Below are 71,306 nucleotides of genomic sequence, written 5' to 3' on the forward strand. Positions count from 1 at the left end.
CGGACACTATACCTGTTGCGCACTGTAACTGCCCGCCCCGCATGGTTACACAAGTGGTGAACAAAGACGAGGAGGGATGCTAAAGTGGATCAAAATGGGAGGGAATCGTAAAAGAGCTGTAGTAGAGGAGCACAAGGAGGTGAAGACAGCAGTCAACCCAGCACAAGTGCAGCTGCTGCAGGTTGCACAACAGCAGACACAACGCCTCCCAGAGCTAACGTAATTAGCGTTAGCAGCGCTAACGTATGGTATATGGTGGTACTTGGAGAGCCAACTACTTTCTCAGGTGGTACTTGGTGTAAAAAGGTTGGGAACCACTGGTGTAGACTAATGAGTTTACTTGATATTCTTCATCCTTAGTGTGCAATCCGGCTCCGATCCGGAATCTTTCAAACCGGCGAATCCAGTTGGTCCAGTTAGCAAACTCTGAAAAGTCGAAGTTTTCAGGTGGGCTTATTGAGAACAGGGAATCCATCTTCTCTCTTTTTATTTATTTATTTATTATTTTTCTTCTTGAAAGCAAACTCCACTGCGTTGTCTCGTAACGTCACGTTAAGACACTCATCTGGCCGTCTGGCTAACTAGCTTGTTGCTCTGCTGGCTAACGTTAGCGTAGCTTAGCTCCGACCGGGACTCACGTTACTCTGCACGTTGCGGTTATTTATTTATTTATTTTCGCCCGACATCTTCCGGACCTCCGACGTTGTCTGAGACGAGATTCGTAGGTTCTGACACCATGTAACATGTCATATTCAGGCGTTATGTAGTTATCCAGACGGGAGACGTGTATAGTCTTATTGCAAGCTTTATTGACACTCGACTAGTTCCAATACTTCCGGTCCGTTCTCTATATGTTCCCCACATACACCCGTACATACCATACGTTCCTACACATATACCATCACTACAGATATCAAAACCTCAGGGGCACCACCACGTTGATAAGTAATTTGTTGAATTACCACTGCCGTAGGTCAGAGTGAAATCAGAATCAGTTCTAAGGAAGGGAGATCTTTAATCGACTGATATCATTATAACAAGCAATGAACACGTGTTTTAACTTCAAAACATAATGCGTTTATTGAATCCACCAAATAGTAAAATCACAGTATTATGCATAACACCTTGTTCGATTGAGAGAGGTAAGAAAGGAGGAGAAATGTGAAAGAAAGGAAATAAGGTATTCGCTGATAAAAGCAACAGCAGGTCAAGTGATTCAAAGAAAGCCTAGTTTGAGCCTAAGCCTAACCTAACTAAATGAATATTCTAATTCAATAGATGAGTATCCTAAGTCAATCTATATCTTTACAGCACTCTCAAAATAAGCAGAAAGACTTGTGGTGACTTTGCCTGACGTGGGGAGGCTGAACAAGTCGGCTGACTTCTCTCTCTGGCCTGGGACAGACTGTTTCTCCACCAAACCCAGGGTTGTCATGGCGACGACAGGCAGCGTGTCTGCTCTTGGACGGGCAGGCGAGAGTTCGCAAAGGCCGGCTGGTTGTTGGTTCAATTGTCTTTAATGATCCTCTCGGTTAGAGGATATCATCCCGTTGAAAAAGGGGATCGCCTCTGGTAATGGCGATATTTGGTTCGATGAGAGAGAGAGACTTCTCTTTATCTTCCCTCTTAGAAAACTATGGTCTTGAACTGAAAAACCATCCTTAAGAGTCAGCGTGCATATTTGTGGGAAGACGGCCGGCTCAGTACAGCGGTCTGAAGCAGCGGTCCATTCCTCGATAGGGCCACGTGCTAATTGTAGGTTGACCACCTGCCCCTCTGTTGGGCAAATTAAATGAGACAATCACCTTTTGGTTTGGTGAAAGCTGCAATGGCCTTCAAGAGCATGCTGTCTCTTGAGGCCCAGAAATCAATGGACTACATATTGAGTCCAAAGGGGCTCTGCCTGTTCTAAAAAGTCCTTGTTGTTGCCCCCAAAGTTCTTTGTCGCCTGCCCAAATCTGTTAGAGAGCCGCCAGCCTCAGTTTTTACTTCCTCCTGTCAGGAGCAAGGGGCAGGGAACGCCCCTTGCAACATGGCCCTGCCTTTTATTGCAGTGATGTAAGGGTTTAGTTTCTAGAACTCAACTAAACTATGTAATTCTGGTACAAGTTTATTTTACTTCTTGACATCACTCTTGGTGTGAGAAAGACAAAATATAGATGGAAAAGAGAGAGGTAAATAGACAGATAACTAGATAGATAGATAGCTATAGACATTGGTCTTTGGTAGCCTACACCAGAGCCATAGCTGAGAGATTTATGATCGGCTTGTCACAGGGAAAGAGGGAAAGAGGTCTGTCTATTTCCTTTAAAACTTATCACATGCTTAAAACATCTCATCAAATGACTTCATGGCCATGACACTTTCATAATTACACATTATTCTGAATATTTTGAAATCAAACATGTGTGGTGTATCTTTATATTTAAAGGAGAATTTCGGTTTTTTTTAACCTGGACCCCTCTCCTGGCAATAATTATGATTTGGCCACTCACCCAGCGATCTCCGCTGCATTTCTGGCCGTCCTAACATTGTTTTGAGATCAATAGCGTCCAAGTAAATCGCCACATATCGTCATAATCTGATCCCTCAACATCCACCAGAGTGATATTTTCCCGCAGGCTGTTTCCTGGTCTCTCCCAGGGATCAAATTACCTCAAACGTGATCTCGGTCACCAAGTCTCGTCAAGTCTCGTCAAGTCCTGCGATACTTTCCTGCCAGCTGGCCACCTGGAATCACTGCTCCAGAGCTCAGAATTGCTCGCGCGTTTGGCCAGGATACAAACAGAAGACTAGCTCCCTGAAAGATTTTGTGAAATATGGCTGAATATACCCTGAGGCCAGATGTTGGAGGTCTGGATGTCCCTGGGGATGATGATCCATCGGGCCAAACACCACAGTGCCTGACTACTGATGAAGATTTTCCGTCGCTGATAAACAGGGCTGTCCTCGAGGCTTTTTTCCATGTCCCGAAAAAAAACTGGAAGACCCAGCCAAGACCCGCAGGACCAAACGGACAACTTTCCATTGTGTAAGTTCAAATTATCTATTTACAACCATGAGATTTATTTATCCTCTAATTTCTGATTGATCAATACATCGCCATTCTAAACTGTTTATTCTTGTATAGTCTTCTAATCAAGTTTGTCCTTTGTTCTCCTCTATCGATTCGCAGTAGCCTACAAATGATGTATTTACATGCATGATATTTATTTCTCCTCTAATTTCAGATTGATCTCTAAATCAACATTATAAACTGTTTATTCTGTTTGTCTCTTCTAATCAAGGTTTTACTTTATTCTTTTATCTTTTGTTTCTCCTAAAGGCAGTGCAGACTTGTTGCCTACCGCGTTGTGCTCGAGTTAGCACTGAAAGCACATCAGCTCGGTGTTCAGCTTGATGTTCCCTCAAACGTATCCTACAAGTGACTCAATAACTGCAATTTGGAATGGACTATGATTACAACCCACTATACACATCAGGATAACTGGATGCATCCCATTCAATCTGGATATTCCCAACTGATTGAGTTGTTTCTATTCTATTATACATCTAGCCTGACAGAGGAGTTCAAGTGTACTAAGGTTAGACTGGAAATGACTCTGACTCAGTCAAAGGATCCAGTGGTTAGGAGTGTAGCGCCCACAGTTAAAACAGGGAGGAAGTGGAACCCAAAGGAGGCAGTACAGCAAGCACAGTCAGCTCTTAGACACAGGGATATCATAGGTCAGGTGCAGAATGGGCGTGGAGGCTTAGGGTTGTGCATAGGGAAACCTGTGTGGAACAAGGCATCAGTAATAGAAAAGAGGAAGATGGTAGTTGAAGAAGTACATAGGCAAGAGGAGGCAGTAAGATGTACTAAGGCAGTGTCGCAGGCAAAGCAAGGACAGTGGGTGAACTGGGAGAGTGTAGAGAAGAGAAAGTTGAAGTGGAGAGAGTTGTGGAGCATGGAGGCCAGCAGAATTAGATTTATTCTAGGGGCTACTTATGATGTGCTGCCATCTCCCCAGAACTTAAATCAGTGGTTGGGCGAGGATGGTGCCTGCCCATTGTGTTCTAGTGTATGTACATTGAGGCATATACTGTCAGGGTGTAAGGTCAGTCTCTCCCAGGGGCGATACACCTGGCGTCACAACCAGGTGTTGAAATGTTTGGCAGCTGCAGTTGAGGAAAAGCGGCTAGAAGTAAATTCTCTAGTTGCTAGCAAAGAGACTAGACAGATCAAATTTGTACGTGAGGGAGAAAAGATTAGACCAATTAAGGTCAGGCACAAGTTAGGGCAGCTAAGTGTAGGTGGAGCCTGGGAAATGAGGGTTGACTTGAATGAACAGCTAGTCATCCCAGCATATATAGTTAGCACCCGGCTACGTCCGGACTTGTTACTGTGGTCTGAGGTAGAGAAGAAAGTTTATTTTATCGAACTCACAGTCCCGTGGGAAGATCGAGTTGAGGAGGCTTATGAGCGCAAGAAAGGACCATTAAAACGATTTCCTCTGGTGTGATATTTGTTCCCCACTCACTGTGTCATCAATACTGCATCACATACATGCAAATAAATCCAGGCAGAGTCCAGGTGTAACATCAATGATTGTATTGTATAATGTTTTTCTGGCAGGGGGTTACAGAGCAGGCCGACAGGACAAATAGGCTACATATTGATGTTGCTTTGACTGATGGTTAACATGTTTGTTTACAAGAACGCATGACAATCAGATCAAACAAAGGGATTTGAGGGGCCGCGCAAACACAGCAGCCGCCTCCTCCTCTCCATTCAGGGTGTGTTACGCGCGCCCCCGCGTATCCAAGCACCTTATGACACCTGGATTGCGCGGGTGCACATTGGAGAGCCGCGGGAGAAGGGCAATCAGCGCTGACGCGCATTGGATTGCCGCGGAGAAAGCAGACTGAATGGATGAATTCTTCACAATTCCATTACTCCATTGAACTGACCTTTCACCAGAGGTTCGCCGCTGGGCCCGCACAGTGGTTTTGTTGCTCTGGTGAGAGGGCCATGCTGTTCTTCTGAGTAGGCGGCCACCGGGATTACAGTTGCGTCCGCCCCTGTATCCAACTTGAAGGTTATTTTGTGGCCATTCACTCTCTGTGTCTTTTTCCTCCAAGAGTTAGACTCATCTCCTGTGGACACCGCTCCCAGGAAAAGAGCTTTGTCGTCATCCTCTTCCTGTTCGAGTACAGCTCCTACTCTGCCTGATCGACAAACAGCAGCAAAATGTCCTTTCTTTCAACATTTTCTGCACTCTGCTTCCCATGCAGCACAGTTGTTCAGGGAGTGTCCCGCTGTTTTTCCACATCATCCACATCTTTTCTGTTCTTTTTGGGAATCCTTTTGACCTTTGCCGTAGGCTGTTTTTCCTGTCTGGTTTTCCTTTCTGACCTTTTTCTTGAATTTGAGTGAATCCACATTTGCCTCTTTCTAGTCTGTAGTATTTGTCTCGCGCACCATGGGTTGCTGTTTCTTAATTTCCTCATGTTGGCTTATCATTAACATTGCTTTTTCTAGTGTGGTATCTGGCCTGCCACCACCCCTACTACACTGTCTTATAATTGTCCTTTATTCTTAAATATTAAGTTATGGTGTACAGAGAAGAGACAAAGGGAGACTAGTTATTAGCTTAACTAACTAGGAGCAGCTGGGGACAGAGATAGACATTCCGGCTCTTTGAAGCATGAGAAAGAGGTAATAAAGTTGATAGCCTCAGGAGGGACACACAGAGAGACACAGGATTTAACAGAGGGGGTTGATTAGTATCTAGGGTGTGACTAGGAGATTTACACACAAAAGTACAGTTTAGGGGGCAGAGAGGATGAACGCACATACTCGCACTCAAACAGTGACAGGCCAGCATTCTGTTGTGATACTGAGGGGAGATGACCCTTCAGGCCGTCGTAAAAAGAGATAACACCATTTGGTTGGGTTAAGAAAAGCAGGAAAGCAGGAAGCCCTTTCAAAGATGAGAGAAACAGCTGCCAGGTAAGGGTTTGATTGACAGGTGACACACTGCAGCTGTTCTTCAGATAGCACATACACATATAGGAAAGGGAGCTGATTGGATGAGAGAGTGGGGTATGACAGGATGACAGTAGGAGGTGGCTCAACCTAGGAAGTTTTTAAATACAGTGGACACAGGGTTAGAGGTCAGAGAACAGACTTAAGACCATCTCTCTATGGATTCAGCCATGCCAAAATACCACAACTTGTTCTGCAAATAAAAATACTCTTCAAATAGACTTCATCATGTTATCCATTGTTTTCTGTGGTTCATCTCTCCTCCTCCCACTGTACTTAAAATATGACAAAGTGGCGAGCCAAGCCGGAGATGGTTAATCGGCGGTCTGGATGGAGCAACTACATGGCAGGTGAGTAGGCCTGTCTCTAAAATATTGGGATGCGCTGTGCGTTTGCTCCGTTTCGCCGACCAGCATGAACGCTAGTAGGGAGAGAGGAGTGGAGATTAAATTTAATTTAAATTTAAATAGCCTAAATAATAATGCAATGATTTTAGAATAGTAGAAATGTTTGTTAGTGTTTAGGGAGAATAAGAGATACTTTGCAGGGGTTAACTGGCACACAGAGTCTGATCTGATAAGAAGGCAGATAGATACTGTGAATGAAGACAGATAGACTTGGAATCACACAATGAAAACAACACTCTGAACATCGTTTTTAGAACGAAGTCAGTGTGGGAGTGATTCAGATTGTGCAATAACTGCTTTGATTAAGTTTTGCTCTAATATAATGGGGATTAGATAAAAAGAAACGTATGCAGTTTTGGATAAGTTAATGAATAATAAGGTGTAGAGTTGCTCCGATCGATCGGCACTTGATCGGAATCGGCCGGTTTGGCCTTTTTCGGCTTTGATCAGATTTATCAAAAGTGCCGATCAAACAAGGCCGATCAGAATGACACAAAATCTGCAAGAACTACTACCAGAGACGTTTCAATATAGAGATAGTGCACTCCCAGGCTGCCAAGTAGTATTCTTCCGGCATCCTAAAGGGCAGCTTGTGATTGGCTGTCTCTCCGTGTCATGAAGCTTCATTGGCTCCCAAGTTTCCTTAGGGGGCGTGGTGGTAGTGGCGAAAAAGTGTTTGGAAGTTGCACTCTCTCTATAGCGAAAGCAGCTTGGGCGAGAACAAACAGCACAGCAGCTAACATGGCGTCGCCTGTCTGGCAATTTTACAACTTGTTGGAGAAGGACAACAAATTTGCCGTTTGCATTGTGTGCTCAAAGGAGATACCGCGTGGAGGAACGCAGCAGAAGAGTTTCAACACTACGAACCTCATAAGACATTTGAAGGTTTCCCACATCAAGGAATTTGAGGAGTTTACAAAGTTAGCGAGCGCTAAGGCAGCGAAAGAGTGTGCAGCAACCCAAACGCGACTCACTCAGCTAACTGTAACAGAGACATTGAAACGACAGCAACCCTACAGCAACGACAGCAAGAAACGAAAAGAAATAAATGCAAAGCTAATGGAATTCATATGTCTTGATCAGCAGCCGCTGTCTGTTGTAGAAGACCTCAGGTTCAAACACCTCATGTCCTGCTTGGATCCACGTTACACGCTGCCAGGACGTAAATATTTAACTGATGTTTGCCTGACGGAATTATACCAAATTGTGTACAAGCACATCGAGAGCCTTATGAAAGACAACACCACGTCAATCAGCTTCACGACTGACATTTGGAGTTTGAGTGTCTGTCCTATGTCCATGCTGAGCCTAACTGCACAGTTTATTGATGAAAAGTTCGACCTGAACAAAGTTGTACTTCACTCACAAGAGTTTTCTGGGTCACACACCGCGGAGGCTATCGCTGCAGCTTTCACAGACATGTTCCAAGCTGTGTTGGTGCACATGTGTACATAGTATTATATTTTTTGTTTTATAAGACTGTATTTATTTTTCCACAGGAAAGCTACAGTATACAGTATACTCTGTAAGTTGTCTCTAAGAGAGTGTCTCTAGAGAGAGTTGCATGTTGCCTTAGCCTGCAATAAAACGGTTGTCAATTCATGATACTTTCTCATCTCCTAATTTTAATACTTAATATACAATGTTGATGTTGTTAAGAATAATTAAATATATGAATAATGCGACACAATAAATAGAAGGCTTGAATTGATGGATTTGACGCGGTGATCGGTGATCGGCCATATCGGGATCGGCAGATACTGCTTCCAGTGATCGGTGATCGGCCTCAAAAAAGCTGATCGGAGCATCTCTAATAAGGTGGTGAGGAGTTAAGATATAGCCTAAATTAAGAGTGTGTTCATGAAGAACAGGAGGGAGCTAAGACATACGGTTTAAATGTGTCTAATGTGAAGAACAATTCATATGTTTGACACCGCTCTCCAGGCCTGTAGTCGAATATATGGATTGGTACTGCTTATAAGCATGGTCTGATCAATTATGACTATATAAGTGGTACGTTGTCAGTTGCCTAGGAGATAATTAAATGTGTTGTGTGTAGTGTTTTGGCAAGGTAGCTGAGAAATAGATTTAATAGATTGATTGAGTGGGATCACACAAACTGTTTGGCAAAATATGTGTGCAGTTTTGGAAGATTAAAATGGAAAAAGGAGTGTCTTCACTCAAAAAAAAAAGTAGAAAAAGAAGTCGCACGGGAAATAGATCTTGGGCCCAAAGCAAATAGTCAGAGTTTAAGAGATATGGAAATAAGAGATGAGATTTTAGAGATATTCAAACGCGTGTTTATTAATGGGAATTGCTATTGTTTAGGCTGTGCTATGTGCTATGTGTTATGTGCTATGTGTTATGAATGATTGATTGAGTAGGTGTGTCTTGATCTGGCCAGATTGTTCGTGTGACTGTGTGTGTGTGTGTGTGGAACGAATGAAAGCAATGTTTAAAGTGGGTTTAATATTATAATGTCAGCGCGATCAGATCAGATTAGGGGCTCTATTCTCCCACAGGCCATCGGCGCTATTACGGGCCTTAACCGCAAAAAAACGTGCCTTGCGCCTGTTTCGGCAAGATAGCAATAGGCTTTAGGCTGCCAAATGCGCTTTAGGCCGAATGGGCGTGGCGCAGTCCCAAAGTGGGCGTGTCGGCGCTAAATACCAGCCTAGTGATATCTTGGGACCTGGCGTACATTTAGCGCTTTGCGCTTTTGAAAAGCAGGCCTATTCTGTGCCTTCACTGCCTCTTCTCTGTCACCCTTCTCTCTCTCTCTCTCTGAGTTCCCAGCATGCATTGTGTTTCTCCATTTCGCTACTAAATAGCAACCAAATGAGCCAAAATAGATATAAAAGGTAGTTCTAAATTAATGTGTAATGGTAACACAGCCTGCCATTGTCAACATTTCAATATTGGACCAAATAAAACATCGAAATGAAAACACCACCCTATGTGAAACATATATGTCCTCCTGGGCCTATATATACCCCTTGTCGAGTTAACGTGATTTAGAGAAGTAACAGCGGAACGCGCTTCGGAACGCGCTTCTAATGGCATCTGCTATACTGTGATGTCCCTCCAATAACTTGGCCCTATTTCACATTTAGTTTTACAATAAAAACACATTTATGCAATGACTTGACATAATGTAGGCTATATTTATGTGCATCATCCTTCCTGCAGCAGGCAAGAGAAAATGATATCTTTCTGGACAAACTTTCACCAATCTAATAGGCTATATTTTTCTAGCTGATGCATAGAACATTATTTTCACTTTGATATTGCTATAGTGTAGCGTATTTACATGCTTGCAGTATTTAAACTGCAGTTAGATTGGTTTGAGAAGCATCATAATATGGAATAATAGCCGATATATGGAGACAGACGGGATGAAGGGAGGTGGGGGGGGGGGGGGGATCAGAGGCTTGGGTTTCGTCTGGTTTTGCGGGACCAGTGGAATTGGAGCTAAAAAGGCAAGCGTGCCATTCGTTTATTGCACTTATCCAATGAGCATGACAGTGCATAATTTTACGCCTAAAAGGCGTGGTTGTAATGCTTTGGGCTGCATCTAGCGCCAGCACGACGATATCAAGTGCGCCTGTCCACGCCCACTGCTTTGATCTGCGCCTGCCGCTCGGCCTAGAAACTGCGCCGATGCAACGATAGGGCCCTAGATACTTTGATTGCCACGCAACCAGATTGAGGGCGATGGCGGAGAGTGGTTGAATAAGATGATAGATAAATAGGAAAATGGTCTCAACAGTGGCTAAATAAACTAGATTGTTAGTCTAATGCGTACAATAAAAGGTTGCCCCATGACTATATTATGGGGTATTCATGTAATGTAAGTATATTTTAATAGGACTGATTTGAGAAACTGAAGGGGATCCAGTTTGCGAGATGCTAAGCCGGCTAGCTAATTTTAGCATGTAGCGACAACTTCGTTACATAGTGGTCAAAATAATAACTAATTAAATTATATTTTTAGTCTAATGGGTAGAGTAGTAGTTTGCGATATCATCACATCAAAGAGGACCGTTAAGATAGAGATAATAGTACATTTGAATATGAATTAAATTTTAGTTTAGCGAGCGGATGGAGTGCATCATTCTCAGAGGCTCCATGTGGAAATGATAGCTGGTGATTTCTGTTCCACCTGAGGAAAACTGAGTTACGGGTGTGTTCAATAGGTAAAGAAAATATAGTATGTTATCAGTAAATAGAGGTTATAATGTTGCTATTTGATTAGCGTGTATTTCCTTTGAGATTTTCAAAATAAGTGGAGTATAAGTTTAGCGGGGGATCTTGCTAGAATATATGAATAAATGGGTTTTATAATTTGTGGTGACCGGATTGATAGGAAAATAATATAGGCCGGCCCCCTTAGGAGAAGCTATGCTGGGTTATGTGAGATAAGGAATGATGAACTATTATAGGCCTATGGGAGAATAGAGGCTATGGCCCCTATCGTTGCATCGGCGCAGTTTCTAGGCCGAGCGGCAGGCGCAGATCAAAGCAGTGGGCGTGGAAAGGCGCACTTGATATCGTTGTGCTGGCGCTAGATGCAGCCCAAAGCATTACAACCACGCCTTTTAGGCGTAAAATTATGCACCGTCATGCTCATTGGATAAGTGCAATAAACGAATCGCACGCTTGCCTTTTTAGCTCCAATTCCAGTGATCCCGCAAAACCAGACGAAAGCCAAACGCTCTGCCCCCCCCCCCCCCCCTCCCTTCATCCAGCCTGTCTGTCTGCATTATAGGCTATTATTCCATATTATTATGCTTCTCAAACCAATCTAACTGCAGTTTCAATACTGCAAGCATGTAAATACGCTACACTATAGCAAGATCAAAGTGAAAATAATGTTCTATGCATCAGCTAGAAAAATATAGCCTATTAGATTGGTGAAAGTTTGTCCAGAAAGATATCATTTTCTCTCGCCTGCTGCAGGAAGGATGATGCACATAAATATACCCTACATTATGTCAAGTCATTGCATAAATGTGTTTTTATTGTAAAACTAAATGTGAAATAGGGCCAAGTTATTGGACGGACATCACAGTATAGCAGATGCCATTAGAAGCGCGTTCCGAAGCGCGTTCCGCTGTTACTTCTCTAAATCACGTTAACTCGACAAGGGGTATATATATGCCCAGGAGGACATATATGTTTCACATAGGGTGGTGTTTTCATTTCGAGGTTTTATTTGGTCCAATATTGAAATGTTGACAATGGCAGGCTGTGTTACCATTACACATTAATTTAGAACTACCTTTTATATCTATTTTGGCTCATTTGGTGGCTATTTAGTAGCGAAATGAAGAAACACAATGCATGCTGGGAACTCAGAGAGAGAGAGAGAGAAGGGTGACAGAGAAGAAGCAGTGAAGGCAAAGAATAGGCCTGCTTTTGAAAAGCGCAAAGCGCTAAATGTAGGCCAGCTCCCAAGATATGACTAGGCTGGTATTTAGCGCCGACACGCCCACTTTGGGACTGCGCCACGCCCATTCGGCCTAAAGCGCATTTGGCAGCCTAAAGCCTATTGCTATCTTGCCGAAACAGGCGCAAGGCACGTTTTTTTGCGGTTAAGGCCCGTAATAGCGCCGATGGCCTGTGGGAGAATAGAGCCCATCTATATATATATATATATTTACGCATGGCTACTTAGACGTGGACTGACTGGTGTGTGGAGCGTGGAGTGTGGTGACGTGGCGTTGGAATGTCTATTGTGATTTTGGATGGGACAGCTGTGATGGTGTGCGTGGCTGTGTGATCGAAGGAGCGCCTGTGTGTATTATTTCAACAAAGCGTGAATAAGCAGACCTGAAATAGCCTACTCGGCTACATAATTATTAGGAGGTTAGAATTGGTGTGTGGGGAAATTAAGTAAGAATAAGAGTGGATTGGAATAAAATAGGCATAGGCTATGGGAGTAATCTATTAAATGATGAGTTACGCGGGGGACTTATAGGACTTTGTGTGTTTGTTTGTTTGATTCATTGTCAGGAAAGGTTGGGCAGGATATGGGACGGCTGTGCGGAGAGTTGAGCGGGTGTGAGATGCATTAGGCTACTTCCGATTAGTTTCATTCATATTTTGTTGTGGTCAGTTCAGTTGGAACAGTAAAAATCCATAGATTAGGAAAGTGGATTCATTGATCGTCTTAGTGAAAAATAATGACTGTAGTCTGTAGATGATGATTTCTGGGAATATTCTACTGTAGGGATTTATCAAGCTGAATAAATATTGGTCAAAGATGATTTTTACAGATAGGCTCTAGCTTGTGTGTGAGAGATGAGATGGCTGGTTTGTGTCTGTAAGACATAGGCTGTGGAGTGTGGCAGCGTATAGTTGCACATTGGCTATTAGATTGTTTGGAGTAGCCTATAGTGGGAACGTTAGGCTGAAGTGGTAGCCTATATGATGATTTGTATGTGTGCAATGATCCGTGAATATTCATTTATAAAGTCGATTGGGTGCTTGATTGGTGTTGAATTAGTTGTCTAATCAAGAAGTGTGTGTGTAAGTTGTAGTCCACTCGATAGGCTAACTGGAGCTTTATACAAATTTGTGACATCGCTAACTTAGCCAGGAGAGGGAAAGAGAGAGGCTTCCGCCACAAGCTCTGTGTGCTGCGGTTATTTTTTGAGGCTGAAAGTGGAAATGGTTGTCTAAGAGATATGAGTGAAATAATTTAATTCATAAAATGTGATGTTTACACTAGTTCATGTGTTACATGTTGGCAGAGACGCTATGCCACCTAGTGGAGGTTAAAGGCTATGAATAGTCAGTTATTTTGGTAATCAGGCAGTCAGCGAGACAGCTAGATAAGATACAGCTGCATGCGTGTTCAGTAGGCTATGTCATTGTCCGTTTGGTCAATTGCAGAAAACAGAGACAATAAATGCATCGTATGTCAATTAATGCATAAGACGATAGGCTAATTACAAATTCACTTAGTAAAAGGAATAGGTTATGTTTAGTTTTATTTACTTATTTACATGTTTATAATACACCGCTGAATTTAACTTTCTGGGGTTACTGCTGAGGTCATTCTTCATTTTTATTGGTCCCATTCAGTCACATGTTTAGTCAAAACACGGAAGTGGTAGAGTAGGATATTACATATTGGGGATGCAACAGTGAGAACGGTTACTGTAGGCTACTCTGCAGTCGGTGTTAAGTAATAGGAAATAAAATAGGGGAAAGTAGGCTGCAAGAAAAAGTTATGGGGATTTCTGCGAGTGGGAAATATTTTTCTAAGGGCTGCGTTCAATGATACTATCGAATAGGAATGTATAGGGATATTGTATTAGAATAATAATAATGATTAATGACTGTAGTCACTGTTTGCTTTGGTCAATGGGGAACCTTCAGGGATGCCGTAGGGGACCAGATGGTGAGGGCTGTTAGGGTGTTTGCTCAGTACGGTAGTAGTGATAATAAATAAGTTAATTACAGCAAGTTGTTTTTATTTAAATCAACTTCCAACATTGACCATTAAACATATTCAATGTGGTTATCTATGACATAAAAGGAGAGGGATGTCTTATTGTTTTACTTCAATAGTCTATGCAGCGGAGAGCAGTATACTGCAATATATAGCTTAAATAAGGGGTTTTTCTACAGCTGTAGTGGGTTTGAAAATTTGTGGGCAAATATGTGTGTATTTTAGTGAGATGCACATAGGCTGGTATTAATAATTAAAATGATTAGTGGAGCTTCTGTTTCTAGATGGGGAGAAAGTACATTTGCAAACTAGGGCAGAGTTGTAAACAAGCGTGGCATACGTCTTAACGGTGGGAACACAGCATTTGACTACAGTTCATACCAGGATATGACATTGAAACTACAATACCCAGAGTGCTTTGCAGCGCGGAGCAGGAAGTAGACTGGCCAATCAGCAATCAGGAGCCTAGGATTAGCGGTTGTTAGTTATTGTAAGCTACTATTTGGGGAGATTATTGGTAGAGATTAATAGTATTACATTGAAGAAGCTTATTTAGTGTTAGGGAAGCAGGATAATAATGTGCGGAGCCATTTAAGAGAATGGGAGGTGTAGATGATTTGATAATCGCATGTCATGTTTGTCTACTGTGAGCCGCCGTAGTGTTTACATGCTAAGCCTATCAACGTGCCTCTAGCCTTTGTGTTGCAAGTGAAGAAGAGTCTACAGGAGGTGTTAGTGATTTTACGCAGCGAGCGAGTGGGGGAGCGAGAGAGAGCGAGTGGGTGTGTGTGCGTTAGTGTGAAGGAGTGAACGGAGAAGTTTATAGATTGATAAATGAATTACTCTGCTCTGTGTTAGCTGCAAAGTTGGTTGGTTGCTTGCTATTATGGGGTTATAGATGTTGGTATGAATGAACGTTCAGTATTGAGTAAATGGTTGGATGAGTTGATTTATTGCTGGAACTGAATGAGCGGAGAATGCTGTTTATTGAGGTGAATGAGCTGGGGGCAATTGCAGAGGATAAGCATTGGTGACGGATTAGGTTGTAAATTATTTGTGTGTGTGTGTGGTTGTGTTGAAGTGAGTTTGTCTTTCTGGGAGTCTTGGGGCCTGATGGTATTTTGGGTTAGCTAACAAAGTATGAAACACAGATAGATGGTATATGAAATTATTTAGGCTAGCGGTAACATTAACTGAGGTTTGATAATCAGTAGCCTATATAAGAGATCCAGTTTAGATTGATTAAGATTGCATCAAAATATTTGGATGGAGTTAAACCAGAAACCTTAGTGATTACTTAGGCATTCAAGGATGTTTTGGGGGAAATAATAGCACAGTGTCATAGGAGGAGAGATAGTCTAATAGTTAAGGGAAAAAAAAAGGAACAACGATGCCACCAGAAGAGTTAATCAGTCAGATACACTGAGATGGGGTTTTTGGCATATATGACTGATTATATTTAATGTTTAAGTCAATCCAATTGAGCAATTTTAATTACTTAATTGCTTCTGTAGAATAAGGTAAAGTAGAGTAAAGTCCCAACGATTGTCACACCTGAGTGTGTGAAATTAATACCTGCATATAGTATATAATAATACCTAATGAACCCTACAGGTGTTTGCTATTTGACGACTTCATGAAAGGGAGGCTCTATTGATTAAAAAGATAAATTATTTTGTGGCTTTTTGATAGAAGCATTAGTGTGGAAATTCTGGAAAACCAGAGAGGTGGAGTGTAAATGATAGATGTGATCATATTAAAGCAGGGGTTGTTATATGACAACAAATAGGGGGAAGCACATTTTCTTGGGAATGATAAAGTTAACCTCATCATTATATTAACTTTTTGATCACAGGTGATACAATATTATGTTTCTACATCACATTGATTACACAGGAAGTTACAGTGGATGATTAATTTGGGGCTTATATGCATTGTGAGAAAGTCAATGAGACCGAATGGAACATATGTATCTAGAGCTGCATTTTAAAGTATGCCAAAAGACAGAAATATTGTAAAGCTGAAAAGAAAAATGCTCCCCTCAGCTGTTTGAAGGTTTTGGGGTCTCCTCCCTCCCCGAATGATTATCTAATAGGGGAACTGGTCCCTCCCCTAAAGAAAAAGGCACAATGAAATCTTGATGTTAGTGATGCTGTTATTGGCAATGAATTGTAAACTTGAAAATATGGCTCTACTATCCGTATGGTTTGAAAGTTTTATTGCAATCAAAAATGACAAAAATAGATTATGGGGAAATTTGAGAAGTCTGCTGTGTATCTTACTATAGACGATATAGACTGACTGAAGATGACTTGTATTGTATTATAAGAAGATACTTTTAGATACACACACAGGTTACATATAGTACACTAGAACTAGTTTCTGAGTTATATTATAAAGATGGGCAGTTGTGGGGATTTTTTGAAGATCATAAATTCTGATCTTTGATTAGATTTTTGGGGCCTCCCATTAGTGTTGTGGTTTTAGCAAATTGTTTCAGTATATATGATTTAAGGACTCAAGTGGGGGTTTATAGTTGATAGTGGTAATTTTGATACTGTTATTAAGGGGGGAGATAAATGTATTTTAGGAGGTAGGTTATCGAGAGGTGTGATCTCTTAAAAGTTGACATCTCAAGTAAATTGGGGTAGTATAGGGAAAAGTACAGAAGATAAAGTTGCTGCTGACTTATGTATCAAATGTTGACATGACAACAATAGGTAATGAGGTTTAGTGTTTGAACAACAAGAAATAAGCGAAGATGGCCTTTAGAAGGCTTTGCTAGTTATAGATTTAATGAGGGGATTATAAGGAGATTTGTGTATTCAGAAGCAGCTCCTCGGATATTGCTTATGTATGTTGCTTGGGGGATGGGTCTAGTGTAAAGTGGGCTGAATGAACGTTGTGGTGTGAACTTTTGTAGTTTGAAAATAAAAGGATCAGGTGGCTAGAGTCAGATATTAAAGTGTTATGGGGATTTCATTGTAAACTAATGATGTGGTTTAGTTAAGGAATATTACATAAGCTGATCTTTGATGTTGGATGAGAGGGATGAGTTTGGGGGGATTGCAGTATGATAAAACATAATGAGGAGGATTATTACATAGAGGTGTGAATGGCTGATTTGGTATGCTATAAGTTCCAGTATATTTGAGTTGATTTGAGTGTGATGTTTGAGATAGATAGGATTCTTACTGCATGAGTGATGGTTGAATGACTGATAGAGGATGATGTCATTGTTGATAACTGTGAATGCATTTAGTTGTGGGAGGATATAGATGAGTATGGTGTTCCTTAAGGATCTGAGTGGGTTGTTGGTGTATTATTTTGAGAGGTCTCAGATGGCTTCAGAGAGAATATGTTTGCCGGAGTTTAAGGTGAGACAATGGTAGTGATTACAGTATGATGATAATATCTTGGAGGATTATATAATATGATGGAGAAAGTTGAAAGAGCTTGTGGATTGGGGGTTTGATAAGTGTGATGGGGGAGTTAGTAGTGAGAAGCATTTTGATGAAGGCAATGGTATGTTGAAGAGATGGGAATGATGATTTTAAGATGTGTGATGTCATGGTTTATAGGGTGGTAATTAAAGAGGGTCAGATGAGATTGACTGTGTAGGATGGTTGGCGATAGATGGTTGATAGTATTCATATTGAGTATATGGAACATTAGGGTCCCTATCGTTGCATCAGCGCTGTTTCTAGGCCGAGCGCCTGGCGCAGCGCAAATCAGTGGGCGTGGACCAGCGCACTTGATATCGTCGTGCTGGCGCTACACGCAGCCTAAAGCATTACAACCACGCCTTTTAAGCGTAAAATTATGCACCGTCATGCTCATTGGATAACTGCAATAAACGAATCGCACGCTTGCCTTTTTAGCTCCAATTCCAGTGATCCCGCAAAACCAGACGAAAGCCAAACGCTCTGCCCCCCCCCCTCCCTTCATCCAGTCTGTCTGTCTGCATTATAGGCTATTATTCCATATTATTATGCTTCTCAAACCAATCTAACTGCAGTTTCAATACTGCAAGCATGTAAATACGCTACACTATAGCAAGATCAAAGTGAAAATAATGTTCTAAATGCATCAGCTAGACAAATATAGCCTATTAGATTGGTGAAAGTTTGTCCAGAAAGATATCATTTTCTCTCGCCTGCTGCAGGAAGGATGATGCACATAAATATAGCCTACATTATGTAAAGTCATTGCATAAATGTGTTTTATTGTAAAACTAAATGTGGAGTAGGGCCAAGTTATTGGAGCGGACATCACAGTATAGCAGATGACAGTAGAAGCTTCCGAAGCGTGTTCCGCTGTCACTTATCTAAATCACGTTAAATCGACAAGGGATATTTATAGCCCCAGGAGGACATATATGTTTCACATAGGGTGGTGTATTCATTTCGATGTTTCATTTGGTCCAATATTGAAATGTGTACAATTGCAGGTTGTGTTACCATTACACATTAATTTAGATCAACCTTTTATATCTACTTCGCCTCATTTGGTTGCTATTTAGTAGCGAAATGGAGAAGCACAATGCATGCTGGGACAGGCCAGACAATTTACAACTTATTTTTCCTATATGGGAAGTGTGTTGTGCCTGTCTAAGCGAGGGAGTCAGAGAGAGAGAGAGAAGGGTGACAGAGAAGAGGCAGAAGAGCACTGGCGCACTGAATAGGCCTGGTTTCAGAGAGAGACAGAGAAGGGTGACAGGGGAGAGGCAGAAGTGCACTGGCGCACTGAATAGGCCTGGTTTTCAAAGGCGCAAAGCGCTAAATTTACGGCAGGTGCGAAGATATCAGTACGCCGAGATTTAAGGCCGACACGCCCACTTTGGCCCATTCTGGGACTGCGCCACGCCCATTCGGCCTAAAGCGCATTTGGCAGCGTAAAGCCATATTGATATCATCCCAAAACAGGCGCAAGGCACGTTTTTTTGCGTTTAAGGCCCGTTTTAGCGCCGAAGGCTTGTGGGAGAATAGGGCCCATGGTGTGCAAATGCAGAGAGTTATTTTGAGGCGTAGTACAAAAGAGTGTGTGTCTTATTATATAATAAGTGGAGTAAATGAGTGGGATTTTATTTGTGTGGTATCTTTTTCAGTGTGAATGAGTGGTGGTTTAAAGTTTGGGGAAAAATAATAAGAAAATAAATGAAAAATAGTGAAGAAAGCAGGTAATATGCAACAATGCAAACTGAGAGTTCTGAGTACATAATTAATGGTTCAATTTGTTTAAATAGGGGTTTTTGGGGCATTTTTATGACATTAGAGAAGGAACAAGGGGGGTATGAAAATGATAATACTAGAGTTGTTGTGATTGGTAAGTATGTACAAGCATCTAATGATGGTTATTTTTGAGGGCCCTGCGAAGGGGGAAAAATGGAATGAGGGAGCCGCATGGTGAACATGAATAACTATGAAGCATGTAGGGAAATTGAAGGTGTAACATGAGTGTTATATGTTTGAGTTGATGCATAGATTTAAGGGGTTTGACAACTTTTAAATTATAGATTAGCAGTACATTCTGTTAAAGGCTGTCATTGAGTGCACGCAATGGCTGCGTTTAATGTGAAGAGTATGCTATGATGAGAGATATGACACATCAATCGATTATTTGATGTAGTTATATTAAATTTGGGATACTCAATTATGATTTGGTTCATTGGTTGTCATTTATGTTATGAAGATTTGGTTCTTTTGAGCTGTGGGGTTTTGTGGTTGTGGGAGATGTTCTGTTTCAGTTTACAGGAGAACAATAGCCTGATAAGGATGAAAAACCAATGTTGATATCGGCAAACCATGAGGAGAGAGAAATAGACGGGAAGTCTACTGGAGGTGATGTGTTTTGATAACATTCTGATCACAAAAACATTAGGTTGCTTTGAGTGTTGGGTAAGTACAAGTATTAATCATTTTAGTGAGAGAGGGTAAGTTAATTATATATATAAATATCAAGTGGTGTTTGTATTGGATTTTGGTGGTGTTGTTTTGTGTGTGTGTGCTTCTTCTTTTTGTCCAATAGGAAATAGGTTATGGGATGTGATGATATGACGGCATAATGGAATGGAGATTTCCAAGGGAACCCTATGATCAGATGAGGAAGTAAATGGGTATTGTACGGTAAGATGTTATTCTAAAGGGAAGTTATGATAATGATTATAGATTAAATGGTTGAGGAATTACACCAGTGATAATGTGAAATATGAGGGGTTAAATATATGGTTGGAGTCCGAGTATGATTAAAATCTTTACAAAGAGAATATAGATATGTCAAATAGTCTGATGGTTAGCAGGACATTGAGAGCTTAGGTGTTGTTCTCCATTGATAGAGTGACTGCTTGTAGGAGAATACATTATGTCTGAGTCTAGTTTAGCAGGTGGTTAGGATGGTAGGATGTTGTTCCTGTAAAGTGTATTTCAGGGGTTTAATGGGATCAGAGAGAGTGAGTGTCTGGGGACGAGAGAGGTGGAAAAGGAGATGCATTCGGAGCCAGACTGGAAGCTGAGGAGATGGTTGGGTGCCATCCCAGAGAGGGCCATGCATGCATGCAGAGGGGAGCACTGCAGTCTATACGCTCCTGGGAAAGAGAAAGCAGAGCCAAGAGAGAGAGATGGAGTTCCCCCTGAAAGGCCAATGCACCAAAACACTACATACATAACAAAGAGACACGTGGACTGTAAACTATGCGGGCAGATGCCAGAAGAAGAATACATGCGTATACATTCGTGATCCTTAAGACCGTAAGTATTCAAGAATCTATGGAAGACTACTTGCGCGGCATTCAGTTGTGAAGATGGAGCGAGTCCAGGTGGTTTGATATCCAAGAAGAAAATGGGAGAGCAATAAATATTTAAGATGCTTAGAATGATAGAGTGTCTGTTGACAGTTGTGTGGATTATGTGTTAACATATTTCTTCCTCAGCAGCGTGGATAATGGGGTATTATTAGATATGAGATGAGTTAAAACGGGGGTGTCTAATAAAAATGAGAAAATGTATTATTCTTGATTGTTGATATGGTTTTATCTGTATTCTTGATTATATTGATGTTTGTGTGTTTGTTCTGGATAGACTGAGTTAATGGAAGCTTAGAGTTTTGATTGATGTATGTATCTGTCTTTTGATTTTCATGATGATAAAGAAATGTTAGAGAATGATTGGTAATAGGAAATGATAAAGATGTTAGTAGCTATTAGATAGTAATTAGGTTATATGTGTAACTAGGATCATGTTTTAATGTCTTAGAGAAGTGGAGATTTTCTCTGACAGAGATTAACTTATGGTGCATGCTTGAAAGAGAATATATATATAAATTAGTAACAGAATGGATAAGCGATACTATAAATTGATTGGAAAATGATAGGTGTTAGATTACTCGATGATTTCATATGTTTGATGTTGTTATAAATGTCTATTCTCATGATAATGATTTAGTATATATGTAAATTGGTTATCTTATGAGATAGAGAGTGTTTAGGACAATAATGGAATGTTTTCTGATGTTGTATTTCTGTGTTTTGAATAACTTCAATTTGCCTTAGTTGCTACACAAGAAGGGAGATTTTCTCTAATAGATATAGGCTTGTAAAAGTAATGATATAGGTTAATTTGAATTGAATTGGCAATAATCTGGATGGTAAGTAAATAAGAAAATGTTGATTATAATTGGACTTATTTTTGAAGGTCTCAGAACTAGTCAAATGGTAAAATTCTGGCGTAATATAGAGAGTTTAATGCATGTGAAATGGCAACTAATTGGCTGTGAAGTTGCTTTAATAAGCGTGAATCTTATCTGGTGTTTTTGCACTTTTTCTAGAAGGAGTGATATTTGTCCAGATTGAAGATCATGACCCACTACCATTGGAGGAGATTTTATGTATCCATAATATCCTGCAGCAGTGCATTCTTGGCAAAGAGAAAATAACTGATGAAGTCATGGTTGGAGGTGGAGTGTGAGATGACCAAAAAGTGTTTCTCTTTGCGGAGCATGTGAAGTGCAGAGAGGAAATGTCTAACCTTCCTAGTGTGTTATTTGAACAAAAATGAGCTAAGAGTTAAAAGAAAAACAAACTAGTTTTATCTTACCTTAAGTAATCCCTCTGAGTGGGAATTAAAGTAAGATCCGCACCAAGGATCATTAATAAATAGGAAACTGGGAATTGTTTGAGTGGAAACAGCAGGTATAAGGATGAGAGGAGAGGGATCCAAATAGAATTAGAATTGGAAGTTAATTGGCTATCAGATAGACTAGTATTAGACATAACTTAATGAGTTAAGAATTTGGCTTTTTGTGGTAATGTAGTTGATGTACATTACCAAGGGGGGCTGTGTGGTATCTGGCCTGCCACCACCCCTACTACACTGTCTTATAATTGTCCTTTATTCTTAAATATTAAGTTATGGTGTACAGAGAAGAGACAAAGGGAGACTAGTTATTAGCTTAACTAACTAGGAGCAGCTGGGGACAGAGATAGACATTCCGGCTCTTTGAAGCATGAGAAAGAGGTAATAAAGTTGATAGCCTCAGGAGGGACACACAGAGAGACACAGGATTTAACAGAGGGGGTTGATTAGTATCTAGGGTGTGACTAGGAGATTTACACACAAAAGTACAGTTTAGGGGGCAGATAGGATGAACGCACATACTCGAATGCACTCAAACAGTGACAGGCCAGCATTCTGTTGTGATACTGAGGGGAGATGACCCTTCAGGCCGTCGTAAAAAGAGATAACACCATTTGGTTGGGTTAAGAAAAGCAGGAAAGCAGGAAGCCCTTTCAAAGATGAGAGAAACAGCTGTCAGGTGGGGGTTTGATTGACAGGTGACACACTGCAGCTGTTCTTCAGATAGCACATACACATATAGGAAAGAGAGCTGATTGGATGAGATAGTGGGGTATGACAGGATGACAGTAGGAGGTGGCTCAACCTAGGAAGTTTTTAAATACAGTGGACACAGGGTTAGAGGTCAGAGAACAGACTCAAGACCATCTCTCCATGGATTCAGCCATGCCAAAATACCACAACTTGTTCTGCAAATAAAAAGACTCTTCAAATAGACTTCATCATGTTATCCATTGTTTTCTGTGGTTCATCTCTCCTCCTCCCACTGTACTTAAAATATGACACTAGTGTTAATTCACTGTTCATCTGCAGCTTCTCAGGATGCAGTGTCTTGTGCCCACCACTAACCTGTCTCTGATCATTTCATTCTGCAGTGGGCCATAACTACAGTTTTCTGCTAGTTTATAAACTGCAGAGATGAACGATTCAGCGGATTCCCCTGTCTCTTGGCATCTTTTATTGAAGCGAGCCCTTTCATAGATGACATTATATTTGCAGATGAAATATTTATCAAAGGCTTCCTTTACTGCCTTGTATTTCTTCTGATCTGCCTCACTTAAGCCCAGCGTGCCTAACATATCATCAGCTTTATCACCCATAGTGTAGACCAGTGGTTCCCAACCTACGGTACGCGTACCGTAGGTGGTACTTGCGCCCCCTGCTGGTGGTACTTGGAAGGCTCTGTGAAAAAAATAATAATAATAATAATAATAATAATAATTTTTGTGCAAAATCCATGGTGGTCATTAGTAGTAGTTTTCAAACATGTGAAAGTGAAATAATAATAATAATGAATATTATTGGCAGTGTTTCTCAAGGTAGGTGGTACTTGCGCCCCCCCCCTGCTGGTGGTACTTGATCCCTGGAATCCCAATGTTTAAATTATTAAATAAACCCAACTTTAAAATCAATTGTAAAACATGTTTATCTATCAAAATAATACTACGAATGAAAATAAACTTGTGATCATTGAAATCGAGGTTTATTTTGTTGTCTTGGGATTTAGAAACAAATATTTGTTTCTGACGGACACTATACCTGTTGCGCACTGTAACTGCCCGCCCCGCATGGTTACACAAGTGGTGAACAAAGACGAGGAGGGATGCTAAAGTGGATCAAAACGGGAGGGAATCGTAAAAGAGCTGTAGTAGAGGAGCACAAGGAGGTGAAGACAGCAGTCAACCCAGCACAAGTGCAGCTGCTGCAGGTTGCACAACAGCAGACACAACGCCTCCCAGAGCTAACGTAATTAGCGTTAGCAGCGCTAACGTATGGTATATGGTGGTACTTGGAGAGCCAACTACTTTCTCAGGTGGTACTTGGTGTAAAAAGGTTGGGAACCACTGGTGTAGACTAATGAGTTTACTTGATATTCTTCATCCTTAGTGTGCAATCCGGCTCCGATCCGGAATCTTTCAAACCGGCGAATCCAGTTGGTCCAGTTAGCAAACTCTGAAAAGTCGAAGTTTTCAGGTGGGCTTATTGAGAACAGGGAATCCATCTTCTCTCTTTTTATTTATTTATTTATTATTTTTCTTCTTGAAAGCAAACTCCACTGCGTTGTCTCGTAACGTCACGTTAAGACACTCATCTGGCCGTCTGGCTAACTAGCTTGTTGCTCTGCTGGCTAACGTTAGCGTAGCTTAGCTCCGACCGGGACTCACGTTACTCTGCACGTTGCGGTTATTTATTTATTTATTTTCGCCCGACATCTTCCGGACCTCCGACGTTGTCTGAGACGAGATTCGTAGGTTCTGACACCATGTAACATGTCATATTCAGGCGTTATGTAGTTATCCAGACGGGAGACGTGTATAGTCTTATTGCAAGCTTTATTGACACTCGACTAGTTCCAATACTTCCGGTCCGTTCTCTATATGTTCCCCACATACACCCGTACATACCATACGTTCCTACACATATACCATCACTACAGATATCAAAACCTCAGGGGCACCACCACGTTGATAAGTAATTTGTTGAATTACCACTGCCGTAGGTCAGAGTGAAATCAGAATCAGTTCTAAGGAAGGGAGATCTTTAATCGACTGATATCATTATAACAAGCAATGAACACGTGTTTTAACTTCAAAACATAATGCGTTTATTGAATCCACCAAATAGTAAAATCACAGTATTATGCATAACACCTTGTTCGATTGAGAGAGGTAAGAAAGGAGGAGAAATGTGAAAGAAAGGAAATAAGGTATTCGCTGATAAAAGCAACAGCAGGTCAAGTGATTCAAAGAAAGCCTAGTTTGAGCCTAAGCCTAACCTAACTAAATGAATATTCTAATTCAATAGATGAGTATCCTAAGTCAATCTATATCTTTACAGCACTCTCAAAATAAGCAGAAAGACTTGTGGTGACTTTGCCTGACGTGGGGAGGCTGAACAAGTCGGCTGACTTCTCTCTCTGGCCTGGGACAGACTGTTTCTCCACCAAACCCAGGGTTGTCATGGCGACGACAGGCAGCGTGTCTGCTCTTGGACGGGCAGGCGAGAGTTCGCAAAGGCCGGCTGGTTGTTGGTTCAATTGTCTTTAATGATCCTCTCGGTTAGAGGATATCATCCCGTTGAAAAAGGGGATCGCCTCTGGTAATGGCGATATTTGGTTCGATGAGAGAGAGAGACTTCTCTTTATCTTCCCTCTTAGAAAACTATGGTCTTGAACTGAAAAACCATCCTTAAGAGTCAGCGTGCATATTTGTGGGAAGACGGCCGGCTCAGTACAGCGGTCTGAAGCAGCGGTCCATTCCTCGATAGGGCCACGTGCTAATTGTAGGTTGACCACCTGCCCCTCTGTTGGGCAAATTAAATGAGACAATCACCTTTTGGTTTGGTGAAAGCTGCAATGGCCTTCAAGAGCATGCTGTCTCTTGAGGCCCAGAAATCAATGGACTACATATTGAGTCCAAAGGGGCTCTGCCTGTTCTAAAAAGTCCTTGTTGTTGCCCCCAAAGTTCTTTGTCGCCTGCCCAAATCTGTTAGAGAGCCGCCAGCCTCAGTTTTTACTTCCTCCTGTCAGGAGCAAGGGGCAGGGAACGCCCCTTGCAACATGGCCCTGCCTTTTATTGCAGTGATGTAAGGGTTTAGTTTCTAGAACTCAACTAAACTATGTAATTCTGGTACAAGTTTATTTTACTTCTTGACATCACTCTTGGTGTGAGAAAGACAAAATATAGATGGAAAAGAGAGAGGTAAATAGACAGATAACTAGATAGATAGATAGCTATAGACATTGGTCTTTGGTAGCCTACACCAGAGCCATAGCTGAGAGATTTATGATCGGCTTGTCACAGGGAAAGAGGGAAAGAGGTCTGTCTATTTCCTTTAAAACTTATCACATGCTTAAAACATCTCATCAAATGACTTCATGGCCATGACACTTTCATAATTACACATTATTCTGAATATTTTGAAATCAAACATGTGTGGTGTATCTTTATATTTAAAGGAGAATTTCGTTTTTTTTTAACCTGGACCCCTCTCCTGGCAATAATTATGATTTGGCCACTCACCCAGCGATCTCCGCTGCATTTCTGGCCGTCCTAACATTGTTTTGAGATCAATAGCGTCCAAGTAAATCGCCACATATCGTCATAATCTGATCCCTCAACATCCACCAGAGTGATATTTTCCCGCAGGCTGTTTCCTGGTCTCTCCCAGGGATCAAATTACCTCAAACGTGATCTCGGTCACCAAGTCTCGTCAAGTCTCGTCAAGTCCTGCGATACTTTCCTGCCAGCTGGCCACCTGGAATCACTGCTCCAGAGCTCAGAATTGCTCGCGCGTTTGGCCAGGATACAAACAGAAGACTAGCTCCCTGAAAGATTTTGTGAAATATGGCTGAATATACCCTGAGGCCAGATGTTGGAGGTCTGGATGTCCCTGGGGATGATGATCCATCGGGCCAAACACCACAGTGCCTGACTACTGATGAAGATTTTCCGTCGCTGATAAACAGGGCTGTCCTCGAGGCTTTTTTCCATGTCCCGAAAAAAAACTGGAAGACCCAGCCAAGACCCGCAGGACCAAACGGACAACTTTCCATTGTGTAAGTTCAAATTATCTATTTACAACCATGAGATTTATTTATCCTCTAATTTCTGATTGATCAATACATCGCCATTCTAAACTGTTTATTCTTGTATAGTCTTCTAATCAAGTTTGTCCTTTGTTCTCCTCTATCGATTCGCAGTAGCCTACAAATGATGTATTTACATGCATGATATTTATTTCTCCTCTAATTTCAGATTGATCTCTAAATCAACATTATAAACTGTTTATTCTGTTTGTCTCTTCTAATCAAGGTTTTACTTTATTCTTTTATCTTTTGTTTCTCCTAAAGGCAGTGCAGACTTGTTGCCTACCGCGTTGTGCTCGAGTTAGCACTGAAAGCACATCAGCTCGGTGTTCAGCTTGATGTTCCCTCAAACGTATCCTACAAGTGACTCAATAACTGCAATTTGGAATGGACTATGATTACAACCCACTATACACATCAGGATAACTGGATGCATCCCATTCAATCTGGATATTCCCAACTGATTGAGTTGTTTCTATTCTATTATACATCTAGCCTGACAGAGGAGTTCAAGTGTACTAAGGTTAGACTGGAAATGACTCTGACTCAGTCAAAGGATCCAGTGGTTAGGAGTGTAGCGCCCACAGTTAAAACAGGGAGGAAGTGGAACCCAAAGGAGGCAGTACAGCAAGCACAGTCAGCTCTTAGACACAGGGATATCATAGGTCAGGTGCAGAATGGGCGTGGAGGCTTAGGGTTGTGCATAGGGAAACCTGTGTGGAACAAGGCATCAGTAATAGAAAAGAGGAAGATGGTAGTTGAAGAAGTACATAGGCAAGAGGAGGCAGTAAGATGTACTAAGGCAGTGTCGCAGGCAAAGCAAGGACAGTGGGTGAACTGGGAGAGTGTAGAGAAGAGAAAGTTGAAGTGGAGAGAGTTGTGGAGCATGGAGGCCAGCAGAATTAGATTTATTCTAGGGGCTACTTATGATGTGCTGCCATCTCCCCAGAACTTAAATCAGTGGTTGGGCGAGGATGGTGCCTGCCCATTGTGTTCTAGTGTATGTACATTGAGGCATATACTGTCAGGGTGTAAGGTCAGTCTCTCCCAGGGGCGATACACCTGGCGTCACAACCAGGTGTTGAAATGTTTGGCAGCTGCAGTTGAGGAAAAGCGGCTAGAAGTAAATTCTCTAGTTGCTAGCAAAGAGACTAGACAGATCAAATTTGTACGTGAGGGAGAAAAGATTAGACCAATTAAGGTCAGGCACAAGTTAGGGCAGCTAAGTGTAGGTGGAGCCTGGGAAATGAGGGTTGACTTGAATGAACAGCTAGTCATCCCAGCATATATAGTTAGCACCCGGCTACGTCCGGACTTGTTACTGTGGTCTGAGGTAGAGAAGAAAGTTTATTTTATCGAACTCACAGTCCCGTGGGAAGATCGAGTTGAGGAGGCTTATGAGCGCAAGAAAGCTAGGTATGCTGAAATGGCAGCAGAGGCAGAGCAGCGAGGTTGGAGGGCTCGAGTGCGGCCTGTAGAGGTGGGCTGCCGTGGTTTTGTGGCAAAGTCCGTTATTGCCTTACTAACTGAGTTGGGCATTCGGGGACGGAGCCTGAAGCTTGCGGTTAGCAACATGTCTCAGGCAGCAGAACGAGCAAGTGAATGGCTGTGGATAAGGAGGAAACATGCTAGCTGGGGAGCTCGCTAAGGTCAGATTGATTGTTGTTGGTCATGATTAACGGTCCGCATCAACAGGGCTGAATCATTGACGGTGGTGGTGTAGTTAGGGATTGTTTGTTGTTGGTCATGATTAAGGGTCCGCATCAACAGGGCTGAATCATTGACAGTGGTGGTGTAGTTAGGGATTGTTTGTTGTTGGTCATGATTAACGGTCCGCATCAACAGGGCTGAATCATTGACAGTGGTGGTGTAGTTAGGGATTGTTTGTTTGTTGTTGGTCATGGTTAACGGTCCGCATCAACAGGGCTGAATCATTGACAGTGGTGGTGTAGTCAGGAATGTCATACCGAACCGACCTGAATAGCTAGGCTTAGATAGTGAGGTAATATGCAGTTGTGCGGTGGTAGCATGGAGGGGGGTGTTTCCAGGATGCTGGATTACACCGTTAAGCCTTCTTGAGGTGTCGTGGGCCTAACTTAACGAAACGTCGGTGAAGGAAGGTGCCCACTTGAAAACCCCAATGACATGCTTCATACTGCTGTTGGCTAGGGTAGGTAACTGGTGATTTGTGTCTTGTTTATTAGTTTGTTAGCCTGTTAGCTTGTTTTATTCTGGATTGGGCTTCTAAATGTGTTTTTCCTCGGATTTTGGCACAAGGGATAGTAACATCTTGTCCTGTGTATTAATTAATGGCTAGAATTCTAAAATCAGATAAGGCAAACTGTGACAAAGTGGGCATGGCTGCACTGCATTTGTCACTAGTAAACATATTTCTTTAAACATACCTTATTTCTGTAATCACATTTTAGCCCATTAGTATATCTACATATTTTCTTAAGTTTATCTTCTGTTTGTGTTTAGTATTACATTTGGTGATATTTCCAACCTTCATATCTTGAGTTAACATTTCAATCATATACCCTCCGTTTCATACAATAACCACAACAGTCGGACAGTGTTGCAAAGTCATTTCCCTTTATTGTTGGTTTGTTTACAGTAGTAGAATTGTATGTTAACATTTCTTTGTTCTCTTAGATGCTCACTTACCTGTCGCGGGAAACTACTGCATGGGAGGGGGCCGCCCGGCAGTCGGCGCCTAGATATAGGCCCTGTGATGTCATCAATGTGCCAGGGCATAATTCATTACGGAGGGGGGTTGTTCTCTCTTGATATTGTAATGTTGTTGTCTTTTCGGGGATGGCTGCTAGCTACTGTAGCCTGTGTATTAAGATGCCTTCAGGTGCTGTGGGAAAGTTGGCTTTCTGTCCTGTGTGGTGTTATGGTTAAATCTAAACATATTAGTATCATGTCTCACCCCTGTAGTGAGGTTGGTGTGTGCCAGGAGATGTGTCCATGTAATTGATGGCTGTATATAACCAGTTGAGCTGAGGCAGCTCGGGAGGAAGGTCCAACAGAGGGCAGATGCCCGTGCACTTATTATTTTCATTTGCTATGAGTTGAGTTATCCTTTGTTCTGTAAATGTAAAGTATTTTCTTTATTTTTTTGTTATTTTCTTTGTACATTTTTGGGAAGCACTGTAAATAAATGTTCACCTGTGGGACCTGCAACGTGCACCCTGACTCCGCCTCCTACTTCAAAGGCCCTCTGGCTACAACTATCCCACACAGTTACATGTGTTAACATTTCAAGGCAGAAAATAGGAAAGATATTCCCATGACAATCCTTCAGTCATCCTGTGTAACTGTACAACTGTACTATATTCGTCAGGGCTACAGATATCTTGCAAACTACATAGGCTATCCTGTATATCAATGTTATGATGTATTTACTAGCCATACATTTCAAGGATTGTAACAGAACTGTAAAATGTCAATATTCACCCATATAAACAAATGTTTCATGCACAAAGTTCGTTTATGTGTCTTTCTTTAGAGGGGAAAAATTTAACATACAATAGTCAAAAAAGAACCAGGTATCCATCCATTGTATTCTTTTGGACATATATCTAAATCGATCCACAAACAATTAGATATCTAACAAGGCAGAAAATAGGAAAGATATTCCCATGACAATCCTTCAGTCATCCTGTGTAACTGTACATTTGGTTTGAGCGAATGGAAACTTGTTTGCAAACTACATGTATCCTGTATATCAATGTTATGATGTTGTTACTAAACATACATTTCCAGGATTGTAACATAACTGTAAAATAGCAATATTCATCCATAGAAATAAATGTTACTTGCTCAAAGTTAACTTGCTCAAAGTTATTTGATGTGTATTTATTTTGAGAAAAAAAAATTAACATTCAAGAGTCATAAAAAAGCAGGTATCCATCCATAGTATTATTTTGGACAAATATATCTATATCTATCCCCAAACAATTAGATATCTAACAAGGCAGAAAATAGGGAAGATATTCCCATGATAATCCTTCAGTCATCCTGTGTAACTGTACATTTGTTTTGAGCTAATGCAAACTTGCTTGCAAACGACATGTATCCTGTATATCAATGTTATGTTGTCACTAACCATACATTTCCAGGATTGTAACATAACTGTAAAATAGCAATATTCATCCAATGAAAGAAATGTTACTTGCTCAAAGTTCGTTGATGTGTATTTATTTTGAGAAAAAAAAATACTGTTCTCCTCCCATCGATGGACACCACAGATGTGATGCTGCAGCGAGGTCCAGCGACGAAGACATTCCTACAGAAATAAGAAGGGACACATTTATAGTTGAATAAGTTATTGGGGGGGAAAAAACCTATGTTCAGTTGTTGTATGTGACATTAGGAAAATAGGTTGACGCGTCCATGTTTTCCTTCTCCAGTTCAAACTTATTCCTTGAGACTAGTGCAGATAAGTTACACAATAGTATAGCATCTGCAATGCTTGAGAGTATTATTATATTAGTCTTTCCTGCTTGTGTTGATTAATCCAAAATGCAACACTCCGTGTGTACACACAAACACACACACACACACACACACACACACACACACACACTCTCTTGATAGGCTATATGTGTCTTTGTGCGACTCCCCTCCTCCTGCTGAACATAAGGGGGTTCACCTACTTTGTCCTGTTGAATAACAAATACATACTCTGCAATTGTAGGCCTCTTACTATTATTCTATATATATATAGATCTAGAAATATATAGATTATGTACATCGATATATAGAGATAAATTGAGATATATAGATAGGCTATAGGCTATATATACACATATATACACAGGCAAACACACGCACGCACAAACGAACAAGCACACACACAAAGTAGGCTACTGTTTGGAACATGTACTAGGATCGATACATACCTCCATTGTGTCCGGGACATACTCCACTCTTGGTACAGCATTCCTCTTCAAAGTAGTATGCGTTCTTTCCTTGGTGGGGTCTCGAGCCCAGAATTGCCCACGGTAATCCTCAAGAGTAAAATGTGCACTGCAGACGCGGAGGTCGGCTTTTTTCAGCTCTGCGTGCGTTGTGTTTGGGTCCCTCTGGATGACGACTAACCATAATTTCACGATGTCCATAATTTGTAATGGAACTCTGTGGAAGCTGAGCTTTGTCCACCTGGTCATCTTGTTGGTGCAATTGGGATATGCACAAAATCGAACCATGTTGTAAGATTTCTACAACTATTTGCAAAAAAACGTGCTGAGCTAGTCTTCTGTGTGGGCCAGCTGGCAGGAAAGTATCGCGGGACTTGGTGAGACTTGAGGAGACTTGGTGACCGAGATCACGTTTGAGGTAATTTGATCCCTGGGAGACTCCAGAAAACAGCCTGCGGCGAAATATCACTCTGGTGGATGTTGAGGGATCAGATTATGACGATATGTGGCGAAAACGGGAATAAAAATAGCTATTTAGATGCAGGAAAGACAGGCTCCCACTTGGCCCCAACTCAGCTCCATTTTACGACTGACTTGGACGCTATTGATCTCAAAACAACGCTAGGACGGCCAGAAACGCCGCAGAGATCGCTGGGTGAGTGGCCAAATCATAATTATTGCCAGGAGAGGGGTCCAGGTTAAAACTAGAACGACCACAACGCGGACTTATGCCTCCGCATTAGTTCATTCTGGAGTCCAAATCGCCATTTGAGGCAAATTGGAAGAGATTCCGTCAAGGCGCTCCTGTGATGTTGCGTTACAGAGCTTGGAAATTGGGTGTGTGAGAGGTCACAGTGAGCTTGAACTTTGACCACCAAAATGTAATCAGTTCATCCTTGAGTCCAAGTCGATGTTTGAGACAAGTTTGATTAAATTCCGTCAAGGCATTCCTGAGATATCGCGTTAACAAGCTTGAAAATGGCGTTTGAGAGCTCACCTTGACCTTTGACCACCAAAATCTAATAAGTTCATCCTTGAGTCCAAGTCGATGTTTGAGACAAGTTTGATTAAATTCCGTCAAGGCATTCCTGAGATATCACGTTAACAAGCTTGAAATGTGGCAACATTTACAAAGGAAACTGGAGGAACTGCGCATGCGTCGATGTTGTGTTTGCCCGCCAGAAGCTCCGTTGCACTTTAACATTTTATCCAGTTTTAAGCTATAATTGTGCGTGTACCTTTTAGCTATTTTTTTTGTGTATTATCAGAGTTTCACACCCGGCCTAACGTTTTGTGATCGAACACCTGGATTGCATTATTCTGGACCTAAACAATCCTCTGCCTGGAGCTGCATCAGTGACTCAGCCCAGCTAGCTTCGGAAGCTAAGCTAACCCGTAGCTGGATGAGAGAGCTCAGCCCTTCACGGGCATTTTCACATTAGTTGGAACTTGCTTTTGTTTGCAGTGTGTGTGGGGAACTCTCTGTTACAGAGCCCCGACCGGCCAGACTTTTCTAATCATCAAACAATAACCTGAGCTAAAGCTAGACTAAGCTAAGCTAGGCGAGTAGCCGAGAGGGCTAGCAGCACCTGGATACTCCCACTGGCCTGGTGGTTTGCCTGTAACCTAAATAGGCTAGTGGTGAGATTTATTCTATCTCTCTGTGTACAATCATGCCATATCATCATCATGTATGAACTGTAGTCTTACCATGATTTAACTGGTCAAAGATGTCTCCCGGTTGCAAGTGGAAATCACAGTGAATAATCGATCCATCAGGAAACTCACATCCACTCACTGTCCAACGATGTTGACAGTTTGGGCATCGGAGATGACACCACTGTTCCGTGGCTTAGAGAATCCCTCCACACCAGCAATGTTTCTCATGGGGAGGATCTGTGGCGTAGGCTTGGTACCAAACCCAAGCAGCCAGTCTGCTCAACCCCCTCCACTGCAGCTGCTGCTGCTACCTGGGTCCCAGCTAGCCGTTGCCGTGATCGATCCCGAGGATATCCTAGCCTCCAGCCCCCCTCATGGTCTCTTGAGCTTGATAATAGATTCAAACTCCTGGAGGATGAGATTGAAAACCCGCCTGATCCCCTGTACTCCTCAGTACTTCCTCCGCTGAACGTGCCTCCCAGCCCGGGGGCGCCATTCAACATACGGAGCAGCGCCCAGTTTCCACCGCTGTCCGGGCCTTCGTCTCCGTCGTCTCCTCCGATGTCGTCTGCAGTACCTGCTCGCCCTGCTTGGTCCCTGTCCGGCAGCGTCCAGCTTCCACCGCTGTCCGGGTCTTCGCCTCCCTCGTCTCCTCCGATGTACGCCGACTCGCCTGCAGTACCTGCTCGTCCTGCTTGGTCCCTGTCCGGCAGCGCCCAGCTTCCACCGCTGTCCGGGTCTTCGCTTCCTTCGTCTCCTCCGATGTACGCCCGTTCGTCTGCAGTACCTGCTCGTCCTGCTCGGTCCCGATGCGGCACCCGACTCCGGCTGCTGAAGGAGGCCGCCTCCAATCGCCCTGAGCAGACCAATGGGAATATCCCAGCTCGCCCCCTCTCTTCTCCCGCTGTGGGTTCTGGTGCTGGTCCTCTCTCTCCGCCTGGCCCTGGTCCCCCTGGTCTTACGGGGATGTCACCGAACCCGCCTTGCTCGAGTGAAGTGGCCGCTATCGTTGGTTTGATCACTAATGTCGCACATTTTACACCGGCCCTGGGGGGAGCTCGTGCCCCCCCCCCCTCTCACAGCCACTTCCTCCGCTATTACAAGTAATATCTCCTTCAATGTCCGCACCCCCTCCATCCACTCTTATTATTGACGATTCAATTGTAAGGGGTTTTAAAAAGAAGTCTGTGGCCACGTTCTGTTTTCCAGGGGCCAAGGTAACAGATTTCATGTCAGAAATCCCCAGCATCCTGGCTGACCACGCACTAGTCCAAGACGTTGTCATTCATGTTGGCTGCAACAACATCCCAAAAAGGGCATCCGAAAAGCTTAGAAGGGATCACACAGCTCTCCTGGACTTTCTCTCGGTCCACAATAAACGTGTGTTTGTTTCTGGCCCGCTCCCCCCTCGTAATCGCGGGGTGGAACGATTTAGCCGCACATTGGGTTTTCACACCTGGCTCGAATCAACTTGTGCAACTCGCAACATAGTTTTTATCGATAATTTTAACCTTTTCTGGAATCTGCTTTCTTCCGGCCTGATGGCATTCACCCCAATGCCTTGGGCTCACGCATTTTAACTGATAATTTGTTTTATAAGATCCACACCAGCCGAACATGACTAGCCACCTCCATGCGTCCACTTCCAGTCATTCCTGTCCCACACCTTAAAAACTCCCTCTCCACCAAGGATCACGTTAGTTCCCCCCCCCCCCCCCCCCCCCCCCCCCCCCCCGCTATCGTCAACTCCAGCCGCCTCCCCCACTGCATTGCAGACAACAACTTTGTCAGTCAGACTCACTGGAGACATTGAACTGGATCCTGGACGTTTGGTATCCAACACACAGACTCTATCATCTCTTCAGTCTTGTTATAGGATTCAACTATATGGCAATATTCTACCAAATGTTTTTAGCAATCCAAACTATCTCTTGGCCCACCCCCCACTGATAAGGCTTCCTCCTGCAGCAAATATTAATTATGACCCGTCTTATTTTCTTTATCCAAATCATTATAATACATATAAAATAGATCAATCTGATATCTTACCTATTAGCGATCAGCCCATTAATCTGTCGGGGGTCACGGACCCCACTCACTCCCACAGGAATCCAACTTCTGGACAGACAATAAGGCAGACAAAAATCTGTGGCAATAAACCAAAGCATCCCAAAATAAACACTCCAACGAGCCCGCTTCAAATGTCCAAAACAAAGGGCATTAAGTTATGCCACCTAAATGTTTGCAGTCTTTTGTCCAAGCTTGACCAAATAAAACTAATATTAACACAGGCTAATATCGATTTACTTGCTCTATCTGAGACATGGTTATCATCCCTTGTCCCTGATAATTTTCTAAGCATTGACAATTTCAACCTTTTTCGACTCGACAGAGCTGATGGGAAAAAAAGGAGGGGGTGTTGCGATGTATATTAATAATAAATACCCCTCTACTAATTTAAATTTCCAAACCCAGGCAGACTCTGAGACTTTGGCTGTTAAATTACATCTCTCAGCCGAACATGTACTTGGCATTATCGCCACGTACAAACCGCCAAATCAAAATCCCTCACAATATATTACATCATTAAAAACAGGCCTGAAGGACATCTCGATTAAGGAATTGGTAATTCTTGGTGACCTGAATATGAGCTGGTCAGACGCAACTGTAAGCAAACCTTTAAAAGATATGGCTCTACATTATGGATTCGAACAATTATTTTACAACCAACTAGAATCTGTGACACCTGCAGCTCAATTCTAGATCTAATCTTTACAAACAAACCAGAAAAATATAAGTTACACGGTGTCTTAAAACTAGCAATCTCCGATCATTATTTAACATTTGCGATCAGGAAAATAAAGAAAGAAAAAAATTGTCACAAACTAGTATACTCAGAGAGAATTCCTAAATCAAAAATCCAGAGTTATGAAAATGAACTTAAAAATACAACATGGACAATTGAGCTAGCGAGTAAGGTAACACTTTATAATAACGTTCAGTAGTAAATAATTTATAAGCTATTAATTAATGATGAACTAATGATGAACTAATCATTTACAAAACATTTGTAAATTATTAATAAGTGCTATGTAAACATATTAAAAACGTGTTGTAAGTCATCTATAAACTTTTAGTAAATCATGAAATTATCATAAATAAAACGTTAGTAAATTGTTAATAATTAATCAATATTCTATCCAAAGTTTTTATATTCCAACCATTATCTCTATAAACATTTATTAATCATGAACACATGATGAGGAAATCATTAGTAAATTATTTAAAAGTAATTAGTTGATACATTATAAATCACTTCTAAGTCAGTTTTTATATTGCAACTTCTGTTTGCAGGGGGCAGCTTTAGCTCAGGAGGTAGAGCGGGTCGGCCAATGACGCAAGGGTTGGCGGTTCGATCCCCGCTCCCTCCCAGCTGCTGTCGTTGTGTCCTTGGGCAAGACACTTAACCCTCCTTGCTCCCGATGGTGTGTAGGCACCCTGCGTGGCAGCCTGCCGCCATCGGTGTATGAATGGGTGAATGTAGACTATCTACTGATTGTAAAGCGCTTTGGATAAAAGCGCTATATAAATGCAGGCCATTTACCATTTACCATTTCTGTTTATCAGTATCTCGCCACTTACACATTTGTTAATCATGAACAAATGATGAACAAATCATTAGTAAATGATCTGCATATAATTTGTGGATGTCTCATTAATTACTTGTAAGGTAGCCTGTTAAAAGCCTCAAAACAATGATACTGTACCGGTTGACCTGTTAATGGAGCTTCTCCCATGCGGGTGAACAGGGACTGACTCCATGTATCCCCAGGCCGACCGAAGCAGTCAGCACAAACTACAAAGTTTTGCCCAACTGTAATAAATTATGTGTAAATAATTTACAACTCACTTATAACGCTTCCTCAACGGTTACAAATGATTTGTACATGTATACAAATCATTTATAAAGCTTTCTGTATCCCCTAATCTAAAGTGTAAACAATTCATCACTCATAAATGTGTTACATATAATCTGTAGATCTTCCTCAACAGTCACAAATGATTTGTACATGTATACAAATCATTTATAAAGCTTTCTTTATCCCCTAATCTAAAGTGTAAACAATTCATCACTCATAAATGTGTTACATATAATCTGTAGATCTATCTAAACGGTTACAAATGATTTGTACATGTATACAAATCATTTATAAAGCTTTCTTTATCCCCTAATCTAAAGTGTAAACAATTCATCACTCATAAATGTGTTACATATAATCTGTAGATCTATCTAAACGGTTACAAATGATTTGTACATGTATACAAATCATTTATAAAGCTTTATTTATCCCCTAATCTAAAGTGTAAACAATTCATCACTCATAAATGTGTTACATATAATCTGTAGTTCTTCCTCAATGGTTACAAATGATTTGTACATGTATACAAATCATTTATAAAGCTTTCTTTATCCCCTAATCTAAAGTGTAAACAATTCATCACTCATAAATGTGTTACATATAATCTGTAGATCTTCCTAAACGGTTACAAATGATTTGTACATGTATACAAATAATTTATAAAGCTTTTTTTATCCCCTAATCTAAAGTGTAAACAATTCATCACTCATAAATGTGTTACATATAATCTGTAGATCTTCCTCACCTGTTACAAATGATTAATGGACCCCAGGCCCCAGCAGAATACATCTATATTGTGCAGCTTTTACTAAATGTTTTTTTTTTATTGGATCATTAAAATACAGCATTCCAATTACAAAAAGGGGTAATATACCAAAAAATCAAGGTCTGGGGGGAAATAAATACTTTTTTCAATCGAAAATGTGTGGAACGATGATTTACAAATTGAAAACACAATAATTACAACAATAAAACAGTGTCAGTGTGTCTAAACCTTAGGAGAAAGCCTACATATTCTCCATATAGCTTTGTTGTCAAAGTATAGGACACCATACTGTACGGATATATTTACAGATGATGACTTATAAACTAGAAGTGCACAAATGGAAAATAAGCAAAGAAAAAGGTGTTCATTTAGTATCTCAGCAACATGTACAATACATATTGTATCGATGAAACTGGTTGTTGAAATCATCCAAAGTCCAGTCCACAGGCAGGCAGATCTTGAGACGGACGTCCCTGTGTTTGTTTCCCCTGCCACCACAGCCAGCGGTCCGTCTGCCTGATAAAGAAAATTATGTTACAATGGTCATGGCAGATGGAGGAGACTACCGTCTGTGCAAGGCACACAAGCAAGCATTTATTTCTGAAACAAAATATTTTCACGGCCACAAGATTGAGCGAAAAAAGGTGCGTTTGTGTAAACTATTCAGATTTCTCTGAATGGCGAGGGACGCTAACTGCTGCTTTCTGCCATTTTAGCGAGTCCCATTCTAATAACTTGCTCGCAATAAATAACTAATTGGCTTTGCTCTAGACATGTTTGCAAAAACTGCTGTAATACTAGCTTGGTTAGACTGGTGTTTATCTCCTCCTCCTGATGGCTAGCTCGGCTAACGCTAACCTAGCTACGCTAGCCGTGGCCAGCTGTCGATCTAAGTTAGCCATTAGGACACATTTTTATTAGCAAACACCATAATCATACTAAAGTTACCATGCGGGTGTTAGCAACCCCCGTCAGAGTCAAGGAGGCAGGAGACTTCCTTTGGTACAGGCTTAATAATTCACAGCTTCCCAGCAACTCTCAGCATGGACGTCAGTCATGAGCGAAAGCAACAACAACACAGTTCCGGCTGGAAACATGCATGCACTTCAGAGGCCTGTACTACGAAGCTAGTTTAATGCCTTATCCGAGTAAGTTTGAGTTTAAACCTGGTTTAGCCGTACTACAAAGCAAGTTAACTTTCAATCACCATGGCAACTGACGCTGCAAAGCTAACCTGGTCGCGACCAGGTTAGCTTCAGAGGATAAGATCAAAATCCATGACAGACCCATATAATCGGCTCTCTGGAGTCACTCACCGTTCATATAAGATCGCCATATGAAAAATAGATTGCAGTCAACTGAGAATATAACAAGAAAAACATTTGTGGCTCTGTAGGCTACATAATTAAATTAAGCCTACTTACCACTTTATGTCTTAACAGCTCAACGATGCGTGGAGAAATATGATCACTATTAATCACTGCGGCGCATATCATGAATGGACCCTCAAATGGAGTGAGGGTGATATTCTCCTACATGCCAGAAAATCCGCATCGTCTCAATTCAGTTCAGCAGTTTTCTCTTTTATAGTAGGCTATTATACTAGGCTATTTTATATATGAATTATTCGATCAGTGCAACCACACACATGAGTGATAGAGATCATTATTCATTGAGCATGCGTTTCTAAATCTATGGTCTAAATAGGCTTACAGATTGTGGAAATGTATAGACTGAGATTACACATTTACATGTGTTGCTGCTGCCTGTATCAATGCAGCTGTATCAATCGCTGATCAAAGTAAATCAAATGACTGATGTGAATACAAGCTGCTGCCTTAGACAGCCCTTCAGCAGACTATCCAACGCGGATTTTCATTCTGACATTAAATCGCGGATACATTAAATATCCGCTAAAACTCTGATCATGCACTGTGCTTCATTGAACGAGGAAATGGGTGTGGAAATGGGTGTGGGCGTGGATAAACTCAGCTGTTCATAATGTGATTGGCTAGGGCACCTCTTTCGCGTGGACGCGCGCCTGTGCACGAGCGAAAAACGTGCGCGTGCACAGGCAGATCCCAGGTCCACTTACACAGTAGAAAACCAGCGTCGTAGTATCAGTTAACTAGATAGCTTTGATCCTGTTCAGTCAAACCAGATCAAAGGGACTTATCGCGGATCTGTTAAACTAGTTTCGTAGTACAGGGCTCAGTTCCTAGTCAGACATCAACATCACTCTAAAAACCAGAATCGCCACAGTATCGTCTCTGATTTAATTTCAGTAGGTGGCTGGAAAGTGGCACGGTTGATATTGTACTACTTACATTGCTGCTGTGTTTACAGTTTTCAGACCGCTGCCATGTTGGATCTGCGCTGCAGACGCAGCTTGCGTGTGCGCGTTCCCGTGAACAATGTAGGGAGGGGAGGGGGGACTCCTCCAAACGGAACATCACTGAATGCAGCTTCAATGAGACATCCACAACGTATATGCAGATCGTTTACTAATGATTTGTTCATCATTTGTTCATGATTAATAAATGTTTATAGAGATAATGGTTGGAATATAAAAACTTTGGATAGAATATTGATTAATTATTAACAATTTACTAATGTTTTGTTTATGATAATTTCATGATTTAGCCTACTGAAAGTTTATAGATGACTTACAACACGTTTTTAATATGTTTACATAGCACTTATTAATCATCTACAAATGTTTTGTAAATGATTAGTTCATCATTAGTTCATCATTAATAAATAGCTTATTAATGATTTACTACTGAACGTTATTATAAAGTGTTACCGTTGTATGAAAAAATATCACTCTACAAAGACCAAGGAAGATAAAACCATCTACATTGATGTAAAAAATAAATGCACTACTGAGATGCGAAAAGCTAAATCAAATTATTATAAAACTCTCCTTCTTAATTCAGCTTCGGACCCTAAAGCAATATGGTCAGTTCTGAACTCTATGGCCCCTATCGTTGCATCGGCGCTGTTTCTAGGCCGAGCGCCTGGCGCAGCGCAAATCAGTGGGCGTGGACCAGCGCACTTGATATCGTCGTGCTGGCGCTAGACGCAGCCTAAAGCATTACAACCATGCCTTTTAAGCGTAAAATTATGCACCGTCATGCTCATTGGATAAGTGCAATAAACGAATCGCACGCTTGCCTTTTTAGCTCCAATTCCAGTGGTCCCGCAAAACCTGACGAAAGCCAAGCGCTCTGCCCCCCCCCCTCCCTTCATCCAGTCTGTCTGTCTCCATTATAGGCTATTATTCCATATTATTATGCTTCTCAAACCAATCTAACTGCAGTTTAGATACTGCAAGCATGTAAATACGCTACACTATAGCAAGATCAAAGTGAAAAGAATGTTCTAAATGCATCAGCTAGAAAAATATAGCCTATCCCTATATGATGAGATTCATTTTATATTGGTGAAAGTTTGTCCAGAACGATATCGTTTTCTCTCCCCTGCTGCAGGTAGAATGGTGCACATAAATATACCCTACATTATGTAAAGTCATTGCATAAATGTGTTTTTATTGTAAAACTAAATGTGAAGTAGGGCGAAGTTATTGGAGCGGACATCACAGTATAGCACATGACAGTAGAAGCGTGTTCCGAAGCACGTTCCGCTAACACTTATCTAAATCACGTTAAATTGACAAGGGATATATATAGGCCCAGGAGGACATATATGTTTCACTTAGGGTGGTGTTTTAATTTCGATTTTTTATTTGGTCCAATATTGAAATGTTCTACAATTGCAGGCTGTGTTACCATTACACATTATTTTAGATCAACCTTTTATATCTATTTCGCCTTATTTGGTTGCTATTTAGTAGCGAAATGGAGTACCCAATTGCATGCTGGGACATTCACAGGCAGTGCACTTATAACTGCTATTTCCTATAGGACGTGTGTTGTGTCTGTCTGAGCGAGGGAGTCAGAGGGAGACAGTCGTATTGTGCCTGTCAGACTGAGGAGAGAGGGAGAGAGTGACACAGAGAAGGGTGACAGAGGAGCGAGCCAGAGGGGAGGGAGAGAGCCAGAGGGGAGCGCTCCGCGCAACTGGCTGCACTGAATAGGCCTGCTTTTCAAAAGCGAAAGGCGCTAAATTTACGCCAGGTCGGAAGATATCAGTAGGCCGGTATTTAGCGCCGACACGCCCACTTTGGCCCATTCTGGGACTGCGCCACGCCCATTCGGCCTAAAGCGCATTTGGCAGCGTAAAGCCATATTGATATCGTCCCAAAACAGGCGCAAGGCACGTTTTTTTGCGTTTAAGGCCCGTTTTAGCGCCGAAGGCCTGTGGGAGAATAGGGGCCTATAACCGGTAATCAAAAAAATATCAAGAATAAACTAAGTATTCATTTAGATAGTGTGCTAATAACTGATCCTCAAAAAATTGCCTGTGCATTTAACGAATTCTTTATAAACTCTGTTCAAAATCTTGCTATCAGTTTCAATACTCCTTCACCAACACAAAATCTGAGTATCAACCCTAATGAAACACAATTATTTTCTTTTAATACGATAACTCAGGAACACATATTAGAGGTAATCAACTCTTTAAACAAAACAAATGCAACTGACACATATGGCCTAAACTTAAAATTTATCATATGCTATATAGATACTTTTCTCCCAGTGCTTCATCACATAATCAACACCTGTATAGAAACATCTCATTTCCCCCAGCAATGGAAACTGTCTAAAATAACACCTATCTATAAAGCTGATGACCCTACATCCCTGACTAACTATCGACCAATATAAATACTCCCTATTATGTCAAAATTCCTGGAAAAAATTATGGCAAACCAACTTTTAGATCATCTGGAAAACAACAATCTCCTCAGCGACTATCAGTTTGGTTTTCGTTCAAAAAGATCCACTATGACAGCTTCACTATACCTGACCGAACATATCAGACAGGCCCTCAACAATGGACAAATAACTGGTACTGTTTTCATCGACTTTAGAAAAGCATTCGACACGGTCAATCATCAGCTCTTATTAAATAAATTACAATCCTTCAACATTGATCAATCAGCAGTCAACATGATATCATCTTATCTCTGAAAGAACACAGCTGGTATGCATTGAGAAGTCTAAGTCCTCAAAGGCTCCTTATAACATTGGGGTCCCCCAGGGGTCAATATTAGGACCTTTGCTATTCGATGCATACATAAATGATTTGCCATCTATCTGCCTTTTCACACAAGCCATAATGTATGCAAACGATACCGTGGTATATGTATCGGACCCAGATATAAATGTAATAAATTCAAAACTGGCATCCGATCTTGCCACTCTCCACAACTGGTTACACACAAATCATCTCACTTTAAACATAAAAAAACAGAATGTATGTACTTCAAATCCCCCCTGAAACAGCTACCAAAGTATCAACCTATAATGATAAATAATGAACCTTTAGCCGTAGTGAATAAATACAAATATTTAGGAATTCTGCTTGACTCGAACCTTACATATAAACTACATATAGACAAGCTAGTGAAGCAAATTAAACAAAGATTGTTTGTCTTCCATAAAATCCGTCCATTTCTCTCTCAGACTTTAGCTCATATCTATGTAAACTCAGTTATACTCTCCAATATCTCCTACTGCCTGCCAATTTGGTGTCTGACTGCTAAGGACACTCTAAAACCTGTGGAGCGACTGTACAATCGTGCCTACAAAATCTGTTTAAATCTCCCCTATCGCTCACACCACTGTATTGCACTTGAAAGAGCTAGTGCATTAGACTTTGAGAACTACCTCAAATTAACATCAATGAAATTATATTATCAGATCCAATATCATCTTACGCCATCCCTTATAAGCTCCCTCCTCCCCAGGTTCTCAGCCACAAGACAAACTCGAACCACTCGTGCCATCACAAACTCAGAAAATCCTCTTCCTAGATATAAAAACAATTACGGCAAGCAATCTTTCTTTTACAAAGGTACAATAAGCTGGAATGAGATTCCACAAATTTTAAGGAATAGTTCATCTCTAATAAGATTTAAACGGATGTATAAGAATCTTCTATTGGAGGAACAGGTCTGCGGTCATTGACCTGGGTAATGAGGCAACACTTGCAGCTGCCTCATGACCTAAGCCAGACAACCTCTTCTTCTGTTTCTTGAAATTTCCGCATCTTTCATATATCTATCACTTTAACTGTGTTTTCGTTTTTCTCTTGCTGCAGGACAGGAACCCTCTGAAAACCAGCATTTATGCTGAGTAGGGCCCAAAAGTATTTGAATTACCTTCTTGGTGTTGTATGCTTTTTTTCCTGTTAAATAAATAAACTGAAACTGAAAAATAAACTGAAAAATGGCGTTTGAGAGGTCACAGTGACCTTGACCTTTGACTTTTGACCACCAAAATGTAATCAGTTCATCCTTGAGTCTAAGTAGATGTTTGAGACTAGTTTGATTAAATTCCGTCAAGGCAGTCCTGAGATATTGCGTTAACAAGCTTGAAAATGGCGTTCAAGAGGTCACAGTGACCTTGACCTTTGACCTTTGACCACCAAAATCTAATCAGTTCATCCTTGAGTCCAAGTCGATGTTTCAGACAAGTTTGATTAAATTCCGTCAAGGCATTCCTGAGATATCGCGTTAACAAGCTTGAAAATGGCGTTTGAGAGGTCACAGTGACCTTGACCTTTGACCTTTGACCACCAAAATCTAATCAGATCATCCTTGAGTGTAAGTCAATGTTTGAGGCAAATTTGATGAAATTCCTTCCAGGCGTTCCTCAGATATCGTGTTAACGAACCTCGTACGGACGGACGGACGGCCGTACGGACGGCCGTACGGACGGACAACCCGGATCCATAATGCGGCGGAGGCATAAAAAAACGAAATTCTCCTTTAAGGAATAAACCAAAACTATTTCTGGAACACATATCTTTACCAAATCCTATATATGTGTACACAACCAAACCACATCTAAGGGAACCACAGGTTAATTAAATAATTTATCTCGGGTGAATTAAATCAGTTACCCTAGATTCGACAGCATGTCAACACTGTTAGATCTACGGTAACTGATTCCATGATTGTCACACACACATTAACACACTATACATTCCTACCTAATAAGTACAGTATGTAATACCAATTAACTTGACAAAATGTAAAATCCATTTCTTCTACAAAACAGCTGGAATGAACAGAGAGTGTTTCTTTACAGTCCCAACAGATTAAAAGCAAACAGCTGTGCAGCAGATTCCAAGTGTTCATCCAAACTGCACTATCCTATAATAAGAGTGAGAAGTGTCCGTGTCCGTGTGTGTGTGTGTGTGTGTGTGTGTGTGTGTGTGTGTGTGTGTGTGTGTGTGCGTGTGCGTGCGTGCGTGTGTGTGTGTGTGCGCGTGTGTGTGTTAGAGAGGCTGAGGGATAGGAGGAGAGGGACAGAGACTGAGGGAGAGAGCGAGGGAGACATTGTGCGCGCACCAACATATCGAGTGAGATGCCTAGTGGGTCTAAAAGTCAGACAACAAACATCTGTTTTCACCAGTTTTAAGTTTGTACCTTTTATCAGTAGAGTGGTGTCCATGTTTGAAGGCAAAAGGATGATCCATAGACCGGTCACTCCCCATGGACACATAGCTTTGGACAGAGGAGTCTGCTCTGTCCTGCTGGATCCTGATAGAAACACAGGATGGACAAAGTAGAGCTGATGTAGGAAGGATGTAGGAAATACTGGACAGCTCTGAGTGTGACACAATAACAGACTGGTTATACTGGACAGCTCTCAGTGTGACACAGTAACAGACTGGTTATACTGGACAGCTCTCAGTGTGTCACAGTAACAGACTGGTTATACTGGACAGCTCTCAGTGTGACACAGTAACAGACTGGTTATACTGGACAGCTCTCAGTGTGTCATAGTAACAGACTGGTTATACTGGACAGTCCTCTTTGTGACACAGTAACAGACTGGTTATACTGGACAGCTCTCAGTGTGACACAGTAACAGACTGGTTACACTGGACAGCTCTCAGTGTGTCACAGTAACAGACTGGTTATACTGGACAGCTCTCAGTGTGTCACAGTAACAGACTGGTTGTACTGGACAGCTCTCAGTGTGACACATGTAGTAACAGACTGGTTATACTGGACAGCTCTCAGTGTGTCACAGTAACAGACTGGGTATACTGGACAGCTCTCAGTGTGTCACAGTAACAGACTGGTTATACTGGACATCTCTCAGTGTGTCACAGTAACAGACTGGTTATACAGGACAGCTCTCAGTGTGTCACAGTAACAGACTGGTTATACTGGACAGCTCTCAGTGTGTCACAGTAACAGACTGGTTATACTGGACAGCTCTCAGTGTGTGAAGAAGAGTCATGTTGAAAAATAACGTGCATGCTCAGCAGACCTTCTCTGCATGAGTCATAGTTAAAACATGAGACAGTAACATTGTAACGCTCAAACAACTTACTTCTCTTCAGAAGAATGGTGTCCATCTTTAAAAGTAATCAATCCCTGCTTTGAGCGGTCGCTCTTCAGAGACACACAGCTGGGTTGAGGAGAGTTGGGTCTCTCCTGCTGGATCCTGAGTGCAACAAACCCCCCCAAGGCAGATTAGACATACTAGTGCAATAAACCCCCAAAGCAGATTAGACATACTAGTGCAATAAACCCCCAAGGCAGATTAGACATACTAGTGCAATAAACCCCCCAAGGCAGATTAGACATACTAGTGCAAAAAAAAACCCAAGGCAGATTAGACATACTAGTGCAATAAACCCCCCAAGGCAGATTAGACATACTAGTGCAATAAACCCCCAAAGGCAGATTAGACACTAGTGCAATAAAACCCCCAAGGCAGATTAGACAAACAAGTGCAATAAACCCCCCAAGGCAGATTAGACATACTAGTGCAATAAACCCCCCAAGGCAGATTAGACATACTAGTGCAATAAACCCCTCAAGGCAGATTAGACATACTAGTGCTATAAACCCCCCAAAGCAGATTAGACATACTAGTGCAATAAACCCCCCAAGGCAGATTAGACACTAGTGCAATAAAACCCCCAAGGCAGATTAGACAAACAAGTGCAATAAACCCCCCAAGGCAGATTAGACATACTAGTGCAATAAACCCCCCAAGGCAGATTAGACATACTAGTGCAATAAACCCCCCAAATCAGATTAGACATACTAGTGCAATAAACCCCCCAAGGCAGATTAGACAGACTATAGTGCAGTGGTGCCCAATTTGGGGCCCGCGGGCCAAACTTGGCCCACGGCCCAAAATTGGCCCACGGCTCTTTTTTTGGGGCCCGCCACAGATTTGGGGGTGATTTTTTTTTTTTTTTTTTTTTGCAGGCCAGGCCACCGGGCAGTTGCCCGACGTGCCCGATTGTGCAGTCCGCGCCTGAATGGAGATGTCGGGACTCTTCTATCTACGATTAACATTAATTTTGTGCAGCTGGTATTCTCTTTCCCCGACTCTATCACACGGGTGTGAGGCATTGCTATCTGATGATTGATTGCTCCTGATTGGTTGGCTGAATCACCTGGTTGGGGGGTGAGCTCTGATATTTTATCCCTCCCCAGTCACTGGCTTTACACCAGCTCAGCAAGATGGACAGATCATCATCACGGCAGTGGCACACTGACAAAAGAAAGTTTAGGACGGAGTGGCAAGACGAGTATTTTTTTACCGAAGTAAATTCAACAGCGGTTTGTCTCATTTGCAGACAGAGAGTGGCTGTTTTGAAAGAGTACAATATACGTTGCCACTATGAAACTGATTTTCAAAGTACCTTGAGGATTTTTCAAGTTGTGAATTAAGTCAAATTTCTCTCTTGATTGTGGAAAATACAACTGTTTTTAACTGGGTGTTTACTGATTAAATGTTTAAGCTCCCCACAAATGCAGATGTTTTTTTTAAATATATATAACCAAACAGATAAAAAGTAGATTATATTGAAATGTTATTTTAGATTTAGAATGTTAATTTTCTATAAAACACAATACATTTTAATGTAATTCCACAATGTTTATTTTTGGCCCACGGCACTCCACCCAGATTGAGTTTTGGCCCTTCATGGGAAATAATTTGGGCACCCCTGCTATAGTGCAATAAGTGATGTTTAAAAAAAATTCACGAATGAAGGCCACTTAGCAGCCAACGTCCAGTTCAAGTCATATCACAGTGCCCCATTTCTTTGAGGTTGTATAACCCATTCATTGTTGGGCACGCCCCCTTTCATTCATGCTGTCTCCTCATCCATTCACAGTTTCCCACGCTGCTTCCCCTCATGTTCAAGTTCAAGTAGTTTATTGTCATATGTATAATACAATGTATAATACATGGAATTCTTTATGCTCTGAGCACCCTCAGCCTTACATACACAAGGACATGGTCACAAAGACCGACAGAAAAAGGGTGTAGACCTACATAACTATGTAGGCTACATGTGATACAGACATGTCTGTACACAGTGTGTGTAGACATAACACAAATGTGGCAATAACTAATCAGCCAAAGCTATTCCTTTCCTGCTGAGTCAATCACCTAATCAGGGTCCATGTTTTACTCTGTTTGCTATGTGCTCTGTATGTGCCATGTGTCATTCTCAGTTGCTGATCATCATCGCTGAAGCAGTTGTTTTCGCCCCATCTCCTCCCCTGACCACCACCATCGTCATGATTCCTGAAGAATTCCCTATGGGGGATTTCCTATCCTATTCTTCACTGACGTCGCCCTCTCATCATCTCAGGAGAGTTTCATCATATCATGGAGTCATACACCCAAATTAATTTGTTGTATCATTAAAGCTTGTTAAACTTTCTACTCTCATTATTGAAACCCCCCAAGGCAGATTAGACATACTAGTGGAATAAACCCCCCAAGGCAGATTAGACATACTAGTGGAATAAACCCCCCAAGGCAGATTAGACATACTAGTGGAATACCTGTGTAGTGATGTGTGGTGCTGTGTGACCAGTGGAAGCTGTGCAGCATGTCCATTAATCTGCCCTAATTACCTAATTAAAAAATCTGGCTCCGTTAGATCACCTGCAGGGGGTGCTCTTTACACTTCAGTTTATTGAATATTTTCATAGAGTTATTCAAACTCAGACTCATAGTTAATTTATAGTTCAAGTCTTCATACACACAGAGGGGTGAGTGGAGGACAGATGACTTTATGTAACCCGTGTGTTTTTCCTCTTGCGTTGTGTTCTGGTTCAAGACGTGTGTGGCGACATTCATGAGTCAGGAGGCAGCAGTACTGGGTCTCAAGCTCTTTACTGTGTTATCAAATAAATAAAACAATAAGCTGTTTCATACACTGATACAAAACAAACAAAAAGCAATAAATAATAGCGTTCTCAGGCAGAGATGTTCACGACACAGCTCGTCTCATTGCCATTTCCCATCTGACTGTGCTTCTGGAGCTGTGCGCATGTGCACAAAGCGACGCCACCAACGTGGGTGCGTTCACACACAACAACAACAACAGAGCACTCAAATCAAAACATTCACACACACAAAACAAGGAAACAAGGACTTGGTGGTGTTTTGGTTAAATTCATAAGTGAACCAGATTAACCCGTTACATTTACTCTGACCAAAATCCAACTGAAATAAACTGTCATATAGAACAGGCCTATAGTGTCTTGGAACTGTCTGCCAAGTAATATTGTTCCATCAAAGGAAAGCCATGTTTTAAAAGGATACTCAGATCTCTCTCTCTCTCTCTCACTCTCTCTCTCACACACACACACACACACACACACACACACACACACACACACACACACACACACACACACACACACACACACACACACACAAACACAGCTTTGCCTTTCAGATTGGGTAGCTTCATGTTTGCTACACTAGCCCTCGTCTTCAGGCTATATGAATGTCCCGAACAAACTGGAAGTACTACTAATTAGGACAAAGGTCATGTATTATTTTATAGACCATGATACGTTTCAACTGTTGTACTCTACTTTCAACAGGGAGCCAATTTAAATGTGTTGGGCTAATGTGCGTTCTTGGACCGAGGTTAAGGATGACCCTCATTAGTTTGTTTTGGGCTTTTTGGAGCTCATCTTTAGATTTTTTGTCATAGCACTGTTGCAGGATACAGTTGTAGTCATACTCATGGGATTAACAACATAGCTAATGTCCTCATGGTCTTTGTGTCCAGGAACTTAGATATTCTTGCCAAATACTTTGTCCTTGAGTGAATTTTCCCAATGACAGAGAGGGCCATAGCTTCACTCATCATATACTGATCCAATTGACTTGCCAGATATGTTACATAACACTTTTCTTGTAAGTTAACACCATTACATTCTACCGAAGAACTAGGTTGGTTCCTTAGTTTATGCTTTGTTCCAAAGACAATACATTCAGATTTTCCTAAGTGCAGGGATAGCTTATAGTTGCATAACCATGTGGTTACATTTAGAAGTTCTTCACTAAGTGATAATCTGATTGAATCTAAGCACTCTCTGGTTACCAACAAGGCAGAGTCGTCTGCGTACAGAAATAAAGGACATGAACAGGCTGACTCCATGTCATTAATATGCAACAAAAATAATAGAGGAACAATAATACTTCCTTTAGGGACCCCACATGTAAGGTTTCTGGGCTCAGAGAGTAAACCTCCTATTTCTACCATTTGGACTCTGTCGGAGAGGTATGACTGTATCCAGTCCAGGGCCTCCTCAGGCTATTATGAAGTTTAGAGGGTAACAGTTGTCTTACTTTGTGTCTGAGAGTCCATGTTGATGACTGAAGGGTGTTGGAAACTCCTCCACAGACAGACAGCTGTCAGGAGGCTCTGCTCCACACTCTTCCTCCACATGAACACTCATCTTCTTTGAGGAGAAACACACACACACACACACACACACACACACGAGTCCCAGCTCATGAGTATAGGGCTGAACAATTTGGGGAAACTATCTAATTGTGATTTTTCTGACAGATTGCGATTTAATTTACAATATAATATTTTAAAGTCAAGCTTCAGTTCAATATTCACTGTGTAATAGATAATTAAAACGTGATGGTAGGACTGAGGAATGTTTTATTCCTTCTTTCTAAAAGTCCATCTGTTCTTCTACACTTCATATTTTTTCAAATATATTTTTTGAAAGTGTCAAAGCATGTTGCCCCGGGTGCTGTGTGAGTGTTGTCTCACCTAGACAGACATACCCAAAATAAATCAGGATAGCTCCTCAACCATGAGGCCTTCATGGAGATGACTGGTCTTCTTTGAAAGGTCAGAAGCTCTGGAATATGACTCCAATGTAAGTAAACCTGCATCTATGACCATTCCAGTGTAAATGGAGATGCAATAGGAAAAGAATATGTGTTCATCCTCACCTAGTGGCTAGTAGGCTAAATAATCAAATTTTCAAAGGCAATATCACCATTATAACCAAGATGCCACAGATAATTATGCTGCTGAATTTGTCGTACTCTGACTAAGACTGTAACTGTAAATTTGATTTAAAAAAATACACAAAAAATGCACCATTTAAAAACGTCAAGTTCAACTTTATTGATATCTGGAAAGTAATTTGGTTTGCAGCAGGCATTGGGACAAACAGTACACAAGACATTGACAATAACAAGCATCATCATAACACAGTAACTCCAGTAGTGATCAGCTCAAGCATCATCATAACACAGTAGCTCCAGTAGTGATCAGCTCAAGCATCATCATAACACAGTAACTCCAGTAGTGATCAGCTCAAGCATCATCATAACACAGTAACTCCAGGAGCCTGTACTACGAAGCTAGTTTAACAGATCCGCGATAAGTCCCTTTGATCTGGTTTGACTGAACAGGATCAAAGCTATCTAGTTAACTGATACTAAGACACTGGTTTTCTACTAGGTAAGTGGACCTGGGATCTGCCTGTGCACGCGCACGTTTTTCGCTCGTGCACAGGCGCGCGTCCACGCGAAAGAGGTGCGCTAGCCAATCACATTATGAACAGCTGAGTTGATCCACGCCCACACCCATTTCCACACCCATTTCCTCGTACTGTTAGGATGACGTCATCATTCCTACTTTGACGTCGTCATTCCTACTATGATGTCATCGATCACTGATGATGTCATGATTCATAAGTGTCTCAATCATGCCTTCTGATGGCCTCGCTGGTGATGTCATAACACATGTGATGTCATATTCTTTTATGCTATAAAGGTCCGTTCCGGAAGGCTCTCGCCAGTGATTCATAAACTCACATCAAGGATCACGCCAACCTCTGCAACCTCTGCAACCTGCAACTTCTGCAACCTGCAACTTCTGCAATCTCTGCAACCGTTCCCAAACCTCGAACAGTGCAGCCCCAGCCATCAAGTTCCACAACACCCCAGCTTCTCAAGACTTACCAAGTTTCCCGTGGCCCTCAACTACCCGCGAATAGATCCACATGTCTAATACCGATCCTGACAGTATGAATCACTCTAAAGCGGATCTAGCCGACACACTTCCGCCAGTCAAGGAGGAAGCTCCCGAGACCCCAGTTTTCCCGCCGGCCACGTCAGGTGGTCCACCAGACGAGACCTTCCAAACAGCGCTGATTTCTACTATTTCTGGCCTGGGTGCGCGACTTACCGAGACGCGACGGGAGCAGGCGCTCATCGCGGACAGCCTTCGGGACGTGCTCGACGGCCAGAGGGAGGCAGCTTTCAAGGCTTCCCAAGCCGATGATCGGCACGCCCTCCTGGTTGGCTGGCTGGATCGTCTCGACGGGCTAGGCCCCCAGGGCGTCATTGCGCCGTCTCCTGCCCCCCCTGCCCCTCCTGCCCCAGCTTCTGAGCGATCAGTCGCCCCAACGCCAGTTACCCGGCCGGTCGCTTCAGCTGACCCACCAGGCGGTCAGCTGGATATCTCCACTCATCCTGATATCTCCACTGATCCTGATGTCTCCACTCGTCCCATCACGTTCGGAGACTTGCCGACAATACTTGAGCTGATTGCCGAGCAGGAAAAAGCAATCCAGGCTCTGGCTTCCGAAGCCGCTGATCGGCACGCCCTCTTGATTGACCGGCTAGATCGTCTCGACGGACTAAACCCTCCTGAGGGTGCCATTCCGCAGCCTTCTGCCCCTCCTGCCCCAGCTTCCGAGCGCACCGTCATTCCGGAGGTTTCCAGACCTGCTACCCCCCCGGCCACAGCGGCCGTTGCTTCTAGCTCTGCCTCTCGGCCGCCTCCAGCTGCTAAGGGCATATTCTGGGGGGGAGTTCGCGTCGTCCCAGAGCAGGGGCAGCCACATTTGAGTCCCAGCAGCCATCTGTACCGTGATCTGACCGGCAGGGTTCGCATCACACCAGAGGAGAGGCAGCGCCGTTTGGACACCCGGAGCTGCCTGTACTGTGGTCGAGCCGGGCATTACCTCTCCTCCTGCTCCCGGCGTCCAGTAAGTGGTCCCACCGCTCGCCGGCCCGTGGTACTCTCAGTGGATCAAGACTCTACGTGTCCAGCCAAGAAATCTGTACGGTTGGGTAACGTTCCCTGCAGGACCCAGGAGTGGCAGTGTGTCTCCAAGAGGGTTAAGGAGTTGGAGAGGACTGTCGATCGTCTCATTGGGAAGTTCAATCGCTGCCTGCAGATCGGCTCCGTCCCCCCGCAGGGGGCCTCCGGGTCTGCTGGCCCTGAGGCACAACCTGTGGAGCTGCCCCTCGCCAAGTCTGAACCCGTACCTTAGGCACAACCTGTGGACCTTCCCCTCGCCGAGTCTGAACCCGTACCCCAGCAGCAGCCAATTCCTGTCCTTGACCAACACGTAGGTTCCAGCTTCATGCTGGGAGGTTCCCGTAGTGTCGTCAGCCCTCGGTCAAGAGCAAGAAGAAATAAGAGGCGTTTAAAGGAGGAGACGGTGGGTGACCCCCCCAAACTACAGGTCGGGAGGGCAGGCCTCGCTGAGTCAGATCCCCCTGTGGCTCTGCCTTCGGAGACGGCGGCATTTGACCCTTTTGATGGTCTCCAGCCTCCCGTGTTTGGATCATGCCCCGGGGGATGGCCGGCCCCAGAGGATCCACCGGACCCGGTAGAAGTTCTGTCTACGTATCGGTCTATCTATGGCTTCGATATCCAGTATTAGGGAGGAGCACCTCCACTGTCCTACACCCCCTTTGGGGTCTGACCACCTGCATCTAACCACCTGCTGAAGAGCACCTCCACCAGAACCTGCAGATTTTTTGTCTCCCAGATGCCATTCTTGATGGCCTCATTGGACGCCAGGTGGCGTCCGTTGAGGGGAGGGTACTGTTAGGATGATGTCATCATTCCTACTTTGACGTCGTCATTCCTACTATGATGTCATCGATCACTGATGATGTCATGATTCATAAGTGTCTCAATCATGCCTTCCGATGGCCTCGCTGGTGATGTCATAACACATGTGATGTCATATTCTTTTATGCTATAAAGGTCCGTTCCGGCAGGCTCTCACCAGTGATTCATAAACTCACATCAAGGATCACACCAACCTCTGCAACTTCTGCAACCTGCAACTTCTGCAACCTGCAACTTCTGCAATCTCTGCAACCGTTCCCAAACCTCGAACAGTGCAGCCCCAGCCATCAAGTTCCACAACACCCCAGCTTCTCAAGACTTACCAAGTTTCCCGTGGCCCTCAACTACCCGCGAATAGATCCACATGTCTAATACCGATCCTGACACGTTCAATGAATGTGCAGTGCATGATCAGAGTTTTAGCGGATATTTAATGTATCCGCGATTTAATGTCAGAATGAAAACCTGCGTTGGATAGTCTGCTGAAGGGCTGTCTAAAGCAGCAGCTTGTATTCACATCAGTCATTTGATTTACTTTGATCAGCGATTTCTGTCTGCTACAGCTGCATTGATACAGCAGCAACAAATGTAAATGTGTAATCTCAGTCTATACATTTCCACAATCTGTAAGCCTATTTAGACCATAGATTTAGAAACGCATGCTCAATGAATAATGATCTCTATCACTCATGTGTGTGGTTGCACTGATCGAATAATTCATATATAAAATAGCCTAGTATAAAGCCTAATAGCCTACTATAAAAGAGAAAACTGCTGAACTGAATTGAGACGATGCAGGCATAGTTATCATTGATAAAAACTAGCCTATTTTTGCTCATATATTGGCATACAGCCTACAGGACACAGTTCCAGCTGAAAGATGCAAGAATAGCCTGCATATTTAGTATTGGGGGTATCCATATTTATCCCATATCTATATTATATGTAGCCTATAGGCTTTTCTGGCATGTAGGAGAATATCACCCTCACTCCATTTGAGGGTCCATTCATGATATGCGCCGCAGTGATTAACACATTGAGTGCCAGCGACGCCATATGGCGTCAGTAGAAATTTACCGTAGGCTGCCAGCGACGCCAAATGGCGTCAGTAACTCGAAATTGTTTTTTTGACGGGGGGGTGTCGATCTATGCCTCTTACATCGCCTCTTACAATATGATAGCTATTGAATGTGTCTAACCTATTTTACAGAACCCTTAGGTGGCGACAGCGCACTCCAGATGAGAGAAAGTGGAGTAAAACCATAGAGTAAAACACACAGAAGAAGTCGTTTGGGAAGAGGAAATCGCATCGCATCCGTCCGTATGCAGCTGCTTCATTGAAGCATAACGTAGCTGTGCCCCTGCAGCAGCCAATCTGCTGTCACAATTGAGCACCTCGTGTCCGCTACAACAAACCCATTCGCATGATCAGCCGTGGAGTTCTCAACTGGAAGCATGGTGACATACACGCGGGTGTAAAAAAGCTGGATCTAGCGGAGCGGACTTTTCACTGCTGAGCACACGCAGAGAGCAAACGCACTCACAGCAGAGCAGAGCAGAGAGATACTCCTCCCACAACGGGGGGGGGGGGGGGGGGAGGGGGGGAGGTGGGGCATGCAGGACACTACAGCCTACAACAGACCCAGGCAGCTGCAGCATTACATCAGAAAATATTAGCAATGAGTCAATGATGTGCTTGAAATGCTTCCTTTCACAAAACGGTCATTATCTCAGCTCGTAGAAAAAAAGGGCTGTTTTTGGTCTGATCAAGCTATCTTCTCCGGCTCATAACTAAAGAACGGAAAATGGGATCAATAAACTTTTTTTTGCAGGTGATACAAGAGAGTCTCATCGTTATTTGTGCGTGTTCAGTGTTTACATAGTAATTATTAAAGAAATTATATGACTGTTTTAAAATGCATTGCGGCCTATGTGGCACAGTACAGCACCTTTTGCCCAAGGGCCGTGGCACTCAAAGTGTTAATAGTGATCATATTTCTCCACGCATCATTGAGCTGTTAAGACATAAAGTGGTAAGTAGGCTTAATTTAATTATGTAGCCTACAGAGCCACGAATGTTTTGCTTGTTCTATTCTCAGTTGACTGCAATCTATTTTTCATATGGCGATCTTATGAATGGTGAGTGACTCCAGAGAGCCGATTATATGGGTCTCTCATGGATTTTGATCTTATCCTCTGAAGCTAACCTGGTCGCGACCAGGTTAGCTTTGCAGCGTCAGTTGCCATGGTGATTGAAAGTTAACTTGCTTTGTAGTACGGCTAAACCAGGTTTAAACTCAAACTTACTCGGATAAGGCATTAAACTAGCTTTGTAGTACAGGCTACAGTAGTGATCAGCTCAAGCATCATCATAACACAGTAGCTCCCGTAGTGATCAGCTAAAGCATCATCATAACACAGTAACTCCAGTAGTTATCAGCTAAAGCATCATCATAACACAGTAACTCCAGTAGTGATCAGCTCAAGCATTATCATAACACAGTAACTCCAGTAGTGATCAGCTCAAGCATCATCATAACACAGTAACTCCAGTAGTGATCATCTAAAGCATCATCATAACACAGTAACTCCAGTAGTGATCAGCTCAAGCATCATCATAACACAGTAACTCCAGTAGTGATTAGCTAAAGCATCATCATAACACAATAACTCCAGTAGTGATCAGCTCAAGCATCATCATAACACAGTAACTCAAGTAGTGATCAGCTAAAGCATCATCATAACACGCTCACATTCATGTATTCTATGAATAGACATCCTCCATCACAATTTTCTTTTTAATTTTTATACATTTTTCTTCTTTCCTCTTCTTCTTCTCCTTCCTTTTTTGGGGGGAGGGAGTGGGGGGGTCAGATCAGGGACCGCTGGTGCAATGGGGTTACTCTTAAGTGAATAAGTGAATAAGTTAAGTTAATCAGTTAAGTTTAAGTGTTACATGCGCTTCATTGTGCATACATTAGGCTACTCTATCTGCCTTTACACTTTAGGTTTTGTGTTTACAGATTAGGCTATTTGTTAAAGGCCTCCATGAAATTTGTGTGGATATGCTGTACATGTTTGTTTTTGTGTGGACTCTGTCGCACTCTAGTGTTGGATTATTGTACTCGCAGCTATGACAAGAAGGCCACGAGAGAAGCCTGTTGATTTGTGATAGAAAATATAGGCCTACTGTGAAAATGGGTACGGTACGCCCACATCCCCTCGAACCCCAGAGTGACTTTTGGGTCACTACCTACCCATAATACCCACTTATTTAATAGTTTATAACAGAAAAGTTATCTCTTTATCTTATGCCCTTTCCTTTAGCTTTATTTCACGTCAAACTTGATGAATCTAAATGCTTTATTGAAACAATGTTTTAAGTTATGATTGACTATGACTGGCGCCCCACCCCGCCCTCAGGCACGAGGTGGACATGACTCAACTCGTGGCGTCCTTTATCTTCCTGCATGGAAGGTGGCGCTGTAGCATAACTTTGTTGAGTGGGAGATGTGAGTGCAGCTTAACTAGTTCAAGCATGCACAATGCACTCACTGCCAGGGTTGGGAGGGTTACTTTAAAAATGTAATCTGATACAATTACAATTACCTGTTAAAAATTGGAATCAGTAATGTAATCCAAGTATCACAATATAAAAGTAATGTAACTGATTACTTTCCGTGGCTTTTGGATTACTTTTGAACACATTTCCTGCATTTGACTAATGGAGTCTGGGGGCATGCTCCTCACGATGACAAGAAAAAAACATACGTGTTGGTTACAGCAGGCATTCATCCAATCTAGTGTTGCCTGTTTCTCATTAATAATAAAACAAAACAATATTTCCATTACAGTGCACTGATATCTGGTTTCTAGTTATTTATTTATTTTGGGTGCACTGGTCCTTTATAAGAGCCAACTGAGTTTTTGTTCCCCCTCTCCAGTGGTTTTATGTTTTATTTATTTGCATCATAGATATCAAACATAAAGTAGACAATAGGAAGAATCAATATGTACACAGCTGTCAGCCACTTGGGTAAAGATACAATATACAATAAATAGAATATACAATACATGTAATCCTGTTAGTAATCCCCATTTTTCCACTAAATGTAACTGTAAGGGATTACAGTTAACTTGTTTGTATCCTGATTACAGTAACCAGATTAGATGTAATCAGTTACTTCCCAAGCCTGCTCACATTTCCTGCTTCTAAAAAATAAAAAATAAATAAAAATGCTGCTTCTCAGTCTAGTCTGTCAGCCATGTTGTGCTCTGTTTAAGAAACTCCTAATAGGCCTGCTCTCAAGAGGCTACTTTGATCTTATTAGGATCTGATCTTTATTTTAAGTGTATGTATGGTCTTAGAGAATGTCATCATTCTAAGAATGTCCAGGCTACAGGACCAACTCTTAGTAGCCTCTTAGGAAGCTTTGTGAATATAGGCCATGGCCCTTATGTAGCAAGTCAGTACTTTTTTTTCACGCCTTTTTTGATTTAGTGGGAAGCTGATGTACTGTTCAGTTAATTATGTCTCTTGTTCCCTGTACAGTGCAGGGTCACATACTGTTAGCTCTGTTACAGTCAAATGTTAAATAATAATTATTTATGTTGTAACATATTAAACACTCACCCTGCGCAGCTCCTGTTGCTCCTGCCTCCTGCTCTGCTCTGCTCTCTCACTCAGTAGCACTTCCACAGCTTCACACATGTTTGCTCCTCCCCTCGGCCATGTTTGCTCCTCCCCTCAGGTGTTGCTCCTGCCCTCAGGTGTTTCCAGATCTTGTGACTATAACAAGCAGGAATTTGACATTTAAAAAAAGCGCTGCAGTAAAACAACATGAGAATGATCACAGAGCTAAGCTATCTGGGGACATGAATATGACGGAGTTGTTGATCGCAATTTGATTTGATCTTTTTATGGAAATTTCAAAAACTACCTCCGTAGAACTGAAGGGATATTGTTGTGATGTTTAGTAGGCTATCTAATTATTAAAGATGCTTTAGTGAAAGAAAAATAAATAATGACAGATGTAGGCTATGTATTTCAACAAAGGAAATAAAGAAAAAATATATAACCTTTTCTGTTTTAACCAACCTTCATGGCTATTCGAGTACAGATTTCTAAGTTTACAAGGTGCACATGAATGCACCATGAGCCATGAGGCCTGAAGTCCCTCTCAGTGCCCACAATGCTTTACTCTACAAAGTGAGTAGATGCTCAATACAATTTTCCCACTACGCTGGCCAGCAGGCCAGGCCGGGGTCAGAAGATGATGAAGTCAGGACACTAACGGACATATAGGGCCCTCCAGTGCTTTCAACACCATCAGGCCGGCTCTACTGGGTGAGAAGCTGACAGCGATGCGAGTGGATGCCCCCCTGGTGGCCTGGATTGTGGACTACCTGTCTGGCAGACCACAGTATGTGCAGCTGCAAAACTGTGTGTCAGACAGAGTGGTCAGCAATACGGGAGCACCACAGGGGACGGTCTTCTATCCCTTCTTCTTCACCATCTACACCACGGACTTCACCTACCAGACAGAGTCTTGCCACCTTCAGAAGTTCTCTGATGACTCTGCGATAGTGGGATGTATCAAAGATGGCGATGATGATGAGTATCGGGATGTGGTGGCCAACTTTGTCACATGGTGTGAGCTGAACCACCTGCAGCTCAACGTGTCAAAGACAAAGGAGCTAGTGGTGGACCTGAGGAGGGTCAAGGCTCCGGTGACCCCTGTTTCAATCCACGGGGTCAGTGTTGACATAGTGGAGGATTACAAGTACCTTGGAGTGTACATTGACAATACACTAGACTGGGCTAAGAACTCTGATGCACTCTACAAGAAGGGGCAAAGCTGTCTCTACTTTCTGAGACGGCTGAGGTCCTTCAACGTCTGCCGGACCATGCTCAGGATGTTCTATGAGTCGGTAGTGGCTAGTGCCTTCCTGTATGCTATTGTGTGCTGGGGCAGCATGCAGGCTGAAGGCAGCGGATGCCAACAGACTCAACAAACTGATCCGTAAGGCCAGGGACATTGTGGGGCTGGATCTGGGCTCTCTGACTGCGGTGTCAGAGAAGAGAATGTTGTCCAGGCTACGCTCCATCATGAACAATGACTCGCACCCACTCCACGGCGTGCTAGTCAAACACAGGAGTACGTTCAGTGAGAGACTGATTCCACCTAGATGCAATACGGAGAGGCACAGGAAATCATTCCTGCCTGTGGCCATTGGTCTATTTAATGCCTATCTTAAAAGAGCACCTCGGAGACGCTCAGTCTCCCTGAGACTGAGCCAGCCGATAGGTTAACTGAGCATGGCTGAGCCACGTGTAACGTATAGGGCAAGCCGACTTAATATAAGGCCAGGGTGCAATAATGATAATTGACACGGAATGTATACTTACTCTACGAATTGTATTTTGCTACTGACATTCTACTTATTTTTCATTCTATCGCATTTACTAGTTATTCTATGCTATGTTGTGTTTTTCTGCTTATTTGCTTATATTGCATTTACTACTGTCTATTTTATGCTATGTGTGTTCTGTGAGCGAGCTACTGTAACTTGTCCCAATTTCCCCCCCGGGATCATTAAAGTCTTTCTGATTCTGATTCTGATTCTGATATTCTCCCACAGGCCTTCGGCGCTAAAACGGGCCTTAAATGCAAAAAAACGTGCCTTGCGCCTGCCTTGGGAAGATATCAATATGGCTTTATGCTGCCAAATGCGCTTTAGGCCGAATGGGCGTGGCTCAGTCCCAGAATAAGCGAGAATGGGCGTGTCGGCCTTAAATACCGGCCTAATGATATCTTCCCACCTGGAGTAAATTTAGCGCTTAGCGCTTTTGAAAACCAGGCCTATTCAGTGCGCCAGTTGCGCGGAGCGCTCCCCTCTGTCACCCTTCTCTGTGTCACTCTCTCCCTCTCTCCTCAGTCTGACAGGCACACTACGACTGTCTCTGTCTGACTCCCTCGCTCAGACAGACACAAACACGTCCCATAGGAAAAAGCAGTTGTAAGTTCACTGCCTGTGAATGTCCCAGCATGCAATGGGCTACTCCATTTCGCTACTAAATAGCAACCAAATGAGCCGAAATAGATATAAAGGTCGATCTAAATAATGTGTAATGGTAACACAACCTGCAATTGTAGAACATTTCAATATTGGACCAAATAAAACATCGAAATGAAAACACCACCCTATGTGAAACCTATATGTCATCCTGGGCCTATATATATCCCTTGTCGATTTAATGTGATTTAGATAAGTGACAGCGTAACACGCTTCTACTGTCATGTCCTACTGTGATGTCCGCTCCAATAAATTGGCTCTACTTCACATTTGTGACACCAGCGGGCGGAAGGTACCGTAATTCGGCCGTGGCAGTTCTGTGCAGCAGAGCGTCAAAGTATTTTCTTGAAAAAATGTGGTTTTGCTTTTTTTCCAATAGTACAAAATATATTATTTGAACTATCCATTCCACATAAAATTGAGTCGTTTTAGAATCAGTAAATAGGTATATTTAGCGATTTAAAAAATCAAGATTTCAGGCTTGAGTCGCCTAGCTGAGGCGACTCAAGCTCATTTGCATGCGGCGTTTCACTGGCTATAATGTCTCTATTGTTCCGAGTTTCGGCCAATGAGTCACATCAATAGAATTCAGCGTGTTACATGGGGGCGGGGTGCAAAGCTCTGTTTACAACAACCCAAGCAGGCGAAAAATGGCCGCCAGACAGTGTGGCTGACTGTTTCAAATTATAACAAAACAACCACTATTGCAATTTGCAATACATGTCCCGCAAGGTTTCTGAGATTAGGGGAAAGTCTGAGCTGGCGTGGGGAGGAGTATTTGTTGTATTTGTTTGGCGTTAACGTTAGCTGTTGTGTGGTGGCTAGCTGGTTGTGGCCTACCTAGCTAGTAGTTCAGCAGGCAGCGGTCCACAAGCTTGTTGTGACCAAAATCCCAGCATTTAAAGCACTTCATACTCCCAGAGCTTGCGTAAACCATAGAGAACCTCATGCATTACTCAAAATGAAACGTCCAGGGTTTGTGTCTCCAAAAGCAACCGCTAACGTTACATGCAAGCTAACATAGCTAGCTGCTAGCTAGTACACAAAGAGTACACAAAGAAGCAAAGAAAGAAGTGAGTTTTAGCTCAGCGCTGCCGCCATTTTGGCCCGAAAATCGTCCCATTTTGCGTGGTGTGATCGTCATCGGTGTCTCCAAAATGGCGGGTTTCTTGTGTGCGATTGACTGTCTCCAGCGCTTCTTATCAATAAGTTCTTTGGCGGGACATAAACCATAGATTATTCGCCTATTTTCAGATCAACTGTAACAATCAATGAGGGGAAACACACACATCTCTTGTTGAGAACAAAACTTTAGCGTGCTAGCGAGGCCTGCTAGCCACGGTGTGTGTGTGTGTGTGTTTTATTTTTGTTCAGCAGCTCCTGTCTCTTATCAAATCTTTATTCATATTATGAATATGAATATTTTCTCTGCACAAGGAGCCCAAAAAGAACATAATAGGCACACATGTAATAATAATTACAATAATCCAGATGAGAAGTGATAAAAGCATGGATACCTCTAAATTAGACCACGCCTACCCCATTTGATAAGATTTTTGCTTTCAGATGTTTTATTACAGAAAGTTTATGAAACCCATCACCTAAACAGTAGGCTATTACATTATATCATTCTCTTACTTGTGGCCAGTGTCCCAGTGTGTCAGAGTGAAAGTTATTAGCTGTTGGGAGTGGTCAATGTAAATGAGGAGCCAATGTTCACTCCCCCTTGGCTGGCTGTCCCAGGTGTGAAAAACTTCTCAAACTGTGGGAGCAGATTTCTCAGTTCCTGCTTCCCAGAGTGTGAACAATCAAATAAGCATATCTCCTTCAATTTTTTTCAGATTACAATGTGTGACACATAATTTGAAAGCTTACAGTCTGCCATTTCAGAATCTGTAAAAATCAGAAAAATGCCCTCGGCCTAATTGAGGGTCAAAAGGCCAGCTGGTGTCACATTTTAGTTTTACATAAAAACACATTTATGCAATGACTTTACATAATGTAGGCTATATTTATGTGCATATCCTACCATCCTAGCAGGGGAGAGAAAACGATATCTTTCTGGACAAACTTTCACCAATCTAATTAATCTCATCATATAGGGATAGGCTATATTTTTCTAGCTGATGCCTTTAGAACATTCTTTTCACTTTGATCTTGCTATAGTGTAGCATATTTACATGCTTGCAGTATTTAAACTGCAGTTAGATTGGTTTGAGAAGCTTAATAATATGGAATAATAGCCTATATATGGAGACAGACAGACTGGATGAAGGGAGGGGGGGGGGCATAGCGCTTGGCTTTGTCTGGTTTTACTGGACCACTGGAATTGGAGCTTAAAAGGCAAGCATGTGATTAGTTTATTGCACTTATCCAATGAGCATGACGGTGCATAATTTTACGCTTAAAAGGCGTGGTTGTAATGCTTTAGGCTGCGTGTAGCGCCAACACCAAGATATCAAGTGCGCTGGTCCACACCCACTGATCAGGGCTGCGCCAGGCACTCGGCCTAGAAACTTATACGCCGATGCAATGATAGGGGCCATAGGGCCCTATTCTCCGACAGGCCTTCGACGCAAAAACGGGCCTTAAAAGCAAAAATACGTGCCTTGCACCTGCCTCAGAAAGGTAGCAACATGGCTTTAGGCCCCCAAATGCATCTTACGCAAAATGGGCGTGGCGCAGTCCCAGAATGGGTGAGAATGGGCGTTTCGGCCTTAAATACCGGCCTAATGATATCTTCCCACCTGGCGTTCATTTAGCGCTTTGCACTTTTGAAAACCAGGCCTATTCAGTGCGCCGTTGCGCGGAGCGCTCCTCTGCCTCTCCTATGTGCCCCTTCTCTCTGTGTCACTCCCTCTCTCTTACTCATCAGTCTGACAGACACAATACGGACTGCTTGAAAAAAAGTTTGCCGGTTCTCTCTCTCTCTCAGAAAAAATAAGTGGTTATACGTACATAGTATAACAACATTAAAGTTTTTTCTAACATGAAAGTTTTGAGCCCGTGACATTCCAACCCGATCTCCAAAAAAATTGTAAAATAGCAACGTCTGTGGACAAACGTTGGTATTTTACGATGTCGGCTAAGAAATTGTAAAATGGGAACGTATGCGTCTACAGCGGTGGGCGGGGTTTGGGCGTGTTTTATGGAGATTTTCTGTTTCTAACCCCTCCCCCTACTCTAATCCTCACCCTAACCACTCCGAACGTTACTATTTTACATTTTTCGAGCCGAAATTGTAAAATAGCAACGTTGGTCCATATCGTTGGTATTATACAATTTTCTAAGAGACTGTGTTGGACATTCAGAGGCTATTGCATCATCCTACCTGTGCAGTGAAAGCGAGAGAAAATGAGATCATTCTGGGCAAACATTCACTGCCTGGCTTCCCTGCAACAGCCAGACATGTGAAATCTCCCAGCATGCATTGGGCTAATACATTTCGATAATAAATTGCATCGAAATTAGCCAAAATAGATAGAAAGGTACATCGAAATAGATCTAAATAATGTGTAATGTTCCCACAACATGCTATTGTAGAACATTTCAATATTGATCAAAATAAAATGGCGAAATCCAAACACAACCCTATGTGAAACATATGTCATCCTGGGCCTATATATATCCCTCGTAGATTTAACGTGATTTAGATAAGTGACAGTGTAACGCAGTTCTACTGTCATGTGCTATAAATTGGCCCTACTTCACATTTAGTTTTACAATAAAAACACATTTCTGCAATGACTTAACATAATGTAGGCTTAGCTCATGTGCATCATCCTACCTATGCAGCAGGGGAGATAAAACAATATCATTCTGGACAAACTTTCACCAATCTAATTAATCTCATCATAGGGGTAGGCTATATTTTTGTAGCTGATGCGTTTAGAACATTCTTTTCACTTTGATCTTGCTATAGTGTAGCATATTTACATGCTTGCAGTATTTAAACTGCAGTTAGATTGGTTTGAGAATAATATGGAATAATAGCCTATATTTGGAGACAGACAGATGGGATAAAAGGGAGGGGGGGAGATCAGAGCCCTCAGCTTTTCTGAAGCCGGACTGGATCGCTCCGTGGAATTGGAGCTGAAAAGTGAAGCATGTGATTAGTTTACTGCAGTTCCCCAATGAGCAGATTTTTACGCTTAAAAGGCTTGGTTATAATGATTAAGGCCACCTGTTGCGCCGACACCAAGATATCAAGTGCGCTGGTCCACACCCACTAATCTGGGCTGCGCCTAGCACTAAACGCAGTTTATAGGCCGATGCAACGATAGAGCCCATAGTGAAGGGTGTTGGGGCTAGGGATTCGAAAGGGTGTGTAGGGGTAGTGGCTAGGTGGATGTGGGTGGTGGAGGAGTTAGTTAGTTAGTTAGTGACCTTTATTTAACCAGGAAGAAAAAACCCATTGAGATTCAGAATCTCTTTTGCAAGGAGGTCCTGGCCAGGACAGCAGCACAAATAGTTTCACATAAAATACACGTGAGAGAAAAAAAAGCAAAAACAAAAACAACATAAAACCAGTTACAGAACTGAGTGTAAGCCACATCAGTACATCATAAGCATCACCGTTCAGTATTAGGACATGTGCATTCACTACTCAAATACTCCCTAATTCTAGTTTTTAACTGCTCCATACTTGGTAGATAATCCAGTTTGAAATCACTCTGTAATTTACACCAGGACGAGGGTGCAAATGCTTTAAAAGCACTTTCACCAAAAACCGTCCTCGTCCGAGGAATGACGTACAAAATCTGTCCATCGGACCAGAGATTTGTAGTTTTAATTGAATAAAAAAATAGCCTATGAAAAAAGCAGCCCCGTTGCACACAGCACACCTTAGTGCTCAAAGAGACGTGTGGAATTAATTAATCAATTTATTTATTAATTAATTTATTTATTGTAAACTTAGAAATCTATACTCGAATAGCCATGAAGGTTGGTTAAAACAGGAACGGTTCTATTTTTTTTCTATATTTCCTTTGTTGAAATCCTTTTACTAATTAATATAATAAATGTGTGTAGCGCTTTCGTTGTATCCACTAGCCTGAGATGCAGCGCCCCAGATCCTTTTAACTTAAAATAGTCCTATTTGTATGCTATACCGTGTTAATTTATATGAAATAACTCTTAATGTAGGGTATGAGAGGGTAACTGTGATTTTAAACCGTTATATGTATTTATTTATTGCACCCAAACCTAGAGCAGCAATTACTTATAATCCCTTATTTACTTTGAAAATTGGTGTATTACCCTTTAAACTCACAAATGGCCTAATATTACTTTATCCGTTTTGTTTCCCAGGTACTGGATTCCCTCAGGTAAGTCAAATACTTAGCATATCAAGACAGGAATCATAAATCCACACAACTCAGGTAAGTACGAAAATAGAATGGGATTTAGTTATAAAACAAATAAAACAATTATCACATTTAACATAAATTCACTTTTCCTTCAATTAGTATTTGTTTTATTTTACCTTTTTGTTTGTGACAACCCAGGTAAGTAATATTCAATAAACCAAACAGTCAGCTATACCAACCAGACAAACATCATTTCACTAATGAATGTTATCAAAACTCTGAAATCAGTAATTCACATATCAAAATAATATCCCAGTCAATAACCTTATTTTTATACAATTCACATGAAATGTAAACACCTTTGCTTTACCTCTGTTATCATATAATAGGGGTGTCACAATATATCGTCCCACGAAATTTTGCGATAGTAAAACGTCACGATATGTATCGTTGAGATGAAATCTCATATCGCGTTTTTTTTATTTTTATATATATATTTTTTTTCTTTTTCAAAAATAGACTAAGAAACGTCTTTGTTTGTTGAAGTTCAATGTGTGGAAAGTAGTTCAGTTGAACAAGTCTCTGAAGAGACACATGATAAGTTATACAGGAGAGAAACCATTCAATTGAGTTTCTGGCAAAACTGTTTACTTGACAGGAAAAACTGAAGATGCATAAAAAATAGACTAAGAAAAGTCTTGTTGTTTGAGTTTGAAGAAAAACTGAAGATGCATAATGAGAATTTATACTGCTGAGAAACCTTTTAGTTCAAAGTAAATCTAAGTGACGGTGTAACTCATTCTATTTCAAGATAAGCCTTATCTCCAGCATCTCTCGGCCTGTCTCGGAGGGGAGTCCCCGGATGGGGGTCCATTGCTGGGCCCCTATAGCACAACAACCTCACAAGGTTCCTCCTCAGCCAAGTCACTGAGGCAATCCATGTGGCGATCCATGTGTGGATTGCCACCATATGGTGGAAAGGTTTTCTTGCGTTCACTGGGGGTGAGGGGACGCCGCTGTGTCCCGGCCTGGCCTTCTCTCCCACGCCTTATGTGGGCGGGGGGCATCGGTGCTCTTCATCACTGGTCGAGGGCTGCCGGTTGGTTTAGAACAGCTTAGGTAGGCGATAGATTAGCTACAGCCTAAGGCTGACCTGTTATAGTGTTCAGGCAAAGATCAGACTAGAGCAGAGATTAGCTAGATACTATGTCCCAGTTAGCTCTGGTTAATGCTTAGAGTAGTCAGTTGTCTGATCTTCTCCCCCCCCCTCTCTTTCTCTTTCCCCCTTCCCCCGCTCCTTCCCTTCTTCCCCCTTCCTGTTCTCCCCTCTCCCACATTTCCCACTCCCCCCCCACCTCCTCTCTTTCCATGCTCTTTCCTCCCCCACATCCCACCGCCCCCCTCCCTTCTCCTGCTCTCTCCTCCTTCTCCCCCCTCTGCTCCTTCTCCTCTTCTCCCCTATTTTCCAGAATCCCTGCCACCTCCTGCTCTCCCCTCTCTCACATTCCCCCTGCCCCCTGCTCCTTCCCCTGCACCCACCCACCTCTCCTTCTCTGTTCTCTCCTCCTCTCTGTCCTCTCCCCTCTCTCACATTCCCCGTGCTCTCCTTCCCCTGCACCCTCCCACCTCTCCTTCTCTGTTCTGTCCTCCTCTCTGTCCTCTCCCCTCTCTCACATTCCCCCTGCTCTCCTTCCCATGCACCCTCCCACCTCTCCTTCTCTGTTCTCTCGTCCTCCACATTTCCCATTTTCTCCCCACCCTCGCCCTAATCCGGGCCCGTATCCTACTACCTCCCCTCCCCCAACCCTAGACCCTACCTCTACCCTGGCTCTCCCTCCCCTGCACCCTCCCACCTCTCCTTCTCTGTTCTCTCCTCCTCTCTGTCCTCTCCCCTCTCTCACATTCCCCCTGCTCTCCTTCCCCTGCACCCTCCCACCTCTCCTTCTCTGTCCTCTCCCCTCTCTCACATTCCCCCTGCTCTCCTTCCCCTGCACCCTCCCACCTCTCCTTCTCTGTTCTCTCCTCCTCTCTGTCCTCTCCCCTCTCTCACATTCCCCCTGCTCTCCTTCCCCTGCACCCTCCCACCTCTCCTTCTCTGTTCTCTCCTCCTCCACATTTCCCATTTTCTCCCCACCCTCCCCCTAATCCGGGCCTGTATCCTACTCCCTCCCCTCCCCCAACCCTAGACCCTACCTCTACCCTGGCTCTCCCTCCCCTGCACCCTCCCATCTCTCCTTCTCTGTTCCCTCCTCCTCCACATTTCCCATTTTCTCCCCACCTCCTCCCTCTGACATTCCCCCTGCTCTCCCTCCCCTGCACCCTCCCACCTCTCCTTCTCTGTTCTCTCCTCTTCCACATTTCCCATTTTCTCCCCACCCTCGCCCTAATCCGGGACGTATCCTACTCCCTCCCCTCCCCCAACCCTAGACCCTACCTCTACCCTGGCTCTCCCTCCCCTGCACCCTCATCTCTCCTCCTCTGTTCTCTCCTCCTCCACATTTCCTATTTTCTCCCCACCTCCCCCCTCTCCTCCCTCACATCCCCCCGCTCTCCCTCCCTCCTCCACTCTCCTGCTTTCTCCTCTTCCCGGTGTTTCTTCCTCTTCCCCCCTTCCCCCACTACTCTAAAGCATAGTACACATTCTACTCCAAAGCATGGCACCCACTCTATCCCCTCCAATATTTTGCCACTATTTAAAGCATGGCACCCATGCTCTTAGTATTTTGCCACTATTCAAAGCGTGGCACCCACTCTTCCCTAAAGCAAGGCACCCATAAGCTCTAACATGTGCTTATTTGGCAAAAGGACTCACTACTAAAGGCTTGCAGCCAATTAAATTAGGCATAGTTTGGTTGCTAAGAAATTGACATATGTCCGTTTGCAAGATGTGCGTCTATATTTCTCATTCTCTCCCCACCTCCTCCCTCCCCCTGCTCTCTCCCCCCCCTTCCCCTCTCCTGCTCTCTCCTCTTGCTCCTTCCCCACCTCCTATACCCTCCAACATCTCCCATTCCCTCCCCACCCCACCACTCTCTCACATTCCCCCTGCTCTTCTCCCTTCTCCTGCTCTCTCCTCTGCTCTCTCTTCATTTCTTTATTTTCTATATTATCAATTGTTCAAATGTTATCTTTATTCTGTATATTCTTGTTACTGTTGTGTCAGCTAGAATCAGCTAGACATACTTTCTGTGAAGCCCTCTGAGACATGCTTGTGAATTAGGGCTATATAAATAAACTTGACTTGACTTGACTTGACTCCAATCTCATGTTTTTAGAGGTCCAAGCACGAAGTGCGTGGATCCCTATTGTATCTGTTCCGTTTATTAGGGGTCCAAGCACGAAGTGCGTGGATCCCTATTGTATCTGTTCCGTTTATTATTATTATTATTATTCCGCGCTAAAACAGCATGCACGTCAAAAACTGTAAGGGCTACAGTAGCCAGACCTTGCACATAGGTTGGAAATGTGCCCCACTACTCAGAGACAAAAAATTTGCCATATTGGCCAGATGGTGGTGCTATAACAGACCCTTTTGCGTATTGACCCATAACTGCTGAACCGTGAGGCGTAGAATCAAAATTCCACATCTGCTGGATTCCCTGGATCAATACGCATCTATCCATATAGACCACGCCCATTTAAGTCTGCTAGATTTTCCGCCATCTTGTACTTTCTCAAAAAAAAAAAAAACGAACTCGTCCTAGGCCATTTGCCCGAATGAGCCCAAACTTTTTGTGTGTCATCTCTGGACTTCCCTGATTTAAAAACTTAGAAAGAATTTGGATACGTGAAACCGTCTTGAAATGATAAATGTTTAAACTTTTGATAAACGAACTCGTCCTAGGCCATTTGCCCGAATGAGCCCAAACTTTTTCTGTGTCATCTCTGGACTTCCCTGATCTAAAGACTTACAAAGAATTTGGATACGTGAAACCGTCTTGAAATGATAAATGTTTAAACTTTGACACTATGTCATCACCGATGACAGTCTTGTGACATCACTGATGATGTCATCTATGATGTCATCTATGATGTCATCCTTCCTCTACATAACATCGCGCACACACACACACACACACACACACACACATGCACACACACACACACACACAAACACACACACACACACACACACACACACACACACACACACGCACACACACACACACACATATACACCTATACACACACACACACACGCCACACACACACACACACACACACACACACACACACACACACACACACACACACACACACACACACATATACACATACACACACACACACACACACACATATACTCACACATATACACACACATATATTGTCTATTTGTTTTTCTTCTTTTTCTGCCCTAAAAGTGTGTGGATCTCAGAAACCATAACCTCCACATCACCTAAACTTTCCACATAGGTTCAAGAGGTCACCCCCTACTCGGAGAAAAAAAAATACACCAATCCACCAGATGGTGGCGCTATAACAGACCATTTC

At 42.6% G+C, this 71,306-nt stretch overlaps 1 protein-coding gene across 1 annotated transcript; it reads right to left on the bottom strand.

Annotated features, from left to right (window-relative positions):
• Positions 1-38,237: 38,237 nt before the first annotated feature.
• LOC310800777 (uncharacterized protein) lies at positions 38,238-59,167 on the bottom strand. Its single transcript, XM_083664701.1, has 5 exons — positions 59,060-59,167; positions 50,874-50,986; positions 46,581-46,694; positions 45,665-45,778; positions 38,238-38,619 (listed from the first exon to the last, which is right to left on the bottom strand). Exons 1-5 carry the CDS (start codon positions 59,135-59,137, stop codon positions 38,529-38,531), a joined length of 510 nt encoding a protein of 169 aa, XP_083520827.1. The 5' UTR covers positions 59,138-59,167; the 3' UTR covers positions 38,238-38,528.
• Positions 59,168-71,306: the final 12,139 nt, after the last annotated feature.

This window comes from Poromitra crassiceps (assembly GCF_964638095.1).
Source record: "Poromitra crassiceps genome assembly, contig: HAP1_SCAFFOLD_69, whole genome shotgun sequence".
NCBI classification, from domain to species: domain Eukaryota; kingdom Metazoa; phylum Chordata; class Actinopteri; order Beryciformes; family Melamphaidae; genus Poromitra; species Poromitra crassiceps.

Coding starts and splice junctions, on each gene's coding strand:
- LOC310800777 (XM_083664701.1), bottom strand. CDS start 59,137: ATGTGTGAAGCTGTGGAAGTGCTACTGAGTGAGAGAGCAGAGCAGAGC. Junction 46,695..50,873: donor CATGGACTCTCAGACACAAA/GTAAGACAACTG, acceptor TGTTGCACTCAG/GATCCAGCAGGAGAGACCCA. Junction 38,620..45,664: donor CACCACTCTACTGATAAAAG/GTACAAACTTAA, acceptor TTTCTTTATCAG/GCAGACGGACCGCTGGCTGT.